The 52,149-nt window shown below is 47.5% G+C and overlaps 2 protein-coding genes across 4 annotated transcripts; one reads left to right on the forward strand and one right to left on the reverse strand.

Moving 5' to 3' along the window:
- The first annotated feature begins 12,712 nt into the window (after positions 1-12,712).
- MRPL17 (mitochondrial ribosomal protein L17) lies at positions 12,713-14,992 on the forward strand. The gene is made up of 3 exons (XM_061612367.1): positions 12,713-12,954; positions 13,433-13,501; positions 13,648-14,992. Exons 1-3 carry the CDS (start codon positions 12,781-12,783, stop codon positions 13,930-13,932), a joined length of 528 nt encoding a protein of 175 aa, XP_061468351.1. The 5' UTR covers positions 12,713-12,780; the 3' UTR covers positions 13,933-14,992.
- Positions 14,993-15,843: 851 nt separating this feature from the next.
- Positions 15,844-51,765, reverse strand: ARHGEF39 (Rho guanine nucleotide exchange factor 39). 3 transcript variants are annotated; one of them, XM_061612335.1, is made up of 11 exons: positions 51,596-51,765; positions 46,200-46,317; positions 45,719-45,877; positions 32,323-32,417; positions 29,795-29,915; positions 29,407-29,525; positions 29,084-29,154; positions 28,765-28,893; positions 18,880-19,109; positions 18,281-18,369; positions 15,844-18,159 (listed from the first exon to the last, which is right to left on the reverse strand). In XM_061612335.1, exons 3-11 carry the CDS (start codon positions 45,854-45,856, stop codon positions 18,126-18,128), a joined length of 1,026 nt encoding a protein of 341 aa, XP_061468319.1. In that variant the 5' UTR covers positions 45,857-45,877; positions 46,200-46,317; positions 51,596-51,765; the 3' UTR covers positions 15,844-18,125. The 3 variants fall into 3 exon arrangements, with proteins under 3 accessions (XP_061468319.1, XP_061468330.1, XP_061468339.1); XM_061612346.1 differs by lacking the exon at positions 51,596-51,765 and adding an exon at positions 51,287-51,537; XM_061612355.1 differs by lacking the exon at positions 51,596-51,765 and adding an exon at positions 51,193-51,212.
- Between the last annotated feature and the right edge of the window lie 384 nt (positions 51,766-52,149).

The raw sequence follows: 52,149 nt of genomic DNA on the forward strand, positions 1-52,149 counted from the left end.
TTTAAAAAATTAAAGCTGAGAATCCAGGCCACCTAAAGGACTAAACGGGTGCCGGGTGGCATGCAAAGAATCTGGGTAAAACCCGGCTAACCGGGCAATATGGCATCTGTTATGAGGAGTCAAATATTGGGAATTTTTAATCTTTGATTCATCTCAGTGAACCAGAGTTTGAAAGGCCTGCAACAGCAAAGATTCCTGGGAAACAGTCCCTCTGTGACCTCTGAGTACATATCTTGCAATGCCTGAAGCAGAGCTTGGAAGATTACTTTTAAAAAGTAACCAGTTACAGTTACAGTTACATGGCCCCCAAAAGTAGTAATTACCGTTACAATTACAATTGCTCTGAAAGTAACTGATTACTTTACTTTTTCTCAAAAGTAATCACTACAGTTACATTTCAGTTACTTTTTTAAAAAAAGTCTACAAGGTGCTGGCCTTGGCTGCTGCACATCTAAATAGCCTAAAACAACATTAAAAATAAACACACACACAGACAGACGGAGTAGAATAATTCTTTTTATAGCAATGGTGGTCTCTCTACTGGTAAGGGAGGGAGGCAGAGGCCACTACTCAGATCTTTGCATGTAAAATCAAGTGCAACTCCCCCCCCCACTCAGCCAGCAAGCATAATGTCTCTCACTTAACCACCTCCTGGACCCTGCCCTGCCACCAACTAAGGGACACTCACCCAAGCAAACATTTTCCCCTGAGATGCAAAAAAGTTAAAATACTGCAAATGCAGCACAGTAACCAGAGAGGGTGGTGGAGGCCACTTTATGTGCCAAGTGCAAACACACACACACAGACACGTTGTCATCTTTCACCTCCACAATTCTTTATCTCCATTCTGCTTCTGCCTCCTTCTCCTCCTTTATCCATGTTCTTGACCACTGGCTCCTTTCCCCCTCCACTCCATTTTTTAAAACAATTGTTTTCTCCACTCCACCCTGTCTCACTCTCCACCTCCTCCCTTGTTGCCTCCTACCCACCCACAGATCATGAAGATAATGAAAGTTGAAGAGGAAAGCACAAAAGCAGGACTACAGCTGAACATCAAAAAGACTAAAATAATGACAACAAAAGATTTATGTAACTTTAAAGTTGACAATGAAGACATTGAACTTGTCAAGGATTATCAATACCTTGGCACAGTCATTAACCAAAATGGAGACAATAGTCAAGAAATTAGAAGAAGGCTAGGACTGGGGAGGGCAGCTATGAGAGAACTAGAAAAGGTCCTCAAATGCAAAGATGTATCACTGAACACTAAAGTCAGGATCATTCAGACCATGGTATTCCCGATCTCTATGTATCATACTTTGGACACATCATGAGAAGACATGATTCACTAGAAAAGACAATAATGCTGGGAAAAACAGAAGGGAGTAGAAAAAGAGGAAGGCCAAACAAGAGATGGATTGATTCCAAAGGAAGCCACAGACCTGACTATAGCACTCAAAGCTAATTATACAGGCCACTAGAAAATAAAGATGTAGGGATGGCTTAAAAATGTAATATTTGTTTCCTGTTATTCTGGCACCAAATTGTTTGGTTAGTAAAAAGTATTTTTTTTTATAATGCTACATCTCAACATGCACTTTACATATGAATGCTTTACTATTTCCAGAATAATGAGTCCCTAGGAATTCTTACAATATATTTTCCTTAATATCATTTTCTTTCCTCTACAGCTGGATTCCATTGAAGACGCCCTGCCTCCGGAGGTGTCCCCACTCTGCCCCCCAAAGAGAGAAGGTAAGATCTCTATCTTGGAGCCACAGAATGAGCCCACAGGTCTCACTGTCCACGTGAGATCCATTATCTGTAGCCTATTTGAGACCTGAGAAGGGTTCACCTCTAGGGTTTAGCACACCTGCCTTAGGCCAGGTCTTGAAATCCCTGCACTGGAGAGGGCAGAAAATTGGGGTAGGGGGAGGAGGGAGGGAGTGGCCGGGCCTAAGTGGGAGAGGCCGGTGGCCCAATGGTCTGACAATGGTCGTGATGAGGGGTGATGGACCAGGGCATGGGCCCCCCATCAGCTATCTAAGTATGTCGGGTGCTGGGGCCAGGCCTGGCTAAGTCACAAAATTCGATATAAGCTTAAGTACATATATTGACTTACATGTTTAATTTAAGATGAATATAATTATGGTTATTCTATCCTTATTATGAGGTGATGCAGTTTTTTGGTTTGTTTTGCTCTCCTTCACTTTTTTCTTTGTTTTTGTTTTGTTAAATTTCCTATTAAAATAGTTAATAAACATTTGAAAAGGTCAGACAAAGCAGCTGTAATGAAGACTTCACTCATTTTCCTTTCTTTTCTATGCAGAGGAACTCCAGGTACAGGACTTGGAATGAGACAGTGTGAGAGATGAGTCCTAAGAGAGGAGTTCCTCTTCTCGAACCCGGATCCAGGCATTTTGTGGACAGCGATGATGGAGGGACCACTGCGCATGATTTATGCTTGTGTGCTTTTCTTTGTTTTGAGGGTTTTTGTGTGTGTATGTATACTGGATTTTATGTAATTAAATGTATAAACAGTTCTTCTGAGTCTGTATTTCTCATTTCTTAGAATACAGAATCATAGAATAGCAGAGTTGGAAGGGGCTGGTAAGGCCATCCAGTCCAACCCCCTGCTCAGTGCAGGAATCTAACCTAAAGCATCCCCGACAGGTAGCTCTCCAGCTGCCTCTTGAATGCCTTCACTTTTAAATGAGGGAAGGACTGGCTATTTGTCCTGAGCCCTGCTAAGAACTCCTGGCAAAGTGGGTAGAGGAGGGTCCCAGTTGTCTGCAATGGGTGGGGGTTGAAACCAGAGAAGACTTCAGTAGCCAGCAACAGCCCCCCCCCGGTGAGGTGAGACATGCAATAGAGGAGATGGCAACTGAGGGTGGAACGTCCCATCTCCGTGCCTGCAGGCTCTGCTTTGCTACCAGAGCCACTGCCTGCGCAGCCCCTGGGACAGGAGGAATCAAGGACAGAAGAGGAGACCGGAGAAGAACTGTTCAGAGTGTCTCCTCCCCCATCGCTAAGGACGTGTTGCGAACTGCATGAGCTCAAACAGAGTCAGCTCACCAGCCGGTGCACAGAAGTGCCCGTTTGCTGGGCCGGTCCCAATCCGGGAGACAGTTCCCATGCAAGTAATGAACCCATCCCCCCAAGTCTACTTAAGTAGTCTCGGGAGACATGTCAAATTGTTGCGACAATGTCTTCACTTGAGTAGCCATGCCTACAAATGCCTTGCAGAGTCCCAGGGACCTGTGTGACTATGTATTTTAATTGTGTTTTATGTATTTTAATTTATTTTAATGTTTTTGTGATATTACTGTTTACAATTTTATTATGTTCATGTTTGATTTTATGTTTGTAAGCCGCCCTGAGTGCCCTATTATAGGGTAGAAGGGCGGGAAAGAAATATTTTAAATAAATAAATAGTCCGATGCGGGTACCGCTCTAGAGTTAAATTCTGCATTAAAAATAACAGAGGAAAAGCATGTCAGTGATCCCGAGTCTGATTCTAACGGGAATGGGCAGGACAGAAGAAGTGATACCGGGAACAATAAATCACCCAGCGAAAATGGAAAACACTGTGAACAAAATGAGGTGAGGCAAGTGGGCCCCTGCAACAAAATCTTGCAGCGTGGAGCGCTTCTGTTCATGACTGCAGCCAGGGGACGGTGTAGTTCAGCAACATCTGAAGGGCCAAAGTCTCCCCACACTTGCTGTGGAGTAGGGAATCTATGGTTGGCTTCCACAGTTCCATGGGACAAAGGACTGATTCTTAAGCCACTCTGAAAATTGCAGCTCTGTGACAGGAAACGGGGTCTCCTGACAACTCTCAGCATCCTTAACAGACTACAGCTCCCAGGATTCTTTGGGGGAAGCCATCACTTTAAAGTGGTACAATGGTGCTTTAAATGTATGGTGCGCATTGGCGGTTCCCACTGGTGTCAGTCAATAAAAGCTTTTCTCCCAATGCAAATAACAGTGGGGGGGTGTTGTCAGGATCATGGCCAGGAGGAGAAGGACACACAGACAGACAGACAGACACACACACACACACACACACACACACACACGCACACACACACATATACACAGTCTTGTAAATTATTGCCATGTGAAATCATTTAAATATTGGAGCTTGAATCAGAGTTCAAATCCTCACCTTAGCCACAAATCAAGTGCAAGGCCTTGAGCAAGTCTCATCCCACCCTCAGTTTCGGTAGCCTACAAAGTGAGGCATCTACACAGGGGCTGTTTTCAAAATACACACACATTGCAGCAAATTTCAGTACCGTTTTGGCTGACTCTCATTCTTACTCATGACTGAATAATACCACTGCGTAATTCAGGTCCAGGCAAAAGCCAAGTTTTCAAAGAGAAAAGAAGATTCTTTGACCTGCCAGAGTTGCTGTTTTTCCCCCTCCACAGATGGGTTTCTGATCATTGCAAAAGTACAGGCTCCCTCTGGTGCTCAATGTTGCAAATAGACACTGAGGAGGGGGACAGTGCTTGCATGCCCAGGTTTTTAATGAAAGTATTTCTGCATCAACAGTTTATTGCACAATGAACACACATTTGTTGTTCATGTAATGTTCCTTCAAGGCTGCAAGTCTGTCATTGATTTTTCTTGCACGCTGCCCTGAAATCAGGATAGGACAGAGGGTGGTGCATTAATGTTTTAATAAACATTTAAATTAATTAATTAACTAATTAATTAACTAACAACATTGATATACCCCTTGGCTGCAACAAAACTGCAAAATGGTTTACAAAATAAATAAATAAAACATTAGAATTATCAATAAAAGATGGGGGGAAAGACATCTAAAAACACTTGAAAACTAACTAAAATCAAGAATGAGGTAAATGTACTGCCTTCAAGTCGATTCCGACTTATGGCGACACTATCCCATCCAAGGTGTAGTCGTCCAGGGTCTCAGGGGGTCTTCAACCCTTTACTTCTTTGAGAGCAGGGTCCCAATGTCTTCAGCATCCTATGAGCCAATTAGCATGAAAAGAGAGTATATTAGCCACTGAGAAGAGTCTTCTAACATGCTTCCTTGTCCTTTCCTGCTGTTTGAAGCCAATCTGAGTGAAAGGAGCTGAGTCAGCCACTGAGAAGACTCTTCTCAGTAGCTAACACCCTCCCATTTGATGCTTATTGGCTTCTAGGGATGTCTGTTGTTGTGGGAGACGGCATTAACAAGGATCTGATTCTCAACCCAGCAGCAAAAAAGGGGTGGTGATGGCTCTGACTATCATGAAGGGAACCTGCACTTCTGAATTTGACATATACTACTGATTCCCCCAGTCCCAGACCACTTTTCCTTGTTTGCGCATTCCTGCAATCTGCAAAAATTGGCACTTGAGCACTTGGCCAACTCTAAAATGGCATGCAGGTGGTTACGGTGTATTCTCCGGTGTGAAGGCAAATCCTTAGGGATGGGATATCGTGCTTGGGATGTTCTATGAGGTCTAGCAGTAAAATGGCTCTAACTGAAGTGGGCCTTCCAGATGTTATTGGACGACGACTCCCATCAGCCCCAGCTAGCATGGCCAATGACAGGGATGATGGGAGTTGTAGTCACAGAATCATAGAGTTGGAAGGGACCTATGAGGCCATCAAGACCAACTCCCTGCTCAATGCAAGAATCCAACTCAAAGCATACCCGAAAGGTGGCTGTCCTGCTACCTCTTCAATGCCTCCATTGTCAGACAGCCCACCATCTCCCTAGGTCACTGGTTCCTTTGTCGTACTGCTCTAACAGTTAGGGTTTTTCCTGAAGTTCAGTCGAAATCTGGCTTCCTGTGACATGAGCCCATTATTCCATGTCCTGCACTGCAGGATGATCAAGAAGAGATCGTGGCCTGGCCTCCTCTGTGTGGCAACCTTTCAAGTACTTGAACTGTGCCATCGTATCTCCCCAGTGCTTTCAGTCTCTCCTCATAGGGCTTTGTTTCCAGTCCCCTGATCATCCTTGCTGCCCTCCTGTGAACCTGTTCCAGTTTGTCTGTATCCTTCTTAAAATGTGGTGTCCAGAACTGGACGCAGTACTCAAGATGAGGCCTAACCAGTGCCAAATAAAGGGAAACCAATATTTCATGTGATTTGGAAATGATGCTTCTGTTACTGCAGCCTAAAATAGCATTTGCAGTTTTTGCACCGACAGCACACTGTTGGTTCATATTCAGCTTGTGATCAACAACAGTCCCAAGATCCTTCTCACATGTAGTATTGCTGAGCCAAGTATCCCCCATCATATAACTGTGCATTTGGTTTCTTTTTCCTAGGTGTAGAACATTGCACTTGAAATGGAAATGGACTGCCTTCAAGTCGAACCCTACTTATGGCAACCCTATGTATTCTGAGGGGGTTTACCATTGCCTCCCTCTGAGGCTAGTCCTCCCCAGCTGGCTAGGGCCTGCTCAGCTTGCTACAGCTGCACAAGCCAGCCCCTTCCTTGTCTGTAACTGCCAGCTAGGGGGCAACTGGGCTCCTTCGGACTATGCCGCTTGCCTACGGCTGCACAGGTGGCAGGGCACGTAATCCCTAAGCCACTCACAGAAGGGGTGATCATTACCTGGCCCTTGACACCCAGGAGACACGAGCGGGGATTTGAACTCACATACTCTGGACTCCCAGTCAGGCTCTCCTCCCCACTGTGCTATACCAGCCTCCACTGTGCTATAGCACTTATCCCTGTTAAATTTCATTCTGTTGTTTTTTGAGCCCAGTAATATCTGGAGGGCTTATGGTCTCCCAGTCCTGATGTAAAAATTACATATAATCAGGGAGCACCTGGGAAGCTCTCTTATACCAGGTCAGATTATTTTGCTAACACTAGTACTCCAGCAGTCAGGAGATGTAGGGCTTGTGGGTTCTACTTCATTGTTTTTTTTACTAGGTCAGGTGTTAGGAGCCTTTGGCCCTCCAGATGTTGCTGAACTACAGCTCCCATCAGCCCCAGCAAGTGTGGCCAATAGCCAGGAGATGATAGGAGTTGTAGTTCAGCAACATCTGGAGGGCCAAAGGTTACCCTCACCTTGAGGTTCCCCAGCTCGAGCCAGGTGCAAGATAGTGCCAGGGAGAAAAAAGGAACAGAGTGCCTCTGAATTATACATGGGCGCAAAATTCATTTCAGTTTGCATTTAAAGATGATTTTATCAAATTTGCACTTGTGAGAATATGAGAACCGAAACATGGCAATCCTTCCAAATTTGCACTTCTCCGAATTTCGTGGTGCAGTTCTCCAACCAAGCAATATTTGCAAAAATGCATATATTAGAAGAAAGTCAGTGTAAAAAATACGATGTTGGTGAAAATAACATACAAAACTGCATTATATTATGGGAAATTGCTTGCAAAAATGTGTAGAATGGTCCAAAGAGTGCATTTAAGAAATGTTCATTTGGAGAAATTCACACTAAAATGCTGAAGAATTTTCATAAGTATTTTTTTTTAAAAATTGCAAATTCATGCAGAAATGTGGAGAACAGAATGTAAGATTGTAGAAATGAGAAGCTGAGAAAACTGAAATTGACAGATCCTTCCATCCCTACTCTGAACACATGCTCAGCCTATAATCAAGCTCATAAATCCTGTTACACAGAAATCCATTCCTGGTTTCTCTTCCCCAAGCCTTATTTTTCAGCAACCTAATGGTGTTTTTTTGGGGGGGGGGGTAGCAGGGAAGAAGCATTTTAATCGTTGCTTTGCTAGGCAACCCTTGCCAATATATTGCAAATCACCCCCCAAGACCTGCCACTACATCCCATTCTATCTTCTGCCCACCCATGGTCTACCTTACTCTGACTGGTAGTGGTTCTTTAGCACAGTGTGGCTCCCATGCTTTCCCCCACCCCAACCATTTGAAAATTGCTGAGGGTTTTGGTGGACCACACAATGATTTTTATACAATGTAAAGCACTGTCCTAGATGCTGTTGATTTTTAATTGTATCTTCATTGCTTCTTTTATTTCCTACGTATTGTAGACCATAGAATTCAAATTGCAACATGATAAAATATAAGACTAAACTTATTTAAAAGGCTTGGGTGAACAAAACGTTCTTCATCTGGCTCTGGAAAGAAATATAAGGATGGTGCCAGACAAACCTCTTTGGGAATTTATTTAATACATTTTTTTACCCTGCCTTTTTAGGAAAACTTTTCGTACAAGTTGTCTAGCAAAACCAAACATAGTTGAGCAATATATTGGATGGTAAAATTAAAACTGAAAAGATGCCATCACAATAAATAATTAAATAGCATTAGACAGCTCATTAAAAGCATAAAATCACAAAATAGAGTGGCAGCACAGTAATAGAAGCCTGATTAAAATGCTTAAAGTTATGAAAAGGCAACAGTAAACAAATAAGCTTTTCATGTCCACTTAAACGCCTGCAAAGATGGAACCTGTTGAATCCCAACTAGAACAGAGATCCCCAAATTTGGGGTCACTGTCAAAAAAGACCTCCCCCTGTTAGTTTCCCATCTCACTTCATTTGAAAGGGAATCTTCGAGCATTGCCTCTGAAGATGGTCTTAAGGTTATGGCTGAAAGCTTATTAGGCTTGTTGGTGAGAAGATCAGTAATAGAGAAAGCTTTTCTGAAAGACAGCTCAACATCCAGTCACATGAGATTTGTTAGGAAATGCTGCCCAATCACATAGTATAGTAGTGAAGTGTGCTTGACTGCTGCTCTCTAGAATATGCCCCAGAATTCTCTTGCAAAATGTAAGTATTTCTTGAAGACAAGTTGATATGGAAAGTGTACCCTAAAGGATTCTATTGAAATTTATTGCCTTTGAACAGTTTTCTTTACATGCCTTACTGAAGTGCACCAGATTCACTCTCTTCTATAGGCTTCTTAAATTCTTTTTATACAGCCATGAGAGGGGCTATGCTATAGCCAGTATGGATTTTTCGCATTCCACAATCTTAAATTGAAAATACCCTTCCATACCATTCTGCTGCTTCCCATAAGCTCATTCAAAACAAAACCTTAGAAGACTTATAGTCCTGAACTCAGAAATGCTTACTTAACAACCCTCTCCTTCATGCCAGTACACAAAACACTCAGAGAGAATCTAGAGTTCAAAGCGTAAAACAAGAGAAAAAAAATTCCAGACCCCTGTTGGACTTTTTCTGTCAGTGGTCTCATAATTTGTTGAAATTAATTAAAAATCAACCATGTTCACAGAGTACCTGTAATCCTATTACTGACCTTGCCCCATACACTGACCTTCATCTTCTGCAGTTTAAAAGTTAAAAAAATGCTTGGCTGATTTTAATTAATGTAAGAAATTTAACATTGAAGTCTATTATAGTGCCTGGCATGCTCAGTAAGAACCGTCAGTGTTCTAAAAGCGAGACTCACAACTGTTTCACTTGCCTAATCAGGGAGCCACATCCACGCCAGACCTTTATTTCACTTTAGACAGTCCTGGCTTCCACCAAAGAATCCTGGGCAGTGTAGCTTGTGAAGGGTGCTGAGAGTTGTTGGGAGACTGTTATTTCCCTGACAGAGCTCCAGTGGCCAGAATGGTTTAACAGTCAGTCTCTCTTCTGGGGATTGCAGTTCTGTAAGGGGAATAGGGCATCTCCTAGCAACTCTCAGCACCCTTCACAAACTACACTTCCCAGGATTCTTTGGGGGAAGCCATGGCTGTCTAAAGTAAAATAAAAGTCTGGTGTGGATATGGCCACGGACAGCTTTGGTTTAAATTTGGGTGGGAGGCTACATGTGCCTGTAGAATAAAAAGGTGGGAGAGACCCTGAAAAATGATATTGTTCACAAAGTTTTCCTTTTGGAAAGGAAAGGGGCTTTCCCTCTGCTCAGTGCCTGCCCACCCAATCTATTCCCCTCCCTCCCCCATCGTCCGTACCCCTACCTTTCCTCCCCTTCTCTCCCCCTCCCCCCTCCCTGCCCATTCCCCAGGTCAGTTTCACCTGTCCTAAGCATGATGGTACAGGAGTAAATCCCATTGAACTCAAAAAGCATGCAAATGATCAAACCTGTCCTCCCTTCCTCCTCCCTCCTATCCCTTCCCTTGCCCCTCCCTCCCCCTCCTCTTCCCTTTCCAATCCCCTCCCCCCTCCTCCCTGTGGTCAGTTTCACCTATCATAAGCATGATTGCAGGGGAGTAAATACCATTGAACTCAATAAGCATGCAAATGATCAATCCATTCTCAGCAAACTTGCACAGGATCCCATTTCTTACCTCCCGGATTAAAAAGCAGAAAAATTTACCAACAGGCAAAAATCCCTTGTGGTTCAAAAACGTACCTATAGCCAACAGATATTTCTATCAAACTTTTCAAAGTAGGGAAACTGGGCAGCTATAGTGAATGCACCAGGGGAGTGGGAGACCTAACCTCTCTGAGATATTGGACTGCCCTACAAATTTGTCAAAATGCAAACTCAATTTGGGTTGGCCTTTCACAGTCCAATCCACTTCCTGTGTAGCTTAGAAGAAGTTGGTAACGTGCCTCTGAGCATATGGTGAGTGGTGGCAATACCTGCAATCAGCCCAAATAAGAGAAACAAAAGACATGTGCTGATCTTGTTTTAGCAGACAGGAAGAAACAAAATTAAGACAATTCTATAAATACATTCAAAGCAGGAGACCATCTAGGGAGACAATTGGACCCTTGGATGATAAGGGAGTCAAAAGTGTACTAAAGAACGATAAGGAGATTGCAGAGAAGCTAAATGAATTCTTTGCATCTGTCTTCACAGTGGAAGATATAGGGCAGATCCCTGAACCTGAACTAACATTTGCAGGAAGGGATTCTGAGGAACTAAGACAAATAGTGGTAACGAGAGAGGAAGTTCTAAGCTTAATGGACAATATAAAAACTGACAAATCACCGGGCCCGGATGGCATCCACCCGAGAGTTCTCAAAGAACTCAAAGGTGAAATTGCTGATCTGCTAACTAAAATATGTAACTTGTCCCTCGGGTCCTCCTCCGTGCCTGAGGACTGGAAAGTGGCAAATGTAACGCCAATCTTCAAAAAGGGATCCAGAGGGGATCCCGGAAATTACAGGCCAGTTAGCTTAACTTCTGTCCCTGGAAAACTGGTAGAAAGTATTATTAAAGCTAGATTAACTAAGCACATAGAAGAACAAGCCTTGCTGAAGCAGAGCCAGCATGGCTTCTGCAAGGGAAAGTCCTGTCTCAGTAACCTATTAGAATTCTTTGAGAGTGTCAACAAGCATATAGATAGAGGTGATCCAGTGGACATAGTGTACTTAGACTTTCAAAAAGCATTTGACAAGGTACCTCACCAAAGGCTTCTGAGGAAGCTTAGCAGTCATGGAATAAGAGGAGAGGTCCTCTTGTGGATAAGAAATTGGTGAAGAAGCAGAAAGCAGAGAGTAGGAATAAACGGACAGTTCTCCCAATGGAGGGCTGTAGAAAGTGGAGTCCCTCAGGGATCGGTATTGGGACCTGTACTTTTCAACTTGTTCATTAATGACCTAGAATTAGGAGTGAGCAGTGAAGTGGCCAAGTTTGCTGACGACACTAAAACAAAAAGGGATTGCGAAGAGCTCCAAAAAGATCTCTCCAAACTGAGTGAATGGGCGGAAAAATGGCAAATGCAATTCAATATAAACAAGTGTAAAATTATGCATATTGGAGCAAAAAATCTTAATTTCACATATACGCTCATGGGGTCTGAACTGGCAGTGACCGACCAGGAGAGAGACCTCGGGGTTGTAGTGGACAGCACGATGAAAATGTCGACCCAGTGTGCGGCAGCTGTGAAAAAGGCAAATTCCATGCTAGCAATAATTAGGAAAGGTATTGAAAATAAAACAGCCGAGATCATAATGCCGTTGTATAAATCTATGGTGCGGCCGCATTTGGAATACTGTGTGCAGTTCTGGTCGCCTCATCTCAAAAAGGATATTATAGAGTTGGAAAAGGTTCAGAAGAGGGCAACCAGAATGATCAAGGGGATGGAGCGACTCCCTTACGAGGAAAGGTTGCAGCATTTGGGGCTTTTTAGTTTAGAGAAAAGGCGGGTCAGAGGAGACATGATAGAAGTGTATAAAATTATGCATGGCATTGAGAGGGTGGATAGAGAAAGGTTCTTCTCCCTCTCTCATAATACTAGAACTCGTGGACATTCAAAGAAGCTGAATGTTGGAAGATTCAGGACAGACAAAAGGAAGTACTTCTTTACTCAGCGCATAGTTAAACTATGGAATTTGCTCCCACAAGATGCAGTAATGGCCACCAGCTTGGATGGCTTTAAAAGAAGATTAGACAAATTCATGGAGGACAGGGCTATCAATGGCTACTAGCCATGATGGCTGTGCTCTGCCACTGTAGTCAGAGGCAGCATGCTTCTGAAAACCAGTTGCCGGAAGCCTCAGGAGGGGAGAGTGTTCTTGCACTCGGGTCCTGCTTGCGGGCTTAAGAACATAAGAACATAAGAAAAGCCTGCTGGATCAGGCCAGTGGCCCATCTAGTCCAGCATCCTGTTCTCACAGTGGCCAACCAGGTGCCTGGGGGAAGCCCGCAAGCACGACCCGGGTGCAAGAACACTTCCTTCCTTCCTCTCGCCCAGGCTGGTTCGGATTGACCCCGCAGCCGCAGCCTCCTTACCGGGGACGTTGCCCTTTCGGCGGGAGGAACTTCCGCCACTCGAACCGGGTCGGCCAATCAGCGCGAGGTGCGGGCGGGGCTTGGCGGAGCCTTCCTCGGTCCCCTCCGGTCACGTGACCAAGGGCTCTTCCGGCGGCGCTTCTGTTAGGCGGTCGTCATGAGGCTCACCGCAGCGGCTTGGATTTCCCACGGGCGGGTGCAGAGGCGCTTCGGCCTCGGGCCCCGCTCGCGGATCGACCTGCTGCGGAACCTCGTCACGGCCCTGGTGCGCCACGAGCGGATCGAGGCACCCCGCGCACGCGTGGACGAGATGCGCTTTTACGCCGAGCACGTGAGCGCCCCGGGGGGGGGATGGTTGGATGATAAATGATAAACGGAGCGGGCAGAGCCTGATGGCTGCAGAGCACCCCAAGTTCTGTCGGGGCTTTTAAATCAGTGTCTCAGACATACACGCGCTCACCCCGCTGTGTGGGACAAGGGCCGCCAAGCTTAGTGGTTAGTCCCCAATGGTGTCTTCAGGTAGAGCTGGGAAAGACTCAGACAGTGTGGACAAGTCGGCGGAGCACTCGCTTTGCATGCGGAAAGTCCCGGGCTCAGACACCGATGGCGTCTCCAGGTGGGGCTGGGACACTCCCGGCCTGAAACCCTGGGGAACGGCTGCCATTTAACACTGACCCCAACGTGGTACGTGGGTCAATGGCCTGACTGGGCTGCAGAGTCACTGGGCTGCTGCTGCGCCTCTTCTGGGGCCACCTTAAGACTCGCGTGCACTGACCTCTTCTCTTCTCCCTTCCCCCCCCCCCCCGCAGCTGATTGACTACGCCAAACGTGGCGACACGGACCCCAACGCCATGCGCATGGCTGACTTCTGGCTGACGGTGAGGGTGCAGGCTTCTTCCCCACTCCTTCCCTCCCTTCCCCCGTGGGGAAAAAAGGCTGTTCTTGGCCTGGGCGGGCTTGCTTTGCTTTGCTCCAGGGGCTGATGCAGAGCCAGCACTGAGCCCCTCGCTTTGGGTTTTTGCAGGAGAAAGATCTTATCCACAAGCTCTTCAAAGTGCTGGCTCCACGCTTCCAGCCTCATGCACGGAACTACACCCGTATGCTGCAGATTCCCAATCGGGAGAACATGGACCGAGCCAAGATGGCAGTCATCGAATACAAGGGGAACCCGTTCCCACCACTCCCGCTGCCACAGAGGGACAGTGAGAAGACTCTGGTGAACCAGCTGCTGAAGGGTTATCGGGAGGATGTGCGCAGGAGCAGAGATGCACAGCTCCTGGAGGGGCTTGGTGTAGGCACAGCTGTGTAGGATAGACTTTGCTTCCTTCCTGTGTGAAACAGCCCCCTGTGGCAGGGATGGAGGTTCCTGCCCTGGCTGGTGTGCCCATCCGTTGGCACCTCTTGTTGATGTGTGGGGAAGGTGGGGTAAACTTGGTCTGAGACCCCTCTTTGCCTTCATCTGCTCTGTGAGGCAGAGTGCCAGCTCCCTTATTCCAGGGGAGTGGAAAAGGGAGAAGCCCTTTTTTCAGGTATGCAGAAATAAATGTGGCTGCTGGGAAAATGCATGCCTTTCTCCAGACTCTTTGTGCTACAATCCACCTGCAGCTGAGTGATGGGACTTGGTTGCACATCTGCTTTGCAGTGGCACTGGGGGTGTCAGTGAGGGCTAGGCACCTTATAAGGTGGTTAAGTTTTTTTGGAGAGATCATTACACTAGTGTTCACATAAATTGTTCTTACGGGGAGCGAAGAAAGGTCTTTGCTACTTGGGTGTGTCAAATCCACCCTATCAAGAAGGGTGTGTGGATGTGTGTGCACTGCTTATTTCTTTCCAACAGGCAGGCTTGCTATCCCTTGTTGCAGGAGTAGTCTCCCCATTTCTGTGTCAGTCTGCAGGTGTGGTATAGGTTTTGGCGAGAAGAACCCGTCAGGTAGCGTAACTGATGCCTAAATAAATATTCCACAGGATATGACACAACAGGCTCCACCGCCAGTTGGAGTTAATTAAGTTAATTAAGAAATTAATTGAACTGCTGCTGTTGTGCCTCAACAGTCTGGTAGCTCGGTCACTCACTGGCAGGAGATGTGATCAGCAGGCCTGCCCTATACTCTGATAAGGGTGCTAAAGCTGTGCCCTTTATGTTATGGAGATCAGGAAAAAGTATGAAAGGGAGTTCTTGCAGGAACATAAGGCAACTGGTTTTTACAGGATTTTCATTTGTTGTGTTGTGGGAGAGAGCACTAAAGCATCCATGCCTGAGGGGATTGACTGTTCCCAAACTTTCAGGGCGTTACAAACACAGGAGTGGCTCTTGTTTATGCCTTGCTTCTGGACAAATTAAAGAAAGATTACAAACTTTTTGAATGGGATATTCATCAATTGTCTCCTTGTTTGACTGTCTTTGAACAGATCAACTGTTCTACAAAGCCAAAAATGCTCTTTTTAAGTTTAACACTCATCTTTTTAATTGTATGGAGGCAAGCTGGGGGGGGGGGCTTTTGTATCCCAACCGTAGCAGTCGTACCCACATTTCATTTAGGGTCAGAAGATCCTGCCTCTGGCATACAACTATAGCCAGCTTTCAAAGACTAACTTTTGTATTTAATTTGTAACTTCTACTAAGTAACTTCTCAGACTATTCCAGGAGGGGGGACGGACAGGAAGTATATTCTTTATGTTTACATCAGTTTCATAACAGTAGTTAAGGCTGCAATCCTAGAGCCACTTACCTGAGAGAAACCCCCACTGAACTCAGTGAAACTTGCTTCTGAGTAGCTTACACTGCTAGCAACTTGGGTTTTGTTAACTAGCTTACTACTGTCGTTCTACTGGGTAAATTCCACTGAGGCTTGCTTCTAAGTAAGCCTGAATGAGATTGGGCTGCCAGTCTTTATTCTTAATGATTCTTGCTCTTTGCCTCAATCGACCAGTTAAGCGCACCCTTAACAAAAGGACCCACACCATAGCAGCAGGGAGGCATAGGTTCAGGCTCTCCTTTCAGGGGAACTCTGGGTACAAGGACTCAGCAAGGCATTTGCTCCCTCTTGTAGGAACTACTTGGGAGGACTACATCCCCCTTAGGATCTAGAAAATGGCCAGGGAGGAAGTACATAAAGAAGAAGCAATGGCAATATTTCTCTCTGTAGAAAGTTACCTCTTTACTGGATAATCAGAGTCTGCCCAGAATCACAGGACCACATAAATAACAGGCTGCTAGGTGTTCCTTCTCACCCCTGCCCAATTCTTTTATTACAAGAAGTACAGACATCTATTAGATTACTTGATTTATTGTTCCTTACATTATTTAAGTAATTTCTTATTTACATTTTGTTATATAGCTAGCCAAGGTTAAAAAAATTTAAAATACCAAAATTTAACAGAAAAAAGTATATAAAAAGCATACATAAAACTTGAACATTGAATACACACAAACCCCCCTCAAAATCATTATTGTGTTGGCACTCATAGAAAATTGTTCTACTTGAAATTATAAGTAGGCCAGAAGTGGATAGAACATACATCAGTTAAACCTGACAAACCAATTCACTGAGATAAATTTTACATGGGCGGTCATACAGTGGGAAAGTGGAGGTAATGGGCGTAGTTTTCTCACCACCTGCAGTGCACAGAAAAGTCTGTCCTCCCACTGAACCTCAAGAAGTGATCCTTGAAAATCTTTGGCTCCATCATTTTGAATCACAGGTCTACAGAGAGAACAATCCCTTCATAGAGTAAGGAAGGGCTCGAACCGGAGGAATGGGAAATAAAGTTGTTTAAGACAGAGTTGAGGAACTTTTTTCTTGGTTGGGGGTCTGTCCCCTTTCCTGACTTGAGGAGGGACACAAGAGTCCTCATCCTTGGCTTAAGACATCACTGTGCTTGCTAACATCAAATATGTTATCAGCATGGCCAGTGCCAAAGGGCAGCCAGGCCGGGCCCTGGCCAAGGGCCCCTCCTTAGGGTGGGAGGGTAGCTCTCCCATTCCACGATCTGTGGTAGTGGTGGCTCCCGACCCTGCCACAGATCACAGCAAGAGCTCACTCCCAGGCACCCCCCTACCCAGATTGGCGGGTACTAGAGAGGGCATTCTCAGTGGCGGCCCCCACCCTCTGGAACTCCCTCCCACAAGATCTCTGGCATGCCTCTTCCCTAAATACATTTCGTAAAGCCTTAAAGACCTGGCTCTTTCAACAGGCCTTTGGGATTTCCAGGGAGGGTTAATTACTAGATTGAATTGCCTCCTACTATATTGTATGCTGTATTGTTTTTATACTGTTTTATATTGTACTATTGTATTTTATTATGCTGTGTTTTAACTGTTGTACGTCGCCTAGAGTGGCCATTGGCCAGATAGGCGACACAGAAATTAAAATTTATTATTTATTTATTTACAACCACGCAGCCCTGTGATGCCTACCTGTATGCTCCACCTACCTCTCCTGTTGTGAATGGTGGCCGCACTGTGCATGCATGCTTACCATCAGCCAAGATTGTGGCAGAGGCATTGGCTCCTTAGTGAAGGCCCCCCCCATCTTGGTTAATGGCAGGATGTTTGTGCAGCGTGGCCAGCTTTCATCACAGCAGGAGAGGCAGGTGGCGCATGCGGGTGGGCCTGGGGCAGGCTGGTGCCCAAGGGGCCAGTCATGCCCGGCGCCAGCCCTGGTTATCAGCTTGCCTTTGGACCAGATGACGACCACAATGTAAAACTGCTAGAAGGTGCTTGGAGCAGAGAAGTATGTCACATCTTTAATAGCTTTTGTTGCTTAGCGGTGGTAGAGCTCAAACATGAAGCACAGCCTGCTCGAAATGCACAGCTAATTTGCTCATCACCACACCTCCATCATGCAAAATGGGCTCACCAAGGCTCCAATGAGGACGTTTTTCTTGCTCCAGAGGCTTGATCAGTCTGGTATTACAATTCCAAAGATTGCCCTTGTTTATAGAGTAAAATGCAGATTTTAAAAGGCCGCAAGATGCAGGAATGTGGAAAGCAGTGGGAAGCTTGCTCCTGCGCACCCTGCCATCTTGAAGCTTCCACTGGCTCAAGCTAGCCAGCCTTTCTTGCGTCTGCTGTTGCCTTGGGCCCACAGCCAGGGAGATCACGTCATTCCCTAGAGCATCCACCTTGCACAGAAAGCCAGTGGCTGAGCCCTCTTGGATGCCCCTTTGCAGACTAAACAGACAGGATTACCTCGCAGCTGACAGCTCTTGCTGGTGAGCAACTCCAGTGAATTCCTGACATTTTGTGGGTCTCCAGGCAGAGTGGGTGGGAAGCAAAAGGAAGAATGGACCAGTCACCGTTTGAGTGGTGCCTTGGAGTCAGGCTGCCAAAGAAGGTAACACTGACCTTTGTGCTGCAAGAACATTGGCATCAAATGTCAGTGGCCTCCACACAGCCTGAACAACAATCAGTACGCATGCCAGCCTTCTGACCACTCACTGCTATGTCCTGCGGCTGGTTCATTGGGTCCTGTGGGAGGAGAGGCTGTGCAGATCATCAGTTCAGCAGGCTGAAGTGACACTGATGTGCAGCTCTCTGTAGGTGAAAAGGACAAGATGCTAACAAGAGAGACTAGTCCTTGTGCTGAAACTACACAAACGGCAATCTCCACAACTAACTGAAATAACTAGATGCCTAAAGGAGGAGTATCACCTACCTGACAGCAGCCACCAGATTCTGATGCCATTTTCTAAAGGCCTCCTGATCACAGCACATCAGCAGTAACTTCTTCTGTGGGAAGGAGAGCTGAAAGAAGGACAGTGTTGCTGGAAGGGAGGAAGCTGGGTGGCAGGGCAGCTGCGTAACTGGTGCCTGGTCCAAGGCAGGAGTTTGGAGCTCAGAAATGGCCCCAGCAAAGGTGATTCTGGGACTCTCCTCCCAAGACAGCCCCTGAGCTATAAGGTGTGCATGCCTAGAGGTCTGCCAGCAGCCTGGGAAAGGAGCACACAGCCCTTCATGCTAGAGCAACACGCAAACACACACTAAAGCCCTTCTGCACCTCGGGCACCATTCCTTGGCTTTAGCGCATTTGTGCCTCTGGCCTCCCCAGCCCAGTGGCTCTCTTTTTTTTATTACTGGTAGGGTCAGTTCACAAAGCTCACTGTCTTCCCACCACCCCGTTGCAAAACATAATTTACCCAACTGGTCGTTAGTTATTTGGAGGTGAAGCATGGCCCCCCAGAGTGATTCAGAAAGGAGAAGGGCTCCTTAAAACAATGCAGAATTTGCTGGGGGGGGGAGAAGAAATGCACTTACACTGAGCAGCCCTCCTTGGCTGTGGGTATGACCAAATACTTTTCCCACAGTGCACTGCCTGAGTGGGAAGACCGCCTGGCAGGCAAATTTGCGTGAATTCCAGGGATGCAGCGGGTGGCACGGCTTGGCCACCAACAAAATGTCAGAGAAGAGGAAGAACATCCTGTGCTGTAGCTCGTCCCCCTTGGGGGGCACCACCGTCAGCCAGCCTTCCTGGAGGTACCAGCGCCCTGCATTGAGGGGGAGGGGGCACAACAACCAAGTGGATTATTGGGAGAAAGTCCAAAATCTTTAAACCGCTTGAGTTGTAGTCAGTATGCTTCTGAATACCAGTTGCTGGAAACTGCAGCGGGGGGGGGTGCTCTTTGCGATCAGGTCCTGCTTGCTGATGGGCTTCCCAGAAGAGGCATCTGGTTAGCTACTGTGAGAACAGAATGCCGGACTAAATGGGCCCCCTTTGGTCTGATCCAGCAGGTTTTGATTTTCTTAACTCAGTCTTACTCAGAGTAGACCCACTAAAATTAATGAAATTAAGTTAGTCATATCATATAATAGTAGTGTTGGAAGGGGCCCATAAGGCCATCAAGTCCAACCCCCTGCTCAATGCAGGAAGCCAAATCAAAGCATTCCCGACAGATGGCTGTCCAGCTGCCTCTTGAATGCATCCAGTGTCAGAGAGCCCACTACCTCTCTAGGTAATTGGTTCCATTGTCGTATGGCTCCAACAGTTAGGACGTTTTTCCTGATGTTCAGTCAAAATCTGGCTTCCTGCAACTTGAGCCCATTAGTCCGTGTCCTGCACTCTGGGACGACCGAGAAGAGATCCCGGCCCTCCTCTATGTGACAATCTTTCATGTACTTGAAGAGTGCTATCCTATCTCCCCTCAGTCTTCTCTTCTCCAGGCTAAACATGCCCAGTTCTTTAAGTCTCTCCTCATAGGGCTTTGTTTCCAGTCCCCTGATCATCCTTGTTGCCCTCTGAACCTGTTCCAGTTTGTCTGCATCCTTCTTGAAGTGTGGAGACCAGAACTGGAAGCAGTATTCAAGATGAGGGCTAACCAGTGCTGAATAGAGGGGAACTAATACTTCACGCGATTTGGAAACTATACTTCAGTTAATGCAGCCTACTATAGCATTTGCCTTTTTTGCAGCCACATCACACTGTTGGCTCATATTCAACTTGTGATCAATGACAATTCCAAGATCCTTCTCACATGTCATATTGCTGAGCCAAGTATCCCCCATCTTATAACTGTGCATTTGGTTTCTTTTTCCTAAGTGTAGAGCTTTGTCTACTAACTTTAATATGTCTACTCTATTAACTTTAATATGTCTACTCTGGATAGAACTAAAATTGAATGCCATCCCTTGATCTACCTGTCCATGTGTATGCTGGAGAGACAATGTGGTGAAGTGGTTAGACTTTGGGCCAGTCACTGTCCCTTAGCCTAGCCTACCCCACAGGATTGTTGTGAGCATAAATGGAGAGGGAAGGACTATGTACGCCACCTTAAGCTCCATGGAGGAAAGATGGGATATTATTGCAATAATAAACAATTATTGTGAATTGATCTGCAGACTGCTCTGGGAGCCTTTTGAGGTGAACAGCAAGGTAAAAATGCTTTACATAAATAAATGAATAAATCTGAGTGAACACGATGAGGCTGTGCCCCCTTCCTCCCCAACCTGAACAAGGTTACCATCACACCAGAGGAATTAGCTGAGCTAAATAGACTAGCCAACCTGATAGGGCTGGTGTGAGGACAGGGAGGACCACATATACCTCCTTGTGTTCCTTGGAGGAAAGGTGGGACAAAAATGTAAAATAAAATAATGGAGGATTAAAAGTAGGTTTACCCACTGCAGTATAATGAGGCATCCATGGAATGAGTTCTCTCTCCCGATTCCTCCTGGCAGGGACCATGCAATTCTTAGCTTGAATAGTCTTACCTTTCCTGGGTTTCTCTCCAGCTTTTCATCCATGACAAAACTCCTACTAGGAAGTACCACGAAAAACAAAGAAGAACACAGGAAAGTACAAAACCCCACTCCACTGGAGCCAAGTGGAGCCCTCAGTGGCAGGAATGAGGATGCAGAGCGGCTATGGCCACAGGTGCCTCGCTGTGCCAGCCTAGAAGCCCCTCCCCCAAAAAATTCCACAGGAAGTGAACCAAAGTGAACAACTGTAAGTCATTTGAAGATGTTTTATGTAGCAAGCGACTAATGTCAATAATAACGCTGCGTTCCGAAGCTGGCATTTGAGTCGTCCATATGATGGGACTTACCAGAGCTACGCAAGATGATGCCGGGGTGGTGGTGGAGAGATAACTCTGCAAGCAGGACTGCTCTGGAGAACAAATGCAGCCTTTGCAGAGTCTGCTTAGTAGTGCCTAGTGAAGGTCAATGTGGACAACTATAGGGCTGCTCAGTAATATCAGCTATGGCCGTGTTCCGGAAAGGGCAGCCAAGGTGGCTGAAGCCCTGGTGGAAGGTGCCACGATGCACAGGGACATGGGAATGTGTTGTGTTCGTAAGCTGGAGCGATGGGAGGGAAGCAGGTAGCTGACCACGTGGAAATGCTGTGTCCTGGGGGGGCTTTAGGTCTTAAGGACCCTCCTGACATCCAGCTTGTGCCACTGCCGCTTCTTTTGGGGATGGTGAGGGTGCGGGGGGAAAGGAGGGGAAGAATCAACTCTTGTGCTTCATGGAATGCAGCATTCACCTTAAGAATGAGGGAGGGGTCTCTGTGCAAGGCCTTGTGGTCCTTACAGAAAACACAAAGGTTTTTGGGGAGAGAGAGGGGTTCTCAATAGCATGGAAGCTCTGCGTGCCATGGGGATGGCAATGAGAAAAGCCACCTTCAAAGAAAGGAATCCAAGGGAGAGTGACTGAGGTGGTTCAAAAGGAGAACTCCTCAGGGCACCTGAGAACCACATGCAGGCTCAGGACTGGAAGCAACGCATTGCAGGCAGAGGCTGGTGACAGAGGTGGCCCCTCGCAGGATGCATTTGACATGGCAGTGCTGGCTGAGAGGCTTGGATCCTGAGAGGGAGAGAACAAAGGCGAGGGGAGCAGCTTGCCTTTGAAAGTCTTTGGCTTTAAGCCCTGGCTAGGCCCTCTTGCAGGAAGTCTAGCAACACTTTTAAAGCCGGCATTCTTGAAGTAGCAAGGGGGGAGGGATACACACCTGCACATCTGGCGGAGGCAGGTCAAAAAACCAGAGGGGGAGGGAAATGCAGAGAGAGGAGGCGGCCTGTTCGAACTAAGAATCACATGGTCCTTGCCTGGGCGGAACAAGAGTGACAACCCAGGCATATGGATACCCCACTTGTCTCCATTCAGGAGAGTCAAACATCAAATCATGAAACTAAATAGAAATAACAAGATGCATGGCAGCAAGAAATGAACCACCATTTCTACAACTACAGCAGCGAACTTCATAGGGAAGCAGGATAAAAAAAAAACAGCAGTTAAACTCAATAATAATCAGGAAAAAATATCCCAAACCCTTTCCTGAAGAGTCTGGTCTTAATCTAGTGCCCTGGGCTTCTACTGGGAGTTGTTATGTGCCTCCAAGTCGACTACAACTTATGGCGACCCTATGAATCAGCGACCTCCAAGAGCATCTGTCATGAACCACCCTGTTGACTTCTTGTAAGTTCAGGTCTGTGGCTTCCTTTGTGGAATCAATCCATCTCTTGTTTGGCCTTCCTCTTTATCTACTCCCTGCTGTTTTCCCCAGCATTCTTATCTTTTCCAGTGAATCATGTCTTCTCATGATGTGTCCAAAGTATGACAACCTCAGTTTCATCATTTTAGCTTCTAGTGATAGTTTGGGTTTAATTTGTTCTAACACCCTATTATTTGTCTTTTTTGCAGTCCATGGTATCTGCAAAGCTCTCCTCCGACACCACATTTCAAATCAGTTGATTTTTCTCTTATCCGCCTTTTTCACTGTCCAACTTTCACGTCCATACATAGAGATCGGGAATACCATGGTCTGAATGATCCTGACTTTAGTGTTCAGTGATACATCTTTGCATTTGAGGACCTTTTCTAGTTCTCTCACAGCTGCGCTCCACAGTCCTAGCCTAATTCTGATTTCTAAGCACCCTGTCCAGGTGGCGACTGGTCTGGAGTGTCTCCACCTTGTATTGGGCCAGGGAGACAGACTAGGAATACTGTTGGTGTACCGTCCACCTTGCTGCCCAACAGCTTCCTTAGCTGAGCTGACGGAGATAGTCTCGGAGGTACTATTGAGATCCCCTAGACTTTTGGTACTGGGGGATTTCAATGTCCACGCCGAGGCTGTCTTATCTGGTGCAGCTCAGGACTTCATTGCCTCCATGACAACAATGGGGCTGTCTCAATTTTCTACTGGCCCAACGCATGTGTCGGGACATACTCTTGATTTGATCTTTGCCACTGGTCACGGAGATGGTGATCTGGAGGTGGGATGTTTTTCATCTACCCCATTGTCATGGACAGATCACCGCTTGTTGAGATTTAGGCTTACAGTAGCTCTTCCCCTCCGCAAAGGTGGAGGACCTATTAGGTTGGTCCGTTCCTGCAGTCTGATGGATCCTCTTGGTTTTCAGAGGGCTCTGGGAGATTTTCCGGCCGATAAGACTGGTGCTCCTGTCGAGGCCCTGGTCGCACTGTGGAATACGGAGATGACTCAGGCTGTTGACACGATCGCTCCTGCGCGCCCCCTCCGATGTAGAGCTCATACAGCTCCGTGGTATACCCCGGCGCTGAGAGTGATGAAGCAAGAGAGGAGGAGGCTGGAGTGCAGATGGAAGCGAACTCCCAACAATTGTAACCATGCTTTGGTAAGTGCCACCAATAAGTTGTATGTGAAAGCAATAAGGACAGCGAAAAAACTTTACTTCGCTGCCTCTATTAGGTCATCTTTATGCCCTCCAGCGGAGCTTTTTAAAGTTGTGCGGGGGCTTTTACATTCTGGCCCGCCCGATACTATAGAAACATCTGAAGCCCGCTGCAACGAAATTGCTGGGCACTTTCAAAGCAAGATTGCTTGCATTCGTAGGGACTTAGACTCTGATGTTGTGACAGATGAATCCAGTGAATTGTCCAGAGCACGGCCTTGTTCTTTATTATTGGATGAGTTTCAGTTGGTGCAGCTCGAGGAAGTAGACAAGGTGCTTGGAATGGTCTGGGCAACCATGTCTGTTCTGGACCCTTGCCCATCTTGGCTAGTGAAAGCTAGCAGGGCTGGAACCACCGGCTGGGCCAGGGAAGTGGTTAATGCCTCCTTGAGAGTGGGAGTAGTCCCAAGTAGCCTCAAGGAGGCAATAGTGAGACCTCTATTAAAGAAACCTTCCCTGGACCCGGATAATTTGAACAACTACAGACCAGTGGCGAATGTCCCCTTTTTGGGCAAGGTTTTGGAGCGGGTGGTTGCTAGCCAGCTCCAGGTGCTCTTGGATGAAACCAATTATCTGGATCCGTTTCAATCCGGTTTTAGGCCCGGTTTTGGCACTGAGACAGCCTTGGTCGCCCTGTACGATGACCTATGTCGGGAAAGAGACAGAGGGAGTGTAACTCTGTTGATTCTCCTTGATCTCTCAGCGGCTTTTGATACCATCGACCATGGTATCCTTCTGGAGAGGCTCGCGGAGTTGGGAGTTGGAGGTACTGCTTGGCAGTGGTTCCGCTCCTACTTCGCGGATTGTCGCCAGAAGGTAGTGCTTGGGGAACATTACTCGACACCCTGGACTCTCCATTGTGGAGTCCCTCAGGGGTCGGTTTTGTCCCCCATGCTTTTTAACATCTACATGCAGCCTCCGGGTGCGGTCATCAGGAGTTTTGGAGTGCGTTGTCATCAGTATGCTGATGACACGCAACTCTATTTCTCCTTTTCATCTTCTTCAGGTGAGTCTGTTGATGTGCTGAACCGTTGCCTGACTGCGATAATGGACTGGATGAGAGCTAATAAACTGAGACTCAATCCAGACAAGACTGAGACACTGTTGGTGAACGCCTTCCCCGCTCAGATGGTGGATGTGCATCCTGTTCTGGATGGGGTTACACTCCCCCTGAAAGAACAGGTCCGTAGTTTGGGGGTTCTTTTTGACCCTTCCTTGTATCTTGAGGCTCAAGTGGCCTCGGTGGCACGGAATGCATTTTACCATCTCCGTTTGGTAGCCCAACTACGCCCCTATCTGGATGGCGACGACCTCGCCTCAGTTGTCCATGCTCTGGTAACTTCGAGATTGGATTACTGTAATGCACTCTACATTGGGCTGCCCTTGAAGACAGTTCGGAAGCTTCAGCTAGTGCAGAATGCGGCAGCTAGATCATTGACGAGGACCAGTCGGTCTTCGCATATAACTCCTGTTCTGGCTCGCCTGCACTGGCTACCTATTTGCTTCCGGGCGAGATTCAAGGTGTTGGTTATGACCTATAAAGCCTTACATGGCGTGGGACCGCAATACCTGGTGGAACGCCTCTCCCACTATGAACCTACCCGTTCGCTTCGTTCGTCATCGAAGGCCCTCCTCCGGGTACCAACTCATTGTGAAGCCCGGAGGGTGGTTACTAGATCTAGGGCCTTTTCTGTGGTGGCCCCCGAGTTGTGGAATAGCCTCCCCGAAGAGGTATGCCTGGCGCCTACACTATTATCTTTTCGGCGCCAGGTAAAGACCTTTTTACGCTCCCAGGCATTTTAATCACTTTAATCTTTTTAGCTTTTTGATCTTGTATACTAAGTCTTTATTTTTATTTTCTGTTTAACTGTATTTGTTTTTATGTCATATATGTTTTTGTGATTTTATTATTGCCATGTATGTATTTTACCCTATGCTGTTTACCGCCCTGAGAGCTATTTGCTAAGGGCGGTATATAAATGCAACCAAATAAATAAAAATAAATAAAAATAAATTCTTGACTATTGTCTCCATTTTGGTGAATGATTGTGCCAAGATATTGATAATCCTTGACAAGTTCAATGTCCTCATTGTCAACTGTAAAGTTGCATAAATCTTCTGTTGTCATTACTTTAGTCTTTTTAACGTTCAGCTGTAGTCCTGCTTTTGTGCTTTCCTCTTTAACTTTCATCAGCATTCGTTTCAAATCATTACTGGTTTCTGGTAGTAGTTATAGTATCATCTGCATATCTTAAATTATTGATATTTCTCCCTCCAATTTTCACACCTTGGTCCAATCCTGCTGTCCGTATATGTTCTGTGTATAGATTAAATAAATAGGGTGATAAAATACACCCGTCTCACACTATTTCCGATGGGGAACCTATTGGTTTCTCCATATTCTGTCCTTACAGTAGGCTCTTATCCAGAGTATAGGTTGCGCATCAGGACAATCAGATGCTGTGGCACCCCCATTTCTTTTAAAGCCTCAAAGTCATCTATCTAGATTTCAGCAAAGCGTTTGACAAAGTCCCCCATGACCTTTTGATTAGCAAACTGGTCAATGCAGACTAGATGGAAATACTGTCAGGTGGATTCACAACTGGTTGGAAAACCGTACTCAAAGAGTGGTCGTCGGTGGCTCTGCTTCGGACTGGAAGGAGGTTTCGAGTGGAGTGCCACAGGGTTCTGTCCTGGGGCCTATACTCTTCAACATTTTTATCAATGACTTAGATGATGGGGTGGAGGGAAGCCTTATGAAGTTTGCGGATGATACGAAACTGGGAGGGATAGCTAACACAATGGAAGACAGGAATAAAATCCAAAGGGACCTGGATAGACTAGGAAATTGGGCTGAAATTAATAAAATGAAATTCAATAAAGACAAATGCAAGATTCTGCAGTTAGGCCACAAAAACAAAATGCATGGGTACAGGATGGGAAATACCCGGCTTAGCAGTAGTGCGTGTGAGAAGGACCTTGGAATTGTAGTGGATCGCAAGTTGAACATGACCCAGCAGTGTGATGCTGCGGCAAAAAAGGCAAACACGGTTTTGGGATGCATAAACAGAGCTATAGTTTCCAGGTCGAGGGAAGTAATAGTCCCACTATATTCTCCATTAGTCAGGCCTCATCTGGAATACTGCATTCAGTTCTGGGCACCTCATTTTAAGAAAGATATAGACAAGTTAGAGAGGGTTCAGAAGAGGGTGACGAGGATGATAGCCGGTATGGAGAACAAGTCTTATGAGGAAAGGTTGAAGGAACTTGGCATGTTCAGTCTGGTGAAGAGAAGGCTGAGGGGTGACATGATTGCACTCTTTAAGTACCTGAAGGGCTGTCACATAGAGGAGGGTACAGATTTGTTCCCTGCTGCCCCAGAGGGTAGGACTAGGTCTAATGGTTTTAAGTTGCAGGAGCGTAGATTCAGATTGGACATTAGAAGGAACTTCTTGACAGTAAGGGCAGTTCGGCAATGGAACCGACTGCCTAGGGAGGTGGTGGGATCCCCTTCGCTGGATGTCTTCAGGCAGAGGCTGGACAGCTATCTGCGGGAGATGCTCTAGCTGTGGATTTCCTGCTGTAAGCAGGGGGTTGGACTCGATGGCCTACAAGGCCCCTTCCAACTCTATGATTCTATTTTATGATTCTATTCTATTCTATTCTATGATTCCATAGTTTTTTATGATCTACACAGTCAAAGGCTTTGCTGTAATCTATAAAGCACAGGGTGATTTCCTTCTGAAATTCCTTGCTCCGTTCCATTATCCAACGTATGTTTGCAATATGATCTCTGATGCCTCTTCCCTTTCTAAATCCAGCTTGGACATCTGGTATTTCTCGCTCCATATATGGCAAGAGCCTTTGTTGTAGAATCTTGAGCATTACTTCACTTGCATGGGATATTAAGGCAATAGTTCGATAATTACTGCATTCCCTGGAATCCCCTTTCTTTGGAATTGGGATGTATATGGAACGCTTCCAGTCTGTGGCCCATTGTTTAGTTTTCCATATTTCTTCACAGATTTTAGTCAAAATTTGGACTGATCCAGTCTCAGTAGCTTGTAGCAACTCTATTGGTTCCTGGTGATTTGTTTCTTCCAAGTATTTTAAGAGCAGCTTTCACCTCACATTCTAAAATTTCTGGTTCTTCATCACTGGGAGGAAGGGCAGGATATAAATCAAATAGATAAATAAATAAAGGGGTCTGGTGCACCCCTAGGGAGTGCATTCCACAAAACTGGTGCCACTCTCAAACAGAGCCTGCTCCTTGTAGAGGCCTACCATGCCCCATTCAGCAGTGGCACCAGGAACAATTCCTCACGTGTAAACAAAGTGCTTGGCAATAGGCAGTCCTTCAGGTATGCAGGTCCCCAGCAACTCTGGGCACTAACGATCAAAAACAGCATTTTGTTACTGCTCACCTTCAGCCAAAACTCTGGCAGTAACATTTTGCTCTAGCTGAATTTTCGTGTTCTCTTTTAGAGTAGCTCTATGTAGAGTTTATTAAGGTAGGTAGACTAAGCTAAAGGCTACTAAAGCATGAATGCCCATGGGGAGGTCTGACCTCTTCAGGAAAAACTGAAGCTGCTGGAAGTTTCCAAGGTCAGTGGATGCCACTTGACACCCCCCCCCAAATCAGTACTGGATCAACAAGCACACCAAACTTCAAGCCTCATCCCTCATGGGGAGGGCAACCCCATCCAACACAGGTTGGAACTGAAATCTGGGTTGGGTGCAAACACACATCCCCCACCCCGCCGTCAACAGTACACCCATCTTGCCTGGAAGAAGTTTCAGTTGCTAGAACCCTACAGCCCCCCTCCCACATGCCTTTCCTAATTTTAACCCAGAGCATTTACCAAAGCAGGAATCCAGAGGTGTGGATGACCACTCCTGGGGCTGAGCAGAGATGCTCTTATTAAAGCGTCACTCATTTTGCGCTGTTGTCTCTCCCATCACTACAGAAGATCAATCACCAAAGCAAAGGACCTACCTGGAGCCAGGATTCGGGTCTTCTGTCCCTTAAGCAGCTTCTGAACCCGGCACATCTGGTTGGCGTTATCGCGGCAGCGAGATATTTCCTGGACTTGGTGAAACGCCTTAGAGACAGACTGCAGAACTCCTGCAAAGAGCACATCACCAGAGACAAGGGCAATCCTGTCTCCACTGGGGCAGCCTTTGCAAAAAACACCCACAGACGGGAGCTGGCCAAAGGGCAGGAGTCTAGAGCCTCTGGCCACAGGGGAAGATGATCTGATTTATTAGATTCACGCTCCACCCTTCAGTAGGTTACAAAAAAGTTAAAATCCTACCTGTTAGCTGCTGAAAGTCAGAGTTTTCTGGGTGGGTGTTTTCTACCAAATCCTCTAGCAATTGCCTGTACCTGCCAAACAGATGTGAGAGTGGAGGGCTGCAGGCAGCCACAACCCCGACGCCAACTGGATGAGAACCAGGTGCACACTTTCCTGCTCAGCCAACCAGCCACCCCTTTTCTTGGGAGGTCCTAGCCAGTCTACTGGTGCTCCAAATGGGACTGGCTGGCCAGCCCCTGCTTAGGTGGTTCCCAGCTTATCAGCAAATGGAGTGGACAAGCCAGCTGTTGGGCACAGCTTCTTTCTGCAGAGGAACCACTTACTGAGAGAGCCTCCGGAGGGGCAGAGGGAGCAGATCTTCCAGATGGGAGCCCTTGAACTCCGGCCGGGACTCCTGAAGCTTCTTGAAGCGGGAAAAGGATTTGTTTTTCCTCACCAGTTTCTGCAGCAGCAGCCCAGCAAGAGAGGAGGTGAAGGTATCACTGGCTGACCTTTGGGCAGGAGATTCCCTGCCCCCCACTCCTCCCCGTTGCACCCAAGTCTTGATCGGCAACAGCAGGGAAAGAGACGTTCTCCTGCTGCAAAGACTATGGAGGCGGTAGGTGCTCCAGAGGCAGTTGGGCTGGGAATGAGAGCAACTGCCTAGAGTGTCTCAAGAGTGCCAGACTTCAGCCCAAATGTAGTGACAGTGCAGGAAGGATAATGCGTTACCTCCAAGGTGTTCTGGGCCTTTTCCAGGTTTTCAGCATAGCAGATGTAGAGAACCAGCTGGTGGCAGAAGCACTCCAGAGCCACACCCAAGCAGCCTCTCTCCAGGTGAAAAAGCAGAGTCCTGGGGACAAGGGGGGGGGACCTTGAACAAACCGGGTCGGGGGACATCATCCCAAATAGAAGCCCACTCCCCACCCTGCTCCTTCCCAGCTTCAACCCACAAGGGAGGTGAGGGACAACCCAGACAATTCTCCCTGATAGCCTATTCGGCGTTGAAGGCCAAGGGCTCAGGCTAATGGAAATCGGCAGGGAGTCAGTTGTGGGTCATGTTCTACACCCCAAACATTTAAACCACAGAGCAGACAGGACAACGCTTCACTCCACCCATGGGGATATTCTCAACACATTTTCAAATGTGACTTTTCCACCTCAGGGCTAAGACATGAGGAGAGACTGAAAGAACTGGGCATGTTTGGCCTGGAGAAGAGAAGACTGAGGGGAGATAGGATAGCACTCTTCAAGTACGTGAAAGGTTGTCACACACAGGAGGGCCGGGATCTCTTCTGGATCCTCCCAGAGTGCAGGACAAGAAATAATGGGCTCAAGTTGCAGGAAGCCAGGTTTCGACTGGACATCAGGAAAAACTTCCTAACTGTTAGAGCCATATGACAATGGAATCAATTACCTAGAGAGGTTGTGGGCTCTCTGACACTGGAGGCATTCAAGAGGCAGCTGGACAGCCATATGTCAGGAATGCTTTGATTTGGATTCCTGCATTGAGCAGGGGGTTGGACTTGATGGCCTTATAGGCCCCTTCCAACTCTACTATGCTATGATTCTATGACATTTCCCCAAAGAACCAAATTCAGCCGGGGCAATTGGTCCTCAGCAGCAGCACAACCCTCCAGATTGGCCTAATTCTGCAGTGGGGAAGGTTGGCAAGTCTCCTCTCCCTCTTTGATCGCCTCTTGGGGGAAGGTCCCAGGAAATTCTGGAGAGCTTTTCCAGCTGGAAAGTATCCTTCCTTTTTGTATTTTTAGGGCTTGAAACAAGGACTGCTGAAAACGTAGGTTTTGGAGTAATCTGCCAGGCAGCGTAGGAAGCCATTTACCTGAAGAATCATGTGCTTTTTGACAGTTGTGAAATATTTTCTTCTTTTTTAGTATGTAAATTCTGATTTCTTAAGTCTTTTAATTCCACAGTTCCACACTTTGGATTTTTCATGCTCATTAGCCAGTTATAGCCCTTACATATCAGGCTCATAGAATCATAGAACAGTAGAGCTGGAAGGCTCTTATGAGGCCATCTAGTCCACCCCCCTGCTCAATGCAGGAATCTAAATTAAAGCATATTCAACAGGTGGCTGTCCAACTGCCTCTTGAAGGCCTCCAGTGTTGGAAAGTCCACCACCTCCTTAGGTCATCGGTTCTATTGTTGTATGGCTCTAACAGGAAGTTTTTCCTGATGTTCAGCCAAAATCTGGCTTCTTATAACTTGAGCTCATTATTCCATGTCCTGCGCTCTAGGACGATTGGGAAGAGATCCCAGTCCTCCTCTGTATGACAATCTTTCAAGTACTTGAAGAGTGCAATCATATCTCCCCTCAGTCTTTTCTTCTCAAGGCTAAACATGCCCAATTCTTTCAGTCTCTCCTCATAGGGCTTTGTTTCCAGTCCCCTGATCATCCTTGTTGCCCTCCTCTGAACCCGTTCCAGTTTATCTGCATTCTCCATAAAGTACAATGTTCAGAACTGGACTCAATAGTCAAGATGAGGCCTAACCAGTGTCGAATAGAGGGGAACGAGTACTTCACACTCTACTTCTGTCAATGCTGCCTAAAATAGCATTTGCCTTTTTTGCAGCCACATTCCGCTATTGGCTCATATTCAGCTTGTGATCAACCACAATTCTAAGATCTTTCTCACATGCTGAGCCAAGTATCCCCCATCTTATGTGCATTTGGTTTCTTTTTCCTAGGTGTAGCTTTGCACTTATCCCTATTAAATTTCATTCTGTTGTTTTCAACCCAATGCTCCAGCCTATCAAGATCACTTTGCTATTTGTTTCTCTCTTCCAAGGTATTAGCTATGCTTCCCTCGGAGGAACCCAGACAATACTGTGGTTCTTCTTGCAAAGAGGACTTAAGTGTTCTTGCAGTCTGATTAAAATGTAATTTGAATACTGAAGAAGGCACAATTTCCCTCCTCATCATAATGCTGGGCTGGGCAAAGATTTATCCTTCTCTGCCCAACCCAGCCCAACAATGGCACCTGCAGCAAATTCCGCTACTTGGAGGCACCAGACCTGGCCCACTGGCCAGCATTTACCACCACCACCCCAAAAGCATATTAAATAGCCAGGTGGTGTCTCAGTGTACTGAAGTTCTGTAGATTTTGAACATGACGGCTAGTGAAACTGGCAGGATACAAGGCAGGAGGTTAAATTCACGGTCTGTATGCCCTCCCGGCACGCCCCACATGCCCACGCCACCCACCCATTGACAAAGGCTCGTCAAGTGCGTCCCTTACCGGCTGACAGAGCAGATAGACTCCAAGCACCCAAAGATGGCCTCCTGTTCTGCTGGCTTCAAGGTCCCCTTGGCCTTCAAGATGGTCACAAAGTACTAACAAGAAACATGCACAGCAGTTACTTCCCAGGTACAAAGACTTTGATCTCCAGTAACAAGAAGCTCGATCACTCTCTCTGCTGTGCACATACAATGTGGGTAACGAGACAACAGACTCATCTAACCCATCCCAGAAAAAGATGTCTTCCCTTTCCACTGCTTACCCTCAAGAGCCAACCTGTTGGTTCTTAAGATCAAAACGTTGGCAGAGCAGCTTTTAAACTGATTGCGGGGGAGAAGGTAACAGGTGCGGAGGAGGGTCCAGTTCAGGACAGATCAAGCCCCAGGGATGAGGGGGAGATGTCTATGATGGTATCAGTGGTGGGAGGGGGGGTTAGAACTGGGCATTGGGAGCAATTTATTTTATTTATTTATTTATTTATTTTATTTATATACCGCCCTAAGCCCAAGGGCTCTCTGGGCAGTGTACATAAAATAAAGCAATCAGGAATATATAAATACAATAAAACAATAGAATCAAACCAACAAAGGTAAACAAAAATAATCAAACAGTAGCAAAATATAACAATACATATAATAATACGCATTAAAATGCCTGGGAATATAAAAAGGTTTTCACCTGGCGCCGAAAAGATAGCAGCGTCGGCGCCAGGCGAACCTCATCGGGGACACCATTCCATAATTCGGGAGCCACAACCAAAAAGGCCCTATTTCTAGTCACCACCCTCCGAGCTTCTCGATGGGATGGTACTCGGAGGAGGGCCTTAGATGTTGAGCGCAGTGTCCGGGTAGGTTCATATTGGGAGAGGCGCTCCACCAGGTATTGCGGTCCCATGCCGTGTAAGGCTTTATAGGTCAAAACCAGCACTTTGAATTTAGCCCGGAAACAAATAGGAAGCCAGTGCAGACGAGCCAGAACGGGTGTAATATGAGCGGACCTTCTTGTCCGTGTCAACAATCTGGCCGCTGCATTCTGGACTAACTGCAGTTTCCGAACTGTCTTCAAGGGCAGCCCAACGTAGAGCGCATTGCAGTAGTCCAATCTAGAAGTTACCAGAGCATGAACGACTGAGGCGAGGTCGTCACTGTCCAGATAGGGACATAGCTGGGCTACCAATCGGAGATGGTAGAAAGCATTCCTTGCCACTGAGGCTACCTGAGCCTCAAGAGACAAGGAAGAGTCGATAAGAACTCCCAAGCTACGAACCTGTTCTTTCAAGGGGAGTGTAACCCCATCCAGAACAGGGTGAACATCCACCATCTGGGCAGAGAAGGCACTCACTAACAGCGTCTCGGTCTTGTCTGGATTAAGCTTCAGTCTGTTAGCTCTCATCCAATCCATTATCGCGGCCAGGCAACAGTTTAGTACGTTAACAGCCTCACCTGAGGAAGATGAAAAGGAGAAATAGAGTTGCGTGTCATCAGCGTACTGGTGACAACGCACTCCAAAACTCCTGATGACTGCACCCAGCGGCTTCATATAGATGTTGAAAAGCATAGGGGACAGTACCGATCCCTGTGGGACTCCACAATGGAGAGTCCAGGGTATCGAGCAGTGTTCCCCAAGCACTACCTTCTGTTGACAACCCACCAAGTAGGAGCGGAGCCACTGCCAAGCATTACCCCCAACTCCCAACTCCGTGAGCCTTCCCAGAAGGATACCATGGTCGATGGTATCAAAAGCAGCTGAGAGATCAAGGAGAATCAACATGGTCACACTCCCCCTGTCCCTCTCCCGACAAAGGTCATCATACAGGGCGACCAAGGCTGTTTCGGTACCAAACCCAGGCCTAAAACCGGATTGAAACGGATCAAGATAATCAGTGTCATCCAAGAGCCCCTGGAGCTGGTCAGCCACCACCCGCTCCAGAACCTTGCCCAGGAACGGAACATTTGCCACAGGTCTATAGTTGTTCAAGTTATCTGGGTCCAAGGAGGGTTTCTTCAGGAGTGGTCTCACTACCACCGCTTTTAGGCAGTCAGGGACCACTCCCTCTCGCAAAGAGGCATTGATTACCTCCTTGGCCCAGTCGGCGGTTCCGGTCCTACCAGCTTTCACCAGCCAAGAGGGGCAAGGATCCAGCACCGACGTGGTCGCCCGCACCAGTCCAAGGATCTTGTCAACATCCTCAAGCTGCACAGACTGAAACTCATCCAATAAATAAGGACAAGACCGTGTTCTGGATGCTTCATTGAATCCAACTGCTATAATATTGGAGTCTAAGTCCCGACGAATGCTAGCAATCTTGTCCTAGAAGTGTCCAGCATACTCATCACAGCGGGCTACAGATGACTCTATAGTATCCCGAGGGCCAAGATGTAAAAGCCCTCGTACAGTTTTAAAAAGCTCCGCTGGGCGGGAGAGTGATGCCTTAATACTGGCAGCAAAATATCTCTTTTTTGCTGCCCTCACCGCTGCTGTATATCGCTTAGAGCAGGCACTTACCAAGGCATAATTGCATTCGTCGGGAGTCCGCCTCCATCTGCACTCAAGCCTCCTCCTCTCTTGCTTCATCACTCTCAGCTCCAGGGTATACCATGGGGCTGCATGAGCTCTACATAGGAGGGGGCGCATGGGAGCGATCGTGTCAACCGCCCGGGTCATCTCCGTATTCCACAGTTCAACCAGGGCTTCAACAGGAGCGCCAGTCTTCTCAGTCGGAAAATCCCCCAGAGCCCTTTGGAAACCCTCAGGATCCATTAATCTCCGGGGGCGGACCAGTTTAATAGGTCCCCCACCCTTGCAGAGGGAAAGGGTCGCCGTAAGCCTAAACCTCAGCAAGCGGTGATCTGTCCATGACAATGGGGTAGATGAAAAAACCCCAACCTCCAGATCACCATCTCCTTGTCCAGTGGCGAAGATCAAATCAAGGGTATGTCCCGACACATGCGTCGGGCCAGTAACAAACTGAGACAGCCCCATGGTTGTCATGGACGCCATGAAGTCCTGAGCCGCCCCAGATAAAGCAGTCTCGGCATGGACGTTGAAGTTCCCCAGTACCAGCAGTCTAGGGGACTGCAACAATACCTCCGAGACTACCTCTGTCAGCTCAGTTAGGGAATTTGTTGGGCAGCAGGGCGGGCGGTACACCAACAGAATTCCCAGCCTGTCTCTCTGGCCCAGCGCAAGGTGGAGACACTCCAATCCAGTCGTCACCTGTACAGGGTGCTCGGTGAGTGAGAAAGAGCTCCTATAGAGTACGGCGACCCCGCCTCCCCGACCTTCGGCTCTACCATGATGCTGAACCGTATACCCAGGTGGGCAAAGCTGGGAAAGAGCAACTCCTCCTGTATCACCCACCCAGGTCTCGGTTATGCACGCCAGGTCAGCCGCCTCGTCCACAATTAAATCATGAACAAGGGAGATCTTATGCTGTACCGACCTGGCATTTAACAACAGCATATGGAGATCCGAAGGCTGACTGATAGGACAACCAGCAGTCCTGGGGATATGAGGAGAACCTTTAAGCTCCCAGAGAGCTTAAAGCACTGTGGGCTAAAAGACAAGGGCCAAAGGCACTTGGAGAGAGGCACTGTATTTAAGGATATTTACACTACTGCTAGAAGGCTCCAAGCCAAGATGGGCAAGAAGGAGCATTGATATAGTGGGGATAGCAGAAAACTGGTGGAATAGAAAGAACCCGTGGGATACAGTCATCTCTGGATACAAACTCTGTAGGAAGGATGTGCTGGTGGTGGTGTTGCTCTATCCACAAAGGGGAAGACTCCTCCACAGAGTCATTGTGGGTGGAAATATTGGACCCAACAAGTAATATATGACTAGGCGCTTATTACTATCCCTCTGACCAAAATGCCCGAGGTGATCTTAAGATAGGGGAGGAAACCAAGGAAACATCCAAGGGAGGAAGTGCTCTAGTAATGGGTGACTTTAGTTACACTCACATAGACTGGATATGTGCATATTCTGATCACAACGTGGTAAAATTTCTAGATACCCTAAATGACTGTGCCCTACAATAGTTGGTCATGGAACTGACTAGAGGGGTGGCAACCCTGGACTCCAACTGGTGCCCAGGACTTGGTGTGAGATGTAAGTGTTGTTTAATCAGGAACAGTGACAGTAATGTTATCAAATTCAACATATATGTAAGTGAGCAACTGCCAAGAAAATCCAACATAGTCACATTTGACTTGAAAAGAGGAAACTACAAAAAAATGAGAGGATTTGTAAAAAGGAAGTTGAATGGAAAAATGAAGGTGGTCAAATTTTCCGGAATGCTTGCGGGTTGTTCTAAGCCACAATAATAGCTCAGCTACAATGTAGCAGTCAAATATTATTATTATTATTATTATTATTATTATTATTATTATTATTATCATCTTTATTTATACCCCGCCATTTTTCCAAAACTGGAACTTATGGCGGCTTCCAGATAAAAAACACATATAATTAAAAACATACAAAGTCTACATTAAAATAAGATTAAACCATTTCCAATATTAAAACCATACACACATACAGCTAAAAGAGTTCAGACTAGTTTAAAAATGATATAATAGACATTAGCAATGCAGCACCCTTCACGCCCTATCCTTAGCCTTCAATTCCAAAGTCTTGTCGGAATAGGAAGGTCTTTGCTTGTCAGCGGAAGGACTGCAAAGAGGGGGTCATTCTTACCTCCCTAGGAAGGGAATTCCAAAGCCTAGGGGCAGCCACCGAGAAGGCCCTCTCACGCGTCCGCACTAGTCGTACTTGAGAAGATGTGGGTATTGAGAGAAGGGCCTCTCCTGAGGATCTCAGGGCCAGGGCAGGCTCATACAGGGAGATACGGTCTGATAAATAGCCTGGACCTAAGCCGTATAGGGCTTTATAGGTCATCACCACCACTTTGAATTGTGTCCGGAAACAGACTGGCAGCCAGTAGAGCTGTTGCAGCAGGGGAGTTGTATGGTCCCTGTAACCAGCCCCAGTTAACATTCTGGCTGCAGCTCGTTGCACCAACCGAAGTTTCCGAACAGTCTTCAAAGGCAGCCCCACGTAGATCACGTTACAGTAGTCTAAGCGGGATGTAACAAAGGAATGTGTCACCATAGCCAGATCAGACAGCTCAAGGAACGGGCGCAGTTGGCGCACTAATCTTAATTGTGCAAAAGCACTCCTGGCCACTGCAGAAACCTGGGACTCCAAATTTAACACTGAGTCCAGGAGCACACCCAAACTGCGAACCTGTGTCTTCAGGGGGAGTGTAACCCCATCCAGCACAGGCTGTATCCCAGTCCCTGATTCGCCTTACGACTGACCAGGAGCACCTCTGTCTTGTCTGGATTAAGCTTCAATTTGTTCACCCTCATCCAGTCCACCACTACGCCAGCCACAGGTTTAAAACCAAGACAGCTTCCTTGGAATTAGGTGGAAAGGAGACATAGAGTTGGGTGTCATCAGCATACTGATGGCACCGAACTCCAAACCCCCGGACAACCTCTCCCAGCGGTTTCATGTAGATGTTAAATAGCATAGGGGATAAAACTGAGCCCTGAGGGACCCCACAGGCCAATGGCCAAGGGGTCGAACAGGAATCCCCCAGCACCACTTTCTGGGTTTGTCCCTCCAGGAAGGAATGGAGCCACTGCAAAACAGTGCCCCCAAGTCCCATCCCAGCAAGGCGGCTCAGAAGAATACCATGGTCGATGGTATCAAAAGCTGCTGAGAGGTCCAGCAGAACCAACAGGGACACACTCCCCCTGTCCAGTTCTCTGCGTAGGTCGTCCACCAAGGCGACCAAAGCCGTCTCTGTCCCATAACCAGGCCTGAAACCAGATTGAAATGGATCCAGATAATCTGTTTCATCCAAGAATCCCTGGAGCTGGGAGGCCACCACACACTCTATTACCTTACCCAAAAATGGAATATTGGACACTGGCCGGTAATTATCTATTATGGAGGGGTCCAGGGAGGGCTTTTTTAACAAAGGCCTTACAACTGCCTCCTTTAGGTAACCTGGAACTCTGCCTTGGTGTAAGGAGGCATTAACCACTCCCCCCACCCACTCAGCCAGTCCCTCTCTGGCACTTTTTATAAGCCAGGAAGGGCAAGGGTCTAGCAGACATGCGGTGGCTCTCACCTCTCCAAGGATCTTGTCCACATCCTCGGGCTGTACAAATTGAAAAGAATCCATCATTATTGGACAGACAGGAGCCAAAGTTACATCCCCTGAGACTGTATCAATTATAGCATCTAAGTCGGAACGAATCTGAGCGACTTTATCTGCAAAGTGCTGTGCAAACTCTTGGCAGCGGGCTGTTGAGTGATCTATATTACCCTCTTGGGGGCCAGAATATAAAAGACCCCTGACCACTCGAAACAGCTCCACTGGGCGGCTCCCCGCAGATGCAATGGTGGCAGAAAAGAATGATTTCTTTGCTGCCCACACTGCCACAGAGTAGGCCTTCAAATAGCCTCTAGCCTGTGTTCGGTCAGACTCGCTCCGAGTCTTCCACCAACGTCGCTCTAGTCTCCGTCTCATTTGTTTCATCACTGCCAGCTCCTTGGTAAACCAAGGGGCTGGTTTGGCTCCACTTCGTGAGAGGGGGCGCTCAGGAGTGATCATGTCCACCCCCCTGGCCATTTCCCCATTCCAGAGGTCAACCAGAGCTTCGACAGAATCGCCTGCCGAGGTGGCAGGAAAATCCCCAAGAGCCATCAGGAAACCATCCGGACCCATCAGCCTCCTGGGGCGGACCATCCTAATCGGTCCCCCACCCCTGCAGAGGTTCCGAGTCCCAGTGAGTCTAAACCCCACCAGGTAGTGATCTGTCCATGACAAAGGAACTACAGAAAGTTCCTCCACACCAAGATCACCATCATCCCCCTCCACACAGAAAACAAGGTCCAGGGTATGGCCAGCAACACGAGTGGGGCCAGATACTACTTGGGACAGACCCATGGTTGTCATGGAGGCCATGAAGTCCTGAGCTACTCCCGACAGGGCGGCCTCGGCATGAATGTTGAAGTCCCCCAGCACCACAAGCCGAGGGGACTCCAACATCTGCCCCGAGACCACCCCGGCTAGCTCAGGGAGACTGTTGAGCAGCGGGGTGGGCGGTACACCAACAGAATCCCTAATCTGTCCCGACCACCCAGCTTCAAATACACACACTCACACCCTGGACACTGTGGGGTAGGGCACCTGGTCAGGGAGATAGTATCCCGATAGACCACTGTGACTCCACCTCCCCGCCCCCCAGGTCTTGCCTGCTGCTGCACAGAGAAACCTGGTGGGCAAAGCTGAGAGAGATTAACCCCCCCAGCTTCATCCAACCAGGTCTCAGTAATACAAGCCAGGTTGGCATGCTCATCCAGGATCAAGTCCTGAATGGCTGTTGTTTTACCATTCACCGACCTGGCATTCACAAGCAGCAATTTCAGCCCCGGGGGAATGTCACCACGGCTATCCAGGGTATTTAAACGGGGAGACAGTTTGGGTCAACCAGCACTCTGTTGCATACCCCTCTCCCCTGATAACATAACTGCCTCCCTACTCCGTATCTCCCTCTGCCCTATACAACACTAATGGTAGCCCCCCGGATCCCCCTCCCTCCCCTCTTGTAGTGAAGACACATCCTACCGCTATAAGACAGACAAAAGCCTTGTTCTTGAACAAACACACTACTAGCAGGCCAGTATAAACACGTGGAAAACCGCTGGAGTGGGTCACCAAAACTGCTGAGTCAGGGCCTAGCTATCAGAGGCAATAAGGCTTCCTTCAAACAATGGAAGGCTTGTCCAAATAAGGAGAGAACACAAACTCTGGCAAAGAAATACAAGCAGACAATAAGAGATGCCAATTTATTATTATTATTGTTATTGTTGTTGTTGTTATTATTATTATTATTATTATTATTATTAGAGGAGCACATTGCTAAAAACAAAGACCAACAACAACAAAAATCTTTAAATCTTTAAGCCATCCAGAGAAGGTTGCAATGCCCAGGGCTTTCCTCTTCTTTCTGGGGCCCACTTGCTGCAACCCTCCCTCCCAGCCAACAGATCTGCCCCACATGCCAACATTTTGTTGCCTAATCTACGTTGCCAAATCCATGGGGTCAGTGCTATGGGTTGGCACTTCACCCTCCTCAGCTTATGCATCTGCCCTCTCCTTCCTCACTTTAAGCATGCACTGAAGGCAGACTTTATTTCAGTAGAGAATTCTGTATTACAGCTTTGAAAGGGGTTTGTTTTTGCTGCTGTTGCTATTTGCACTCCTCCTTTCTGTTGTGTTCTATTTTTTTTTAAAAAAAATGTTACACTGCTTATTATTTAAAATGGTTGTAAACTGCCTTAGATTTGGACTTTTCCTTAACCTGTAAGTTTAAAGAAGAAGAGAAGTAGAAGAGAGTAGAAAGGGAAAGAAAAATACTCCACGTACGGTTTCCCCTCTATTCGGCACTAGTTAGGCGTCATCTTGAGTACTGCCTCCAGTTCTGGACCCCACTTTAAGAAGGATGTAGGCAGACTGGAACGGGTTTAGAGGAGGGCAACGAGGATGATCAGGGGACTAGAAACAAAGCCCTATGAGGAGAGACTGAAAGAACTGGGCATGTTTACCCTTGAGAAGAGAAGACTGAGGGGAGATATAGCACTGTTCAAGTACTTGAAAGGTTGCCACACAGAGGACTAGGATCTCTTCTCGATTGTGCCAGAGTGCAAGACACAGAATAATGGGCTCAAGTTACAGGAAGCCAGATTTCAAGTGAACATCAGGAAAAACTTCATGATAGAGTGGTACAACAATGGAACCAATGACCTAGGAAGGTGGTGGGTTCTCCAACACTGGAGGCCTTCAAGAGGCAGCTGGACAGCAACTTGTCGGGTATGCTTTAATTTGGATTCCTGCACTGAGCAGGGGGTTGGACTCGATGGCTTTATAGGCCCTTTCCAAACGTATGATTCTATGACTGGCTACGAAGGTGGTGCCGACGCAAGAAATTTGGATTCTGGGACTATGGGCTACACTTCCTGGAAGATGGACTGCTTGCAAGTGATGGTTGCACCTGACAAGGACTGGGAATAATGTTTTTGGCTACAGCATGAAGAACTTCATCAGGAGAGCTTTACACTGAATCCTAAGGGGGAGGGAGACGTAAACTTAGTGGTAATCACTAATAAAGGCTTGTGCACAGTAAGAGGAAGTGAGAGAACAGCTCTAATGGAGCCCAGTAATAGTCTTCATAAAAATGTAGGAAGGAAGCCAGACCATAAACCGCATGGTCTTCAATGTCTGTGTACTAATGCCCAGAGTATGGGAAACAAACAGGATGAACTTGAACTCTTAATACAGGAGGGTAAATACGACTTGATAGGTATAACTGAAACTCGGTGGGATGACTCCCATGACTGGAATACAGCAACTGAAGGATATAATTGTTCAAAAAGAACAGAAAGAACAGAAAGGGAGGTGGAGTCGCTCTATATGTTAAAAATATATATCCCTGCACAGAAATACAGGAGGATGAGCTGGGTAGCTGCACTGAGAGTATCTGAATTAAAATAAATGGGGCAAGGAATAAAAGGAACATTGTGGATGGAGTCTACTACTGACCACTCAATCAAGGAGAAGATGAGAATGAAACTTTTGAAAATCAAATTGCCAATGTTTTGAGGAGGCGTGATGTAATAGTAATGGGGGACTTCAATTATCCCGATACCTGTTGGGAGACAAATCCTGCCAAACACGGCCCCTCCAAGAAATTCCTGACTTGTGTTACTGATAACTTTCTCCTACAGAAAGTGGAGGAAGCAACTAGAGGATCAGCTATCCTTGACTTGATTCTAACCAGAAGATATGACTTAGTGGATGAAGTGGCAGCTATGGGAACTCTGGGGGAAAGTGACCACACTATACTTGAGTTCTTGATTTTAAAGGAAGCAAAAGCTGAGAATAGTCATATGCGTACTCTGGACTTTAGGAAAGCTGATTTTAATAAACTCAAAACAATGGTAAGTAAAGTTCCACGGCAAGCAACCCTAATGAGAAAAGGAGTCCAAGATGGATAGGCGTTTCTAAAAGGGGAAATTCCAAAGGCACAATGGCAAGCAATTCCAACAAGAAAAAAGGGGAAAGACCACAGAAGAAGCCAATGTAGCTTCACAGAAAGTTTAGAGATGACCTGAAAACAAAAAGAGACACATACAGGAAGTGGAAAGAAGGCCAGGCCACAAAGGAAGAGTACAGGCAGGTAGCATAGAATTGCAGGGATGGCATCAGGAAGGCTAAAGCTTAGAATGAGCTGAGGTTAGCGAGATGGCAAAAGCAACAAAAAAGCTTTCTTCAGGTACATCCATAGTAAAAAACAGAGGAAAGAAATGGTGGTATATGAGGTTGGCAAAATGATAACAGGCATAAGTGCTCAATTCCTACTTCAGCTCAGTCTTCTCCCAAAGGGGGTCTATGACCCTCTTAGCAAACGAGAAGTACAAGGTGAAGGGGAAAGATTGCAGCTTGAGATTGATAGATAAATGGTCAAGGAATACCTAATTACTCTGAATTAGTTCAAATCTCCAGGGCCCGATGAACTGCATCTAAGAGTATTGAAGGAACTGGCTGAAGAACTCTTGGAGCCTCTGTTTATTATCTTTGCGAAATTATGAGGATGTGTGAAATGCTGGATGACTAGAATAGAGCTAATGTTGTCCCTGTCTTCAAAAAGGAGGAATCTGGGAACTACAGACCAATCAGTCTGACATCAATTCCTGGGAAAATTCTGGAGCAGATTAAAGTGGTTAATCTGTAAACACCTTGAAAACAATGCATTGATTACAAGAAGCCAACATGGATGTATCAAGAACAAATCCTGCAAGATTAATTGTATCTCATGTTTTGATTGGGTAACCTCCCTGGATATTCTGATTAGAAAGCTAGCTAAATGTGGGCTGGATGGAACAACTATCAGGTGGATCCACAGTTGGCTCCAGAATCTTACTCAAACAGGGCTTATCAATGGTTCCTTCTCAAACTGAGGGGAGGTAACAACCGGGGTACCGCAGGGCTCGATCCTGGGTCCAGTGCTCTTCAACATTTTTAGTAATGATTTGGATGAGGAGATACAGGGAATGTTTATCAAATTTTCAGATTATACAAAATTGGGAGGGATATCTAATGCCCTGGAGGACAGAAACAAAATTCAAAGTGATCTTGATAGGCTAGAGCATTTGGCTGAAAACAACAGAATTAAATTTAACAGGGATAAGTGCAAAGTTCTGCACCTAGGGAAAAAAAACCAAATACACAGTTGTAAGATGGGGGATACTTGGCTCAGCAATACTACATGCGAGAAGTATCTTGGAATTGTTATTTATCACAAGCTGAATATGAGTCAATAGTGCATTGTTGCTGCAAAAAAGGCAAATGCTATCTGAGGCTGCATTAAGAGAAGTATAGTTTCCAAATAGTGTGAAGTATTGGTTCCCCTTTATTCAGCACTGGTTAGGTCTCATCTGGAGTACAGTATCTATATCTGGACACAGCACTGTAAGAAGAATGCAGACAAACTGGAACAGGTTCCAAGGAGGGCAACAAGGATGATCAGGGGACTGAAAACAAAGTCCTATGAAGAAAGACTGAAAGAACGGGGCATGTTTAGCCTGGAGAAGAGAAGAGTTTATTTATTTATTTTTTATTTATTAAATTTATTAGTTGCCCATCTGGCTGGCAATCCAGCCATTCTGGGCGACGTACCAAATTAAAACATATAGTTACATTAAAATATTAAAATCTCAACCAATAATAATAAAACCTAACCCACCCCAAAACCCTGTTTGAAGAGCCAGGTCTTCAAGGCCTGGAGAAAGCTCATCATAGAGGGGGGCATGACGGAAATCGTTTGGAAGGGAATTCCACAGAGTGGGGGCCACAATTGAAAAAGCCCTCTCTCCAGTCCTCACCAGTGTAGCTGTTTTAACTGGTGGGATGAAGAGAAGGTCTTTCGAGGCTGATCTAGTTGAGTGGCATTGCTAATGATGGTGGAGGCGCTCCTTCAGATAGACTGGGCCAAAACCGTATAGGGATTTAAAGGTCAAAGCCAACACCTTGAATTGGGCTTGGAAAACAACTGGTAACCAGTGCAACTCCTTCAGCACTGGAGTGATGTGATCTCGCCGGCAGCTGCTTTTAATCAGGCAAGCCGCCACATTCTGTACCAGTTGCAGCTTCTGGACCGTTTTCAAGGGTAACCCCACGTAGAGCACATTACAGTAGTCTAGGCGAGAGGAGACCAGGGCATGTACTACAGATGGGAACAGATGGTTGGGAAGGTAGGGGTGCAGCCTCCGTATCAGATGGAGTTGATACAGCGCTGCCCGGCTCACAGCCGAGACCTGAGCCTCCATGGACAGCTGGGAGTCGAGAACGACCCACAGGCTGCGGACCTGGTCTTTCAGGGGCAATTGTACCCCATTGAGTACCAGGTCAACATCCCCCAACCCTCCCTTGTCTCCCACGAACAGTACCTCAGTTTTGTCAGGGTTCAGCCTCAGCTTATTCCCTCCCATCTAGCCACTCACCGACTCCAGGCACTTGGATAGGGTTTCTACAGCCAACCTCGGTGAAGATTTGAATGAGAGATAGAGCTGCGTGTCATCCGCATACTAGTGACATTGCAGCCCAGATCTCCTAATGATAGCCCCCAGCAGCTTTATATAGATGTAGGGGAGGGAGAGTGAGGGGAGATATGTTAGTACTTGAAAGGTTGCCACACAGAGGAGGGCCGGGATCTCTTCTCCATCATCCCAGAGTACAGGAAATGGAATAATGGGCCTAAGTTGCAGGAAGCCAGATTTCGGCTGAACATCAGGAAAAACTTCCTAACTGTTAGAGCAGTCCGACAATGGAACCAATGACCTAGGGAGGTGGTGGGATGAACATCAGGAAAACTGAACTTCAGAAAAAACTTCCTGATAGAGTGGTACAACAATGGAACCAATGACCCAGATAGGCGGTGGGTTCTCCGACACTGGAGGCATTCAAGAGTCAGCTGGACAGCCACCTGTTGAGTATTCTTTAAGTTGGATTCCTGCCTCAAGCAGGGGGTTGGACTCGATGGCTTTATAGGCCCAACTCTACTATTCTATGATTCTATAAATATCAGTCCAAAAATCTGCCCACCACCCAACCCTGCCTCACATCTGGACTAATGGCAATGAAGAAAAGTCAGCACTGCAGAAAGCAAGCAAGGAAGCAGAGTCAGCAGAGAAAGAGCTGGGAGATTAATGGGGTGCCTTAGCCTGCATGTTATCAACACAAGAATCAAAGCTAAGAAGAAGCCCCCTGCCTGCCTGCCACCCCCCTCCCCATTCAGGGCACGGCAGCCCAGCTCCTCACCACAGCTACCAAGCCCAGTTGGTCCAGGTATTCCTGCTCTGTTTGCACCAGCTCCTTAGCCGTCCGGCAGCGCTTTCTCTCCCACCGGGCTCTCTGCTCTTCCACCAGATGGCAGCTGCTCCCAACGATGGTGCTCATTGTGTGTTTCAGGACAGAGACCTTGAAGAGAAAGAGAGCCAATTGTCAGTACAGCCCAGGAACCTGTCTGCAATCAGACAGCAAGATGGGGGGGGGCAGGGTAGGGAGTGGAGAGAGAAACATCCAACGCAAGATAGGGAATATCCATTTCTGATAAGCTTTGAGGCAAACGCACATGCACAACGCACACACTTTTTAGCATACTTTGACCTATTTCAAAGATGCTTCCCACCTCCTGAACTTCAGAGATATGGCAGATAATGAATATAAACTAAAATAAATGTATGTGAATTGTTCAGAGAAGATACTTCAGAGAAAACGGATACGTGGGGCCACTAGGTACCTGCAAAACAGCTGCACAGGGAGTGCCAGGGCATCAGTCCCTAGCAGAATGGTTGCCTTCTAGACTTGGGGTTCCGAAGGGGCTCTCAAAATCCGGGCAGGCAAACTAGAAGAGCAGGCTGGGGAAAGAGTCGACGTTTTTAAAATTAAAAATGTATTATGATACAGATTTGTTTATTTTTATTTATAAAAATATTTATAGACTGCCTCTCCTAAAATCAGGGCAGGATTTAACAAAATGTATTATTTATTTATTTCATTTGTATCCCGCCCTTCCTCCCAGCAGGAGGCCAGGGCGGGAAACAAAGCACTAAAACACTTTAAAACATCATGAAAACAGATCTTAAAATACATTAAAACAAAACAGCATTAAAAACATTTTAAAAAAATGTACAAGTGCAATGAGCATAAAATACCATATAAACAAAAAAGACAGTAGAGAAATCCTGCTTAGATGTGCTTCCTTACAACCCTGGACCTTTTTTGAGATCCTACACTGTGATAGCTCTGAACAATAAAGTGTCATGACGTAACTCTCCTGCCCCTTTTCTTTTTTTGCAGATCAGTGAGACAAAAAACGCTGATGATGGACATAAATGACCATTTTTCACGTTTCGGAGTGGTGGTGCTGGAGTGAAACCAGCACAGCTTCTGCAGGGTAAGTCCTATCTCACCAACCTATAAGGACATATTGAAGGTTTCAGCATGCATATAGATAGAGGTGGTCCAGTGGTCACAGTGTACTTTCAAAAAGCTTTCGACAAAGTACCTGACCAAAGACTCCCGAGTAAACTTAGTAGTCATGTAATAAGAGGGGTGAAGTGGTTAAGGTGTTGGACTGCGACCTGGGAGACCAGGGTTCAAATCCCCACATAGCCATGAAGCTCACTGGGTGACCTGTGGCCAGTCACTGCCTCTCAGCCTCATGAAAACCCTCTTCATAGGGTCGCCATAAGTCGGGATCGACTTGAAGGCAATACATTATTATAATAAGAGGAGAGGTCCTCTTGTGGATGAGGAACTGGTTAAGCAGCAGGAAGCGGAGAGAAGGAATAAATGGACACTCCTCCTCATGGAGGGATGTAGAAATTGGAGACCCCCAAGATGGTTCTTGTATTGGGACCTGTGCTTTTTAACTAGTTCATAAACGACTGAGAGTTAGAGGTGAGCAGAGAGGTGGCCACGTTGGCTAACGATACTAAATTGTTCAGGGGTGTTAAAACAAAAATGGATTGTGAAGAGCTCCAAAAGGACGTCTCCAAACTGAGTGAACGGGCAATAAAATGGCAAATGCAATCCAATGTAACAAATATAAAATGATACATGACGGGGCAAAAAAAAAATCACTTATACACTCATGGGGTCTGAACTGGCAGTGATTGGCCAGGAATGAGACCTTGGGGTCCTAGTAGATAGCTCCATGAGGATGTCGACCCAGCATGCGGCAGCTGTGAAAAAGGCAAATTACACACTAGGGATTGTTAGAAAAGCTATTGAAAATAAAACTGCTGATATCGTAATGTCATTGTATAAATCTATGGTGTGGCCACATTTGGAATACTGTGTACAGTTCTGGTCGCCTCACCTCAAAAAGGATATTTTAGAGCTGGAAAAGGTTCAGAAAATGGCAACCAGAATGATCAACAGTATAGAGCAACTTCCCTACAAGGAACGGTTGCAGTATTTAGGGGTTAAGAACATAAGAAGAGCCTGCTGGATCAGGCCAGTGGCCCATGCAGTACAGCATCCTGTTCTCACAGTGGCCAACCAGATGCCCATTAGGGGAAGCCCGCAAGCAGGACCTGAGCTCAAGAACACTCTCCCCTCCTGCAATTTCTAGCAACTGGTATTCAGAAAAATACTGCTTTTGACCATGGACATCATGGCTAGTAGCCACTGACAGCTTTATCCTCCATGAATTTGTCTAATCATGTGTAGTTCCTGCACAGGGTGAGAGCCTGTGCAGTGAACTGAATGATAGGAGAAAGTTGCCAGATGCCTTCAGAGTGTCTGTAACTGGCAGAAGGCTGGCCCTCCCTGGGTGTGAGACAGAGGGGGAGTAGATGGGCCCTGTGTGGAAAATACAGTAGGCCCCCACTCATATGGCAGGTTAGGTTCCAGACCCCCGCTGAAAAGCGGATCAGCTCTAGCGTGGGGGTCTGGAACCTAACCCACTGATCACATCAGAGGAGGAGAAGATCAACACAGGCTGCAGGGACAGGGTGGGGAGGAATTGTTGTGGTCTACAGAACTTCCATCTGTCACCAGGAAACCACTCTGTCTCGGAGCTGGCTGTGAGGGCCTGCACCTGGTTGCTGGTGGTGTACCGTCCACCCTGCTGCCCAGCAGCTTCTCTGACTGAGCTGGCGGAGGCCATCTTGGCTGTAGTGTTGGAAGAGCCCAGAACGACAATCCTGGGTGATTTCAAAGTCCACACTGAGGCTGCCTCTAGTGTTCCAGCTCGGGACTTCATGACTTCCATGACGACCATGGGGCTGTTTCAAATTGTCACCGGCCCGACACATAGGACAGGGCACACCCTCGACTGGGTTTTTGCTCCAGATGGAGGAAGGGGTGGTCTGGAGATGGGCAGGGTGGATGTCACCCCATTGTTATGGTCAGACCACTTCCTGGTGAAGTGTAGATTTATGGCTCTGATCCTTTCCTGCAGGGGTGGTGAACAGAACAAGATGGTCCACCCCCCAGAGACTAATGGAATCCACTGGATTTCTAAATGGCCTCGGGAAGTTCCCAGTAGATAGAGCAGATGACCCTGTTGAAGCCCTTGTCACGCTGTGGAACAGCAAGGCACGTTGGACTCTTGACACGGTTGCCCCCGAGTGCCCTCTCTGGCATTGTGGAGCCCGGTTTGCACCTTGTTACACCAGTGAGTTAAGGGAAATGAAACAGGCTGGACGACGGCTAGAGCACAAGTGGCGAAAGACATGCTGTGAGGCTGATCGGGTACGAGTAAAACATCATAACCATGCCTACTGTGTGGTGGTGAGGGCAGCGAAAAAGGCCCACTTCTCTGCCTCTATCACATCCTCAAGTAGCCATCCAGTGGAGCTTTGCAAGGCACTTTGAGGGTAAAGTTGCTTGCCTCCGTAGCAGTCTTGATGCCCCATCCACATCTACTGTAGTCCACAATGAGGTGTCCAGTGCAACGTCTGCTGCAACTTCTTGGAAACGGTTTCAGTTGACGCGGCCTGATGACGTGGATAAGGTGCTTGCGATGATGTGGCCAGCAACATGTCCTCTCGACCCTTGCCCTTCTTGGCTTATTAAAGCTTGCCGATGGGATTTGACCGAGTGGATCCAGGGTGTGGTCAACGCATCATTGCGGGAGGGAGTGGTTCCAAGCCACCCTGAAAGAGGCAGTGATCCAACCTCTCCTGAAAAAGCCCACCCTGGACCCATTCGTTTGCGACAATTACCGACCGGTCACAAATACCCCCTTCTTAGGGAAGGTGATTAAGAGGGTTGTGGCGCAGCAACTGCAAGTACTCTTGGCTGAAACATATTATCTTGACCCGTTCCAGTCTGGGTTCAGGCCTGGTTATTGGGACTGAATCGGCCTTGGTTGCCCTGATGGATGACCTTTATCGGGAGAAGCACAGGGGAAGTGCGACCCTTTTATTCTTACTTGATCTCTCAGCAGCTTTTGATACCATTGACCATGATATCCTTCTGGTGAAGGTTGGTGAGATGGGTACTGGATGCACTGTTTTACAGTGGTTCCGATCCTATCTCCAAGGTTGCTCTCAGAGAATAGCATTGGGTGACCGTCTTTCGGCCCCCTGGCAGTTGTGCTGTGGGGTGCCGCAGGGCACCACCTTGTCCCCCATGCTGTTCAACATCTCTATGAAACCCTTGGCAGCAGTCATCAGGAGATTTGGGGCAAGGTGTCAGCAGTACGCTGATGATACCAAGCTCTATTTCTCTGTAACATCTGGATCGGCAGAGGCTGTGCAAGCCCTGGACCGCTGCCTGGAGCCGGTGATGGGCTGGATGAGGGCCAATAAACTGAGTCTGAATCCTAGCAAGACGCAGGCACTGTGGGTTGGTGGTTTCCAAGTTCGGATAATTGGTCAGTTGCTTGCTTTGGATGGGGTCGTATTCCCTCTGAAAGGGCAGGTTCTTAGTCTGGGGGTGCTCCTGGATCCATCTTTCTTGCTAGAGGCCCAGGTGACCTCAGTGGCTAGGAATGCCTTTTAGCAGCTTCGGCTGGTAAGACAGCTACAGCCATTTCTGCTGCAACCTTTCCTCATAAGGGAGCCACACCATCCCCTTGAACATTTGGGTTGCCCTTTTCTGAACCTTTCCCAGATCTACAATATCCATTTTGAGATGTGGTGACTACAACTGTACACAGTGTTCCATATAGGGCATAGATTTGTATAGCACAGAATAATATTAGCAAAAAGACAAGTCTCTGCCCCCTGGTTACAGCTGGAAAGAGCCTTGGAAGACATGCAGCCAATGAGGGAGAGACCTGCCAGAGAACCCTTTCCTGATTGGAGTACAGTCTTGCACAAGGTCCTCTGAGCAGGTTTGCACCCCAATCCACTTTAGAAAACATGGGCCAGGGCCAGGAAGTCATTTTGAACCCTTCCTCTGGCGGTGTTACAGTGTTGCATAGCAGTTACAGTACCAATATGAGACTAGAACTGACAGACCATGGGTCAAATCTCGTCAGCCACAAAGCTCCCTGATAAAATGTGGGGAGGGAGCCTGGGGGCCCAGTACACCCCCTTGCGCCTTTTGGAGGAAGGATATAAACGAAAACGAACCCCCTGCCTGCCCAGGCCTAGGCAGACGCAAGGGCAAGGGGCTTCGGAGTCCCCGAAGAGGGGCTGCTCCCGGTCCTCCCACCCAAAGCCGTCCGACTCCGCTCGCTCCGCAAACCTTCCGGTGCTTGGGCGATGCCCCCACCGTCCCGTGCTTGGCCCCTCCCTGAGATCCCTTCTGGCCCAACAAGAGCCCAGCCTCACCCTTTAGACCCCGGAGGAGAGGGGCTCCTGCGCCCACCCGTGGAGAGCACCTCGCGGCCTCCAAAGATTTAAGCGCAACCCGCACCGAGCTTACTCAGAAGTAAATCCTATGGAATTCAGTGGGGGTTCTCCAAGGTAAGCAGTTAGGACGGCAGCTTTAGGTAAGAAAGGGATTCGCAGCTGTCTGGCCGTGCCTCTCTAGATCGCAAACGCAAAAGGCTGCGCGGCTCGGCCACCTCCAGGCCAGCCGACGGCCGCGCCCTCCCCGCCTAAAGTCAGCAACGGGGCAGAAGAGCCGGGGGCGGGCTCCCTGGGTCCCCTCCAAACCCCTCTCGGGAAGCACCAAGCAGCACAAAAGGGTCAGAAGGAGGCCCGGGCCCCGCGCTCTCGCGGCGCAACCTACCTTCGCCGGCCCGGACTTTCCAGAACCCGCCGCGCGTTCAAACGGCCGGATGGGGCCGGCCCCTTCCTGTGTCCCTGGCCCCGCCCAGGGAGTGCGGCTGGTCGGCCAGGCGTGGGGAGCCGCGGCTCTCTTCCTTCTCCGCCGCCGCCTGCCTCTGGGCAGACTCGCTGCTTGCTGGCAGGAAGGCGGCGACGCCTCCGCCGGCGCGAGGCTTTGGGCGATGAGTTGGGCTTTGGGGCGCCCGCAAATGCCCTCCCTGAATCCTCGGGCCTGCATGGAAAGAGGATTCCCCTGCGCGACCCAGACCGTGTCCGTTCCCCCCCACACAGCGTAAGCCCTTTTCTGCGGGACTGGCTCTCTACGCCTAGTCTTGACGGAGGTCGCAGCTGGCCAGAGTTTTCTCCCGTTCCGTCCCACGGCTTCTGCTGGGGGGGATCGCCTGCTCTATGCAGGCAGGTTCACGTCAAAACTGAGCTCAGTAACGGAGCCCTCTTTCCCTGGCCTGGCAGCCAGCGCGAAGAGAGAGAGCCTTCCTGGTGACGGAGATGGAGGCC

The sequence above is a fragment of the Rhineura floridana genome, chromosome 1, assembly GCF_030035675.1.
Source record: "Rhineura floridana isolate rRhiFlo1 chromosome 1, rRhiFlo1.hap2, whole genome shotgun sequence".
Lineage (NCBI taxonomy): Eukaryota > Metazoa > Chordata > Lepidosauria > Squamata > Rhineuridae > Rhineura > Rhineura floridana.

Coding starts and splice junctions, on each gene's coding strand:
- ARHGEF39 (XM_061612335.1), bottom strand. CDS start 45,856: ATGAGCACCATCGTTGGGAGCAGCTGCCATCTGGTGGAAGAGCAGAGA. Junction 29,916..32,322: donor TCTATCTGCTCTGTCAGCCG/GTAAGGGACGCA, acceptor CCTTGTCCCCAG/GACTCTGCTTTTTCACCTGG. Junction 19,110..28,764: donor GACCCGAATCCTGGCTCCAG/GTAGGTCCTTTG, acceptor CCCTCAATGCAG/GGCGCTGGTACCTCCAGGAA.
- MRPL17 (XM_061612367.1), top strand. CDS start 12,781: ATGAGGCTCACCGCAGCGGCTTGGATTTCCCACGGGCGGGTGCAGAGG. Junction 12,955..13,432: donor TGCGCTTTTACGCCGAGCAC/GTGAGCGCCCCG, acceptor CCCCCCCCGCAG/CTGATTGACTACGCCAAACG. Junction 13,502..13,647: donor TGGCTGACTTCTGGCTGACG/GTGAGGGTGCAG, acceptor GGGTTTTTGCAG/GAGAAAGATCTTATCCACAA.